Source organism: Triticum aestivum, chromosome 3A (genome assembly GCF_018294505.1).
Source record: "Triticum aestivum cultivar Chinese Spring chromosome 3A, IWGSC CS RefSeq v2.1, whole genome shotgun sequence".
Taxonomy (NCBI): domain Eukaryota; kingdom Viridiplantae; phylum Streptophyta; class Magnoliopsida; order Poales; family Poaceae; genus Triticum; species Triticum aestivum.
In genome coordinates, this window is record NC_057800.1 from 681,489,352 (window position 1) to 681,560,694 (window position 71,343).

General features: G+C 46.7%; 5 protein-coding genes, 1 long non-coding RNA gene, 1 other non-coding gene and 1 pseudogene across 7 annotated transcripts in view; 5 read left to right on the top strand and 3 right to left on the bottom strand.

Moving 5' to 3' along the window:
• Positions 1-754, top strand: part of LOC123059064 (probable glutathione S-transferase GSTU6) — a 787-nt gene extending 33 nt beyond the window's left edge. Inside the window, exon 1 of the mRNA XM_044481710.1 lies at positions 1-754. This exon is cut by the window's left edge and continues 33 nt beyond it. Within this exon, the coding sequence (XP_044337645.1) occupies positions 43-750 (708 nt within the window). The 5' untranslated portion in view covers positions 1-42 and the 3' untranslated portion in view covers positions 751-754.
• A 9,873-nt stretch (positions 755-10,627) lies between these two features.
• On the bottom strand, positions 10,628-12,469 carry LOC123063155 (metacaspase-1). Its single transcript, XM_044486897.1, has 5 exons — positions 12,003-12,469; positions 11,593-11,926; positions 11,385-11,502; positions 11,104-11,298; positions 10,628-10,985 (listed from the first exon to the last, which is right to left on the bottom strand). Exons 1-5 carry the CDS (start codon positions 12,385-12,387, stop codon positions 10,926-10,928), a joined length of 1,092 nt encoding a protein of 363 aa, XP_044342832.1. The 5' UTR covers positions 12,388-12,469; the 3' UTR covers positions 10,628-10,925.
• Positions 12,470-33,110: 20,641 nt separating this feature from the next.
• LOC123063156 (uncharacterized) lies at positions 33,111-36,731 on the bottom strand. Its single transcript, XR_006430147.1, has 3 exons — positions 36,257-36,731; positions 34,864-34,920; positions 33,111-34,657 (listed from the first exon to the last, which is right to left on the bottom strand). It is a non-coding gene; the product is annotated as an uncharacterized lncRNA (long non-coding RNA).
• Positions 36,732-54,094: 17,363 nt separating this feature from the next.
• LOC123063157 (disease resistance protein RPP13-like) lies at positions 54,095-58,009 on the top strand (annotated as a pseudogene).
• A 4,598-nt stretch (positions 58,010-62,607) lies between these two features.
• On the top strand, positions 62,608-64,214 carry LOC123063158 (uncharacterized). Its single transcript, XM_044486898.1, has 2 exons — positions 62,608-63,499; positions 63,876-64,214. The coding sequence occupies exons 1-2, from the start codon at positions 62,608-62,610 to the stop codon at positions 63,932-63,934; spliced, it is 951 nt and encodes a 316-aa protein (XP_044342833.1). The 3' UTR covers positions 63,935-64,214.
• A 147-nt stretch (positions 64,215-64,361) lies between these two features.
• Positions 64,362-65,492, top strand: LOC123063159 (probable glutathione S-transferase GSTU6). The gene has a single exon (XM_044486899.1). It carries the CDS (start codon positions 64,579-64,581, stop codon positions 65,281-65,283), a length of 705 nt encoding a protein of 234 aa, XP_044342834.1. The 5' UTR covers positions 64,362-64,578; the 3' UTR covers positions 65,284-65,492.
• A 1,361-nt stretch (positions 65,493-66,853) lies between these two features.
• LOC123063782 (U2 spliceosomal RNA) lies at positions 66,854-67,050 on the bottom strand. The gene has a single exon (XR_006430554.1). It is a non-coding gene; the product is annotated as a U2 spliceosomal RNA (small nuclear RNA).
• A 461-nt stretch (positions 67,051-67,511) lies between these two features.
• LOC123063160 (delta(3,5)-Delta(2,4)-dienoyl-CoA isomerase, peroxisomal) lies at positions 67,512-69,741 on the top strand. The gene is made up of 2 exons (XM_044486900.1): positions 67,512-68,331; positions 69,366-69,741. The coding sequence occupies exons 1-2, from the start codon at positions 67,650-67,652 to the stop codon at positions 69,554-69,556; spliced, it is 873 nt and encodes a 290-aa protein (XP_044342835.1). The 5' UTR covers positions 67,512-67,649; the 3' UTR covers positions 69,557-69,741.
• Positions 69,742-71,343: the final 1,602 nt, after the last annotated feature.

Here is a 71,343-nt window from a genome sequence, read left to right on the forward strand (position 1 = left end):
CAAGCCAAGGAAAAGATCGATCGAAGAGGAAGATCGGAAACGATGGCCGGCCAAGGAGATGATGTCAAGGTACTGGGCACGGCGGCGAGCATGTTCGCGATCCGCGTGCGCATGGCGCTGCACGTCAAGGGCGTGAGCTACGAGTACCTGGAGCAGGACCTGTTCCACAAGGGCGAGCTCCTCCTCGCCTCCAACCCGGTGCGCAAGGCGGTCCCCGTGCTCATCCACGCCGGCAGGCCCATCTGCGAGTCGCTCGCCATCGTCGAGTACGTCGACGAGGTCTGGGCCGGCGCCGCCTCGCTCCTCCCCGCGGACCCCTACGACCGCGCCGTCGCCCGCTTCTGGGCGGCCTACATCGATGACAAGGCTGTCCCCACGTGGATAGGCATCATGAGGGCGGCCACGGAGGAGGACAGGGCGGAGGGGCTGGCCGCTGCGCTCGCGGCGGTCGCGCCCTTGGAGGACGCCTTCGCCCAGTGCTCTGGCGGGAAGGCCTTCTTCGCCGGCGACTCCATCGGGTACCTCGACCTTGCGCTCGGGTGCAACCTCTTCTGGATCGAGGCGCTGCGCCACATGTTCGGCGTCACGGTCATCGACGCTGGCAGGACTCCACGCCTGGCCGCCTGGGCTGAGAGGTTCGAGCAGACGGAGGCTGCAAAGAAGGCGGCGCCGCCCATGGAAAGCATGTTGGAGGAGGCCGAGAAGCTGCGGGCCATGTGGGCTGCTGCTGCTGCCCCGGCTGCCAAGTAATTAGTGGCTAGCTGGGAGAAGCTTCTTAATTCAGTTTTCAGTCGCCACTTTTGTTGGAGGTTTTGCAGTCGTCAATCGTCACCTTTTTTTTACATCAGCGTCAGTGGTCATTGTTACCTAAAGGATTATAAATTTCATTGTTCTAAGTTGTGTGATTGGTTTCATTGCATAATAAAATGGTCTTTATCTTTGTAAAAGTTGTGATTATGCTCCACACTTAGACTAGCCACAGTGGATAGTAACATACACTAGTAACATACACATATCCCTAGACTATGTTACTATCTTCATAGTGGGTGGTAACTTAAGTGTGGTAACATGCAAAGATTCATTTATTAGGTTATAGACTCATATTGCATTGGGATATGTGATGTTACAGTAACTACCTAAGTTACTACAACTATCTCTCTCTTCATTAACTCATTGCCACATAAGCAAATTTGCTGAGTTGGACTTGATGTTACTGCTGAAGTTACTCCCACTGTGGCTAGTCTTATAATTGTGTTAAACTTGCAATTTATACCATGTATACAATTACCAAACATGTTGACAATCTTTGCCCTTCTGGATCCTCACATCGACAGTGCCGCCTCCATAATCACGGGAGACAGAGGTCGCGTAGAGAGGGGTCGAGAGGTTGTAATGGTCTGGGATTAATTCCACACATTGGGAGGAGATGTTTTGTCCCCGGCAAAAAACACAGGGCTGGGAGAGAATTGGATGGGTTTTTTTTTTTGCAGGAAAAACTTTCAATTTGTTCATCAAACATCAAGAGAGTAAAAAGAACGTAAGAAGCAATTAAAAATTACATCCATCTCCGATCTATTCGAGATGTAACCGAATGCATTATATGAAGCAGATGAGGATAAATTCCCGGGCAGGGCTATCCCCGCCAAACCGTGGGCTTTGAACCCCACCCCGGCAAACGAACAAGGCCTCAGCGTGATGCTTTCAGAGAAAAAAGAAACATCCCACCTAAGTTTATTGCCCCCATATATTTGAGCCTTTTGTTGCTCATGGTGGTACAATCATTTCCGCACTCACAATGTACGTGCAGCATATTTGTTGTTATTAGAGCATCTACAGCCACGATGTGCAAATCTGGCCCTCCAAACGCCCGCAAACGCGTCCGGACGCGTCCGCGGACACTAACCGATCACATCTCAAATAATGCAATCCACATCCGGATACCTTGAATTAGAAACCTCAAATTTATATTATTACATGCAACGTAGCGATCTTTAGGCAGAGCTCGTCCGGTTGCCGTGGCCATGCCCAATGACCGGCTACGCTCCCTAGAGTTTTGGTCCGGTCACCGGCAGGGTAGAGTAGGGCATGGGATACGAGCCGGCTCACGGGACTCAAGGCGCCGCCGTCTTCCATGCCCTAATCTTTCTCGTCGGAGCCCGGAACCCGTTGGGTGCCGGTGGACGTCAGATTGACGATGGATCCATCATGGGACGAGCCGGTGACATCCACCACAATGCGGTTGTGGCGCCCGGAGTGGTGCACCATATGGGGCGCCGGAGAATGCAACTCCGTCTCGCCGACGTCCACTGCCGCGAGCGCTGCCGCCACCTCCCGCGCCCGCTGCCTCACATGGCGGGCACGCCGCACCATGGTTGCGTCAGACGATGCCCACGGCGCGCCCATGACCTCGGCGCACCAACGGAGGGGTTGCGCGTCCGCCACCGTGTTAGGACGCCAGACGAACCGCACCGCCTCCGTTGAGGCAGCATACCCTAGCGTCGGATCCATGCACCATTTGGGCAGACGCAATAGATTCCCGACTGAAGGAGTCCGAGCGCTGTCGTGCATGGGCCTCCTCTCGAGAGCGGCAAAGCGCAAGAGGGACGGCAATCTCCTCCTCGGGGCCGTGTGGGATGAGTTCGGGGTCGACGGATCTGGAGGTGAAGGACGTGAATCCGCTGCCCGCCATGCCGAAGATGGACGAATGGCGCCGAAGACGAGCTTGGTGGTAGAAGGGAGTGGAGTGAAGTGGCTAGAGTTTGGTCCGACGAGCGGATAGGAAGGAATATATGTGGGGCCGGGTGGGCCAGCGTGGGGCGGATCAAACGTGGCATACACTAGTGCAGAACCGGGCAATAGCACCGGTTCGTAAGGCCCTTTAGTGCCGGTTTAGGAACCGGCACTAAAGTTTCGGCACTAAAGCCCCCCCCCCCCTTTAGTACCGGTTCAGCACGAACCGGTGCTAAAGGGGAACCACGTGGCACGAGCCAGCTCCGGGGGCCGGGAGCCCTTTAGTACCGGTTGGTAACACCAACCGGTACTAAATGGTTGTGGGTTTTTGTTTTATTTTGTATTTTTCAATTAAATTTGTGTTATCAATTTAATTTAGGATTGTTTTACGTTATAATGAGTTGTAGTCGTCATCATCATCATCATCTCATATTAATAAATAAATAAACTCTAGCTAGCTAAAAATCATCATAGTCGTCTAATTACCACTATTTAATCATCATAGTCATTACCGCTAGCTATCTAATCATCATCAACGCTGGCTAGCTTAAAGAGGAAACATTCACTTTGTAACAGAAGTAAAGATATCATCAAGTTCAACATAATCATCACCAACATCGAAGTTCAGGACACGGACATGAGACAAGTACTAATTAAGAGCATGAATTAGTAGCTACTAATCCTGCTGCTCCCTCTCAGATAGAATAGCATAGAACATGTATAGCTCTCCTGATTCATCATACTGGAGCATGCAGATGAATCTGTCTCCTAATCTTGGGTTGCGCTTCTCCTTGCTGCCCCCTAGTACTTCTCTGCGATCGTTAACAATTTTGCTCCAATCTTTCACTATTAAGCATTCTTCGCTTTCAGAAATCCTGAATGCACTCATGTGCAATGTAGGAAATCTTGGTTGTAAGCTAACCATTGACATGTGACCTTTTGTCTCGATCCACTGAGGCACAACTGTCATCGGAAGTCCCTGTTGAAGAACATCGTATAGTAATTAATATACTAAGCAATGAAAGTTTAGCTTCAAAAATAATGTATGCAAAAGATGCACTAATTAAGGACAAATATTTAAAATCTTACCATCTTTCGATTATAGATGTGACCGTAGTTCAATACGATCACCATTGGTCGCACGTTTTGAGTACTAACATTTCTAAGTTTAGGAAAAAAAAATTGTCTTGACAGTATTAAGATCCTCAAGCCATGAAACATAATGACTTATCTCCTCGCAGTTTATTAGAGCCCCGGGGCAGTAGTAGGTCCTGTCTACTAAGCGCCGGACATGTTTGCTTGAACCGAAATAAGCTGACAATACAAATTAGTTGTCAACTATTTTTGAATAAACTGTATCAAAGACATAAACATATGCATGCATGGTTGAGAAAAACTCACCAAATGGTAGAACTGGAGGCGTTTGCACATCGACCCAGATGTCTATATTACCTTCAATATCATCTTCCGGACGAATATCAAAGGTGATAACCATATCAGGCTCAAATGCATAAGCCTTGCATAGTTCTTGCCAAGTTTTGCATTCAAAATGGGTGCATGTGTCTCCATTATATAATTTGACGTTGAAAGTATACCCATGCTCCGTCTTCAAGTAAACTCTCTTTACCTCCATATCATCTATAGCACTAAAACCTATCTTATCCAAGACAAAAATTCTTGCATGGCAGGGGATGCGCTAGTAGAATAGTGAAAATTTAAAATTATAAGTTGAAGCAAATAAAGCATAAGTTTTGCATTCAAATAATAATTGACAAAGTGACTTATTGTATCAACTTCGAATGTCTCATCCAGCTTGATGCTGAAGCGCCTACCATCAACAAGGAAATTTTGGTCGCACAGGCCGCGCAGGTCTTCACAGTGTTCGCACATAATGAAATATTTTTCGTCGTCAGATGACATTTCCTATGTTCATATAGGTGAAACATTAAACACTTATATCTAGCCAAATATATATTCATCTAACATTTGACATTAATATATCTAACTATATATTCAATTGACATTACTATATATTTAACTTTTCTATCTAATTCATCTAACATTCGACATTAATCTAACATTTATATAAACTCAAAATATATAAAAAATTAAATAAACAAAAAAACTCATTAACAAATAATATTTTAATTAGATCATCAAATCTCAGATACCTAAATTTTTCTTACTAAAAATAAACTAGTTATATTAATTATTGAACAAGTTCAAATCTCATATACCTAAATTTTCTTACTAAAAATAAACTAGTTATATTAATTATTGAACTAGTTCAAATCTCATATACCTAAATTTTCTTACTAAAAATAAACTAGTTATATTAATTATTGAACTAGTTCAAATCTCATATACCTAAATTTTCTTACTAAAAATAAACTAGTTATATTAATTATTGAACTAGTTCAAATCGCATATACCTAAATTTTCTTACTAAAAATAAACTAGTTATATTAATTATTGAACTAGTTCAAATCTCATATACCTAAATTTTCTTACTAAAAATAAACTAGTTATATTAATTATTAAACTAGTTCAAATCTCATATACCTAAATTTTTTTACTAAAAATAAACTAGTTATATTAATTATTAAACTAGTTCAAATCTCATATACCTAAATTTTCTTACTAAAAATAAACTAGTTATATTAATTATTGAACTAGTTCAAATCTCATATACCTAAATTTTCTTACTAAAAATAAATTAGTTATATTAATTATTCAACTAGTTCTAATCTCATATACCTAAATTTTCTTACTAAAAATAAACTAGTTATATTAATTATTGAACTAGTTCAAATCTCATATACCTAAATTTTCTTACTAAAAATAAACTAGTTATATTAATTATTCAACTAGTTCAAATCTCATATACCTAAATTTTCTTACTAAAAATAAACTAGTTATATTAATTATTCAACTAGTTCTAATCTCTAGTACGACAATTTTTCTATCTAGCTAGCTAATTCATCTAACATTCGACATTAATCTAACATTCGATCATCTAATTAACTTTTCTAAAAAACAGAAAATAAGTAAAAAAAAATGTGTGTGTGTATACGTATATGTGTGTACGTATGTGTGTATGTGTGTGTATACGTGTGTGGTATATGTGTGTGTGTGTGTGTGCGGCCCCGTACGCCGCCGTCCCGTACGTACGAGCGGGGGCGCCGGCGTACGGGGCGGGGGCGGCGGCGTACGGGGCGGGGGCGCCGGCGTTCGGGGCGCCGGCGGGGACGGACGGCGGCGCGCGGCGTTCGGGGCGGACGGCGCATGGCGCGGCGGCCGGGTACGCGCAAGGAGAGAGCGAGATACGTGCGGACGGCGGCGCGGGATGACGACGGGACCGCGGCGCGGGACGACGACGGACGGCGGCGCGCGGTGTTCGGGGCAGCGGCGGGGACGACGATGACGACGACGGGCGACGGGCGGCGACGACGGGAGCGGCGCGCGAGAGGTTGACGAAAGAAGTGGGGAGATGTAACTGAAATTTCGTAAGTGCTGTATATATAGGGTGAGCCTTTAGTACCGGTTGAAGCCACCAACCGGTACTAAAGGCCTACTTTGGCCAGGCAAAGAGGCGGGAAGAGTAGGCCTTTAGTACCGGTTGGTGGCTCCAACCGGTACTAAAGACCACCCTTTAGTACCGGTTGGAACCACCAACCGGTACTAAGAGCAGGCCTTTCTTTTCTGCATTACTTATTTTCTTCTATTTATTTTTGAGTAGTTTTTTATATAGTTTTTTCTTTTCTTCATTATTTATTTTCTTCTATTTATTTTTGAGTAATTTTTTTGTATAGTTTTTTTATTTTCTGCATTATTTATTTTCTTCTGAAAATTGAATGCTGCATATCATGCCAAGTTTCAACATTTTCAGGATTCATTTTGTAGTGATTTTCAATTTCACGGTCATTTAGCTCTCTAAACAATTAGGTAAATGACCGAAAAACAACAAATAATGTCAGAACATGTTGGAAATTCATGACGTCGCTTTAAATGCTGCATACTGAACACAAAAGAAGTCCGGAGTTCAAATAAGTTTAAAAAACATTGAAGTGGCCATGTCACAAGTGAGTTCTCGTCTGAAACCCTGATACTCCGAAAGAGTTTGTCCAGTTTGTACACGAAGTGCGTCCAGTTTTTGCTGTGACCCTCTCTACTCTTTCGCGCATGCTATGCGGGTGATATGATGATACCATACCAAGTTTCTACATTTTCAGGATTCATTTTGTAGTGATTTTCAATTTCACGGTCATTTAGCTCTCTAAACAATTAGGTAAATGACCGAAAAACAACAAATGATTTCAGAACATGTTGGAAATTGATGACGTCGCTTTAAATGCTGCATACTGAACACAAAAGAAGTCCGGAGTTCAAATAAGTTTAAAAAACATTGAAGTGGCCATGTAACAGATGAGTTCTCGTCCGAAACCCTGATACTCCGAAAGAGTTTGTCCAGTTTGTACATGAAGTGCGTCCAGTTTTTGCCGTGACCCTCTCTACTCTTTCGCGCATGCTATGCGGGTGATATGATGATACCATGCCAAGTTTCAACATTTTCAAGATTCATTTTGTAATGATTTTCAATTTCACGGCCATTTAGCTCTCTAAACAATTAGGTAAATGACCGAAAAACAACAAATGATGTTAGAACATATTGGAAATTGATGACGTCGCTTTAAATGCTGCATACTGAACACAAAAGAAGTCCGAAGTTCAAATAAGTTTAAAAAACATTGAAGTGGCCATGTAACAGATGAGTTCTCGTCCGAAACCCTGATACTCCGAAAGAGTTTGTCCAGTTTGTACATGAAGTGCGTCCAGTTTTTGCCGTGACCCTCTCTACTCTTTCGCGCATGCTATGCGGGTGATATGATGATACCATGCCAAGTTTCAACATTTTCAAGATTCATTTTGTAATGATTTTCAATTTCACGGCCATTTAGCTCTCTAAACAATTAGGTAAATGACCGAAAAACAACAAATGATGTTAGAACATATTGGAAATTGATGACGTCGCTTTAAATGCTGCATACTGAACACAAAAGAAGTCCGGAGTTCAAATAAGTATAAAAAACATTGAAGTGGCCATGTAACAGATAAGTTCTCGTCCGAAACCCTGATAATCCGAAAGAGTTTGTCCAGTTTGTACACGAAGTGCGTCCAGTTTTTGTCGTGACCCTCTCTACTCTTTCGCGCATGCTATGCGGATGATATGATGATACCATGCAAAGTTTCAACATTTTCAGGATTCATTTTGTAGTGATTTTCAATTTCACGGTCATTTAGCTCTCTAAACAATTAGGTAAATGACCGAAAAACAACAAATGATGTCAGAACATGTTGGAAATTGATGACGTCGCTTTGAATGCTGCATACTGAACACAAAAGAAGTCCGGAGTTTAAATAAGTTATTAAAAATAAAAAAGAGGTGCAATGCTGGTTAATTTGCTTCAAGCCATTCGGAATAGTGTAGACTGCACTGCACATAGCTCAGTGCAATCTATGCTATTCTGCAAGGCTTGAAGCTAATCAACATGTAGATGAGCATTGCAACTCTTCGTCATTGTCTGTGCACTCACGGCTTATAAACCGCTCATACTGCCTCTCTCTTGGCGAGGTGGGACTAAAAACAGTTTGCCATAATCTCATTAGTACCGGTTCGTGATACGAACCGGCACTAAATGGTGATGGTGGGGCCATAGACTGACCGCAGGCTAACACAACCTCTTTAGTACCAGTTCGTGGCATGAACCGGTACTAAAGGTTCGCCACGAACCGGTACTATTGATCGCCGCCACGAACCGGCACTAATGTACACATTAGTGCCGGCTCTAATTCAAACCGGCACTAATGTGCTTCACGTTTGACCCTTTTTCTACTAGTGATATGTGCCCGGACGCGACCGGGCGCCCCATATCCGTCCATATTTGGGCTGGATATAAGGTGTGCCAGTCAGCCCGGATGTTTGAGGCGTCCGGCTGGGTCAAAATTTTATGACCGGTCAGTGACCAGGCGGGCCGCCCTGGCGTTTGAGGAGGATCTGGGATGCCTGGTTGCAAATGCTGTTAGTGAATATCATTTTGGGTATAAATGGTTCGTTGGTGGAGCTGATCATAAGGAATCCGAAGCCTGTGCAAGAGAAATATCTGAGATGTTCTTTTTCTGTTCAGAGAAATAGAGAAATTCCCATGTCCATCAAGGAACACGAAAGAATCCAAGTTACCTGCTCGCTGAAAAACCTGACTACAACGATGCAAATCTATCTCGAACCAAGAATCAATTCTCAGAAAGAAAAATGAGAGGGGAGGAAGAAGTACCAGCCCGCCGGCCCATGTGAAAGCTGATACGTATTCCTCTCGATAAGAAGCGTGTCCGATAATTTCTCAAAAAAAAAAGAAGCGTGTCCGATAGATCTAGGCAAGGAGTGGTGAGCCGGACGAGAAGATAAAACGGTTCGAAGGCTATCGTGTGGTCCGATCCGACGTTGGTGGCACCGACGGGCATCATCTGCTGCTTTATGGACCGCGAGGGCATAGGCCAGGTGCGGCATCTTCCATTTTTTGGACGGAGAGCCACCCCCAAGTTGCTTGTCGAATTCACTTTCGGTCAGCCATGCATTACCCTTTTTCAAAATTATATCTGATTTATATTAGATCAATATAGACACAGGGTACAATGAAAACGACCCCAAAACGAAGGGGAGACTATGACTATAAATAAGGCCATCTAACAGACATGATATGGAAGGAAAGCCATCCAACGCTAATTACAAAGTATCAGGAAAAAAAATAGGTGAAGACCAAGCATGTGATGGGTTATTTGTGGTTTAATGTCCGGTTGAGATGAGAGAGGCAAGAGGGGGGTCATGCATGTATGATTGCGAGGAGAGAGAGAGAAGAGGGACATGCATGTGATTGGTCAGTGCATGTCCAGACTCCGACAAAACTCTCCGCGTTTGTTTCCAAAATATTGAAATTTGGATGTTTGAACAACTTCACGAATTGATACAGGTCCCCAGTGAATTGCAAAAGTGAACAAATATGTTCGACTGGACATATACCGGTGTTTTGCGGGTCTTCCTTGGAGATGCCCTAATGCCTCTAATTTTTTGTCAGAGCAACTGAACTTGAACGTATCGCCGTTGCACCACCATAGCGCACACATATAATGAACAACATCATGTTGAAAAAATGAACAACATCGAGAAATTCAACCAACAAAGTACCTGCAAAGACTTGTAGAAAAATAAACCTCGTTGAATCACCGCAATAGTAGATCACCATGTACGACGGAGATTGACAATCGCGTCAAGCATATCAGCGGGGGAGTCGCCTCGTACTAGACAGGCAGACGCACTAATATCACTAGACCAAGCCGACGACTTTGCTTGCAAAGCCTCGAAGGAAGAGGTTGTCGAAGAAGACAATGTTGTCACCACCGGTGTACATGGAACCACGCCGACGGACAATACAGATAGCCAACCCGTTATTCAAGAAAAGGGGGGACAAGAACTCAGGGGCTCCTTAGCAATGCCACACCGGATTGGAGTCACTCGCAAAAAAAAAAAAACGGATTGGAGTCGGGGGACTTTTATTCGAGATGACACCACCATCATTGTCGGAGAACCATCAGCTTGACCTAAAAATATACTAGTAGTACACAAAGGCTCGCGGCTGGGAGTGACGGCCGGACGCGGAGGGGACGGAAGATTGATATTTTGGCAGCCATCCACTGCCGTTTGGAGTTGAACCAAACATGTTTATGATTTTGCTTGTGCCGTTCACAATGCCAGTTCACCTTTGCGTTTACCATTCTCGAACCGAACATGTCCATAATTTCCACAGTTTAGACGCCATATATATCTTTCGGAGATCAAACGGCATGCATAGAACTTGATTTATTTAAGGGGACGACACGACACACAACGGCCATGTTACAGTGATGTAAAGTACAGTGGAGAACGAGGTCCTCGAGAGCATTTGTATGAGCTATGCAGTGCTCATTCTTGATGGCATGGCAACAGGTGAGGAGATACATCGTCGCACATACTAGTAGCAAGCATCATAGTTAATTAACCGGCCCATTATTCAGTACGGTCGATGCATGATTCGGTAGTAATTAATTCGTCGACTGCAGTAGCCTGCGGCGCAGTGACGTCGAACCGCGGGTACGGTCGGGTTCTACATGCAGAACGGCTCGCGCTCGACGTCGAACTTGTAGGCAGAGGACAGCTGAGGCTCCTGCAAAGTTCAACCGAATGCACAGTTCAGTGTATGTGAGCAAAAATGGTGCCATGGGCCACAGTTACGCTAGCTAGGATGCATGCTGCTAACACTTGAGGGAGAAGATCTGGCTTACCTCCACGCCGCTGAAGTTTGCGACCTTGCGGATGGAGCCGCCGATGGGGCCTTGCAGGTTGCAGTTGCCGCTGCTGTCGCGCATGATGGCCCTCATGGAGGTGAGCAGGCGGCCGTAGGTGGTGCGCGGCTCGCACTCCACCGCCCTGATGAAGCTGTGCGTCATGGCGCCGATCGTGGCGTAGGGCTCAGGCAGCTGCACGCACACACCGGTGGCAGACGTGTTAGAACGAAAGAGACATGAATGAATGAGAAAAAAAGCTTGTCAATGCTAGTACTGACCACGCTCATGTTGCTCTTTCCGTTGCTGCTGCCGCTGATGAGCACGGCCTGGCCTCCGCTGGTGCCCTTGCAGGCGCCGGTCATAGGGCGCTCGTCCCTCCACCTCCAGCGCCCGGTCCTGATCAGTGATCAACACATATGTAAGTAGGTGATGGATGCATGCGAATATGGACGGGATCGGGGTTAAGAAAGTTAAGGAGATACTGACTGCTTGGACACGGTGCATTGGTAGGGGAGGTCGAGGACGGTGGCGCTGTGGCAGGCGTCGACGATGGCGTGGAGCTTGACGCCGTGCACCAGCGGGCGGACGATGGCCTCGTTGATCTCGTCGTCCAGGATGGGGCCCTGCTGGAACGAGTCCACGGGGCAGAGGGCCTCGTCCATGCCGTCCAGCTCGTCGCCGTCGTCGTCGGGCACCTGCGCGCCCAGGCCAGAGAACTGGAACACCAGGGAGTCGCCGTAGCTGCACCCCTGCACCAGCCAGTGCATCGCCATGCGGATGTTGTCCTTGGTCGGCTGCCTGCACGGGTTCCTCTCCTCGTCTGCAGAGTATACACTATACAATAAGTATGATTCAATAAACAAGAAAAGATGTTGGATTTGTTCGTGTTTACGAACCTGTGAGGATGAGAACGCAGTCGTTGGGGAAGCCGAAGCGCTCGGTGAGCAGGTACCGCATGCACTTGACGTCGTTGATGGGGCCCCGCAGCTCGCAGGAGCGCCGGTTGGTGTACTTGATCCCGATCAGCACGGCGCGCTTCTTGCCGCGGCCGCCGCCGAAGGCCGGGGTGGGACGCATCGGCGGCATCAGCATCCCGCCGCCGTTACCGCCGTAACCCTGGCCGTATCCGTGCTGCTGCCGGCCACGGCCGCTGACGCGCGTCACGCAGCTGCACTGCATGCACTGCACGGCGCGGGCGCCGGGCATCGCCGTGATGCTCGAGCTGCACTGCCTGCACCGCACCATCGCGCCAGGACCCATGGAGCCGTAGTTCATGTTCATGGCTGGCTACCTGGGTTAGCTTAGTTAAGCTAGCGCTACGACGTGCGTTTGCTAGCTGCTTTGCTTGCAATGCCTCAGCCCCTGGCTACCACCGCCCTTTATATAGCACATGAATGATTGATGAAGCTGTGCTTGCTGATGATACCAACGCCGAAAGTTTACTCAAATATTCTATTTCTATCTCCAAACAAAATATTCGCTTTAGTGGAAATGGGCATATATTATTATTGTCCATGGAACATTTCTTTTTGTTTCTCTCTGCATTTTCAAGGAATCGACCAAGAACGCCCTTGATGTTGTGTATATACGCCAAACTCCAAGTGGGAATGGGTACGTGATTCTATGTTTCTCTCTCGATAAGAAGCGTGTCCAATCAAGGCAAAGGAGTGTTGAGCCGGACGAGAAGATAAAATGGTTCCAACGCTACCGTGTGGTCCGGTCACTAGTGCAGGAATGGACATCAGAGGCGTCCCGTGAAGGCGGTTTTGGTGCAAAAGAATTAGGCAAATGATTCCAGCCGGACGACCGGCCACAGCCTCCGCCGGTGGCCGAATTCAGTGTTTCAACCTTTTTGGAAAAGTTAAGCCAACTCTGACTCTGGTTTGAAACTTTTTCGAGATCTCATTCTAGATTATAGATTTATCCATTTTGCTTTGTATGTATTTTATATTAGAATCTCTAAAAAGGCTTATATTTAGGGCCCGTTCGGGAGTTCTTCAGGAGCCAGCTTCCTAAACAGCTGCATGAAGCCAGCCCGAACATTCCTTCTCCTAGAAGCGGGCTTCACGGAGAAAACGATCGCTGCGTGCAATTTTGAGGAGCAGCGGAATCCCAGCTTCGCTAAAACCAGAAGTAGGAGTTGTTGAAATTTACATCCATGTACCACCCCGAAGTACCTATCGAAACGTTTTCTTCTTTTCTTATGGCCCAGCCCTGGTGGCCCCAGCACAGCGAGCTTGCAGGCACAGGGTCGAATGCTCCTCGCTCCCTCGAGAAGCTGGCTAGCGCTGGCTCCTCGAGAAGCTGGCTAGCGCTGGCTGGTGGAGAACTTCCGAACGGGCAGGATTGGAGGGAGTAGTTTTGAAATTTCGATGAATGAATGGATGGATATATGAATGTGGATGAATGGATGCATATATGTTGGATGTATGGATATAGGTGAACCCTAGTTCATCTAGTTTTAAATTTTTGTAACTAAATTTAATTGGAATTGATGTGTGTATCAATGGATGGATATGGATGTGTGGATGAACCCTAGTTGATCTTGTGGTATTGCTATATTTAAAATGAATTCATATGCATACACTACTGGAAATTACACACTACGCCGAGTGCCAGAAAGACTCGGCGAAGTCTTTGCCAAATTTTCTTGGCAAAGACCACCCTGCGTACACCACTGAGGCAAACAAAACTTTGCCGAGAGAACCAACTGTCAGGAAATCGGCAAACAGTTTGCCGAGAGCCTAACAGCACCCTTGGCAAAACAAAGCTGACTCACGGACGACAGACGGAGACTGGGTAGCCATGTGGCGCAGCTTTCCCAAGAGCCAATCTCGGCAAAGCTAACGAGTAGCAAACTGCCACATGTCCATGACCTGACAGCCGGGTCCCATGCCCTGCGCCGAACCGTTCGTTTACGAAGAGCTACTCTCAGCAAAGCTAACGAGTAGCAAACTCCCACGTGCCCATGACCTGACAGGCGGATCCCACGATCTACGTCGAGCCGTTGGTTTGCCGAGTGCTCTCTCGACAAAGCTAATGAATATCAGATTGCCACGTGTCCACCACCTGACAGGTGGGTTCCACACCGTATGCTGAGCCGCTGCTTTGCCGAGAACTACTCTCAGCAAAGCTAACCAGTTGCAAACTGCCATGTGTCCACCACCTCACAAGCCGAGCCCGTGCTTTGTCGAGAGCTCCTCTCAGGAAAGTTTATTTACTTTTCCGAGAGCATGGATGCCCTCGGCAAAGATGCCAGGCTCTACAGGTCAGTACATTTTGCCGAGAGTTTGACTCGGCAAGCTTAGCAGCCTGCTCCAGTTCAAGAGGCTTTACAGAGAGGAGCTCTCGGGATAACATATGTTACCGAGTGTGGCCCTTAGTAAAGTTTTGTCCAATAGACTTTTTTTCCTTATTTTTGGTTTATCACTGCAGCAAAACATATACAACAACAACATATAGCACATCCCACAAATAAGCAACATCGCACATAAAAGCAATAATTCTCATGCACCTACCACATAGAAGCAATAGTGGATAAAGGCGCAATAGTTGTCAAGCACACTCCACTCCAAAAGTTCATAGGTCTCAATCACACACAAGGTGCAATAGTTCTCAAGCACACACAAGGAAGAGTTCAAACATCAACATAACATGAAGTTCACGCGGTTTTGACATCATACTGAATTTTCATGCTCTATTTGACTGAATTTTAGGGTTTGCAAATGGTTAATTATTATAGGGCAAGTTACTTTTGTGGACTGAATGAAGCTAACACCAAATGCCACTACTGAAATTTACAGGGTGTTGTGTAGTGGGTACATGAGTTAATTTTGGGTTGAGTGATGCAGTGGACAAGTTGACCACAGAAGGAGTGAGTCAGTGTACATGGGTTAAAGTGATTTGACTGATGTGAAGTGTTAGTAGGTGTGCTCAATTTAATGTTCAAAATTGTGTTGATTAATAGCAGCAAGTGTCCCTTACTAGGAGAGAACTTGCAATATTCAAACTTGCAGTGTTCAGACTTTATTCAATCCAAATATACTAATATTTTATCTTTGCATTGACACCTAGAGCACACCTATAATTCCATAGTAAGCTGACTGAAAAAAGTTTGAGATTTAGATATTATGACATTTTATCTTTGTATTGACACCTACAACATAACTATAGTTCTTTGAATTGAAACCTAGAGCACCAACCCTAAAAATCAGAAACCTAGAGCACCATAGTTTGACATTTATAATGGATAATATGAGCATCAATATTCAGATAATATGAGCAATGTCATTCAGATAATGTGAGCACAAAGATTTAGAAACCATGACCACAAACATTCAGAAAGATAGATAGATATCATAGATGAGTTCACAAACCATGACCACAAACATCCAGAAACCATGACCACAAACATCCAGATAGATGTCATTTACATAATGTGAGCAGATAGATAGATAGATAGATAGATAGATAGATAGATAGATAGATAGATAGATAGATAGATAGATAGATAGGTTCAGAAAGCACACATAGTTCTAGTTCTTCAGACGCAATTCCACTACTAAGAAGTTCAGAAACTAATTGAACCCATATATTGGTTCAGATCTTGCTACAGAAATTAACTAGGACCTAAGTGGTGCATTAGACTCACTCTTGTTGCAGCTTTCTAAAGACGGAGTGATCGACGAACTGGCCCCATGATGCGGAGCTGCTTCTTCTTCCTCTTCCTACTGCTTGTGCATGTCTCCGCCTCCCTTTGCTGCTCCTCCATCTTCTGCTGTTTCATCTGCGGCGCCTCCACCTGCACCTGCACCTACTGCTCCATCTGTGGCGGCTTCATCTCCATCAGAGCGATGGGCAGCACTGGCACCACCATGTCGAGCTTGTAGTCCACGTGCAGTTGGTCGCGGTTCTGGTACATGTAGCATCGTGCCTGTTGGAATGGACCCGGAGAATCTTTGGCCTCCCCCATCACCCAGACCAAGTTCTCAATCAGTGCGCGCGCATGATTCTTGAAGATTGCAACGTTGGTGTACCAGGTACCCACCTCGCGCGCGTATGAGAGCTTGGTATTGTTATCGTCGAAGATCTCCTGCAGCGCCTGGTCCCATCCGAGGCCAGATGCCATGGCGCGATGGAGGTTTTCTTTTGTTTGGGTGGGAAGAAGGAAGTTGGATGGAGAGGTGATGGAGAGTGGTGGTTATCTGTGCAAGGAGAGTGAATGTGAATGAATGCACTGTGTGTGTAGAGGTTGGGGTTTTCTAGAGAAACCGAACGGGCGCAGTCAATCGATCGAACTACCGTTGTGTAATTTTTTTTGTTTGAGAAAAATCAAAGGAGCAAAGCCCGACCCAGCAGCCCAGTAAATAAAAATGATCGAACGCGCCCAGCCCGGCCCAACAAATATCACCCAGCCCAGCCTGACCCAGCAGCTCGGTAAATAGAAACGATCAAACGCGCCCAGCCCAGCCCAGCCCAGCCTAACAGCTTCATCCCGAGCCAAAAAAGACGGCCGTTAACGGTGCGCCGTCGCCGCTCTCGGCTCGCGAGTGATCGGCCACGTCAAAACTTGCTCAAAAACAGTTCAGTACTCTTTGCCACTGTCATTTTTTGGTGCTGTCACGTTTTGTTAAGTGGTGATTTTCTGAGAGCTATGACGCGAAAGTGGTGGTTCTATGCATTTTACTCTACAAACATGCATACATGAAAGAAGGGTAGGATCATGACTATGGCAAATTTGAGCCTTTGGGTATTGACATTGCGGTGTTTCAAAGGACTTACCCAGAGAAATCATTGACCACCCGCAAGACTCTGGTATCATAAACCCTCTGATGTGAGAAATATTACCAATAAATATTTTAGAGTGTATATTCACTCATCTTGCTTTGTATGTAGTTTATATTAAAATCTTTAAAAAGACTTATATTTAGGAATGGAGGGAGTATATGAGATAAGTGATGAAGTAGTACTATTAAACCGTTCCTTCCTTGTAATCAATTATATGAAAATTTTCATATATAATGGGTTAGCGCTTCAACCACATCAGGTGCTCAGCATGTAGCCGGCCAGTTTGCGGTAGGTTGGAGATGCACGCTCGTGTCACGAGCTCACGGCGGCTCGCAGATCGCCGGAAGCTTCCTACAGAAATGGCCAAAACATCATCGTGCTTCAACTTTAGCCGGGGCGTCACGTGAAGGAGCAAACAGTTCGATTCCAGTTTCCTACATGCATATGCACCCTCATCGACCGCCCAACACAACACCGCAATTTATAGATGAGACCAGAAAAGTAACACCAAACACAGCCATGCCTTGCATGTTCATTAACGACTAGGCAAAAGGGATGACAGACTAAATCGCTAATCGGCAAATCAGCTCTAAAACAAAGGTCTAAACAGGCAATCCTAAATTGAAGTTTTTGCCCATCTTCTCCATGCTTTTTCTCCCAGCTTCGCCTTGCGCACTAGAAAAGCCCCAGTGGCACCGTCTCCTTCGCCGCATCCACCATGGTCACACTCTTGAGCTTCTTCCATGGCTTTATTGGCGATCCACCCAGCTCTAGAGGAGTGACCGGGCTGAGCAGCGTCGTCTTGTTTGTGCAGCACCTCATGTGCTGTGACAACACTTTTCAAAATAAACGTACCTTTAATAAAAGCTGACTGGTTAGTAGAGGTAAGTCTATTCATCAGCACAGCTAATCTATTTGCGAGCACCTTAGTGGACACCTTAAAGATACAATTGATTAAGCTAATGGGCCTAAATTTTTTCATGCTAGTAGCCTCTTTTTCCTTGGGGATTAGTCAACACGGCAAAGTTTAACCTATATAGGTCTAACTTCCCTTTATGAAAATCATCAAACATGGGTATCACATCCATTTTAATGACTTCCCAAAAGTTCTGAAGGAAGAGAAAGGATAGGCCATCTGGGCCAGGGGCTCCATCAGAGTATGAGCCAAAGATGGCCTCCCTTATTTCTTCCTTAGAGAAAGGTTTTTGTAAAGATTGGTTTTCTAAATCATTGACCTTCTCTTCATTAGCAAAGAAATTACTATTAATTCTAAACCATTTCCTATCTTCTTTCTTGAAGAGGTCTTTATAGAAGTCTGTGGCTATACCCAACATGCCTTTGACATCAGTGATAGTGCCGTTAGGCCCTTCTAGTTTACTAATCAGGGTTTTCCTTCTCCTATGATTTGCTACAGCCTGAAAATATTTAGTATTTCCATCCCCTTCAAAAATGTCCCTATCCTGAATCCTTGTCTAGCTTTAACTTCTTCTACAATCCATAGATTATGGAGTCTAGAAAGGAGTTCTTTCATCCTTGCATGCTCTGCCTCAGAAAGGATTACATGCATGTTATATTATGAGTCGATAAAGTCACCCTTTATCGGAAGAAGACATGATAAAATCTGCGTGTGTTCTGCGGCAACACTCCCCGCCGGCTAGCGGTAGGTGGGACACTTGTGTCACGATCCACGACTGCCACTCGCCTCACCATTGACCGTTGCAATGGTACCAGACGGAGCTGACGGGAAGCTTCCTTCCTACCCAGTACAAAATTGGGGTAGCCGTCGTGCTCCAACTTTAGCTGGCGCGTCGCCATCTCTAGCAAACTAATAAATGGCATGCCATGCTCTACTCTCCGCTTCTTCTCCACCATGGCCTCCATTCACTGCGCTGCAACCACTCAGCTTACTTGCATAGCATGACCGGCCATGTGATGGCCACTCTTAAACCCGGGCAAACGTCGGGCCGGGTCGGGTTCGGGCCGGGCTTCACAAAGCCCGAAGATAAAATCCCAAGCCTAAGCCCGGCCCGGCCCGGCCCGAAGTACATGAACAGTGACATATTTTAATTAAATTAATCGTTTTCGGGATATTATATTAATTTATTATACCTATATTTTGAACAAAATATGTTTTTATACATATTTCAAGCTTTATTCGCGCTTTCGCGCCGGGCTTTGGGTCAGAAAATGGAGCCCGAGCCCGGCCCGAATGTCGGGCTTCGGGTTCGGGCCGGTGGGCCGGGTTGTCCATGACCGGGTCTAGCCACTCTCCTTTTCACTGTCTCGGCTGCCCAAGACTAGGAGCATAGTGGTGGTAAGAACTCAAGCGAAATTATGGCGACTCAACGTGTTAGAGCATCTCCAGCCCCCAACAAGGTCCCCTAGACGACTTTTCAGCCGCCGGCGCCGAAAAATCGGCCCAGTTATGCCCCCAAGGGCCCATTTTTCGCCGGCTCGGGCCAAAATTGGCGCCGGCGGACCCAACACGAACCCGGCGCACTGGGCGCCGGGCGAATCGTTTTTGGCGCAAAACAGCCGCGGGCCCTTCTTGTCAGCGACTCGTCTCTCTTCTTGCCGCTTCGTCGTCCTCACCGCCTCGTTTCCCGCGGTGAATCAATGCCAAAGCTGCCACGCCGGTCAGCCTCCTCCATTGATGCCTCACGGGCGGCGCAGTGACCGGACGACGCGCGTCCCCTCGCCCGCCACGCGTACGCGCGGCGGCCACGCGTATGAGCGGCGCCTCCGCCTATATAAGCCGAACCCCACCGCGTCGGTGACACGAACAGAATCTCCACCGCCGCAGCGCCATTTCTTCCCCTTTCCTCCCTCTCCTCTCGCCGTCTCCAGTTCAAAGCATGGCCGAGCGCTTCCCAGGCGACGGTGCGGCGGCGAACGGCTTCGACCGCCGCCACCTTCACGAGGACGAAACTCGGCTCCTCTTCGAGGCCGAGTACCCGGTCTCGCCGGACATGCGGGTGCCGGGGACGTGGAGGATCAGCGCCGGCGGGGTCCCGGTGCCATCACCGCCCACCGAGGCGAGGCGGCGTGCGGAGATCGCGCGTATCCGTGCCTCTCTACCACGGGCGGCGAGGGAAGGTCCGCGGTATGTCCCCGACAGCCCTCTCTGGGAGCCTTACTTCCGCCGCCGCCACGACGAGCAGCTAGAGGCCACCAACGGTGTCGTGCCCTCCGGAAGGCTCAGCTTCGAAGGCCGGCGCCGATGGTGGGGCGGGCCCCACCGCACGCTGGAGGCCGTCCTCGAGTACATCGAGGGCGATAACACGCCGAGGCTGGAGTACCCCGCTCCCCCGTCCATCTCTCGCCGGCGTGGGATCTCGTGGACGCTGAGGCGCATGGACCTGCGGGCGTCCTCCGCCTCGTTCGTCCGCTCGTCTGACTCTTCCTGCCTCCACCCCGTCAAGCCGGAGCCCCAGGACACGCCTGTCAGCGCGCGCACCCGCAGCTCCGGCGTCCGCATCAACGACTCCGCCCCCACCTCTGGTCGCCTCGTCCTCGTCAGGCCGAAGCCGGAGCCCGGCCACCCCGCGGAGTACGAGGAGATATCCCGGTGCGGCTTCTCCTACGAGGACGCCCTACGGTGGGCGCGGGACGACTACCTCTGCGACGAGATGGTCCGGCAGCGCCGGGCCCTGGAGGAGAGAGCCGCCCGCAAACGTGGGCGCGAGGACAAGCACGACGTCCTGATCCTCGACAGCGACGACGACGAGGACGCCCCCGGACCGTCCAACCCGCCGCGCCAACTGGGGAAGGGTTGCAGCAGGGACGGCAGCCGCGGAGGAGGCGGCGGCGACGACGATGACGACGATGATGGCGGCGACTACACGTGGTTCTACCGCCTCCTTGTCATGTAAAACTGCAAGGGCGGCGGGCAGCGAGGAGCAGCCTAGTAGCGTTTTTTTCTTTTTTGTAAAATATTTTAAATATGTACGAACTCGCCGAAGTTTGATTGAATTTGCGCCATGTTTGTGCCGAAATTAAAATTTAAAAAAAACGTGGGCGCCGCGAATGGGGGACATCACGCCCCCAGCACGCAGTTTGGCTCGGTGCGCCCTAGGGGGCGATTTTTAGCGCCTTCGGGGGGCCAACGGCTGGAGATGCTCTTAGCAACAGCAGGTGCCCAGCATGTTGGCCTGGCCTATCCCATTCGTCTTCTTCCGCAACACAAGTCCACGCACCCGCTGGCGGCTGACACGGCCGAATGCTCCCAGGTTGCTCGTGTCAGGAACCCACGCCGGTGTCCATTTTCAGGCGTGGCAACGGTAGGGTGGCCAGGTGGGCCATTCAGGCAAATTTTTCGTGTTTTGACTCTTTTCTGAAACCTATTCGAGATTTCACCCTAGTTTGAAAAAAATTCGAGATATGACCCTTTTGCTATCGCCAGAGTCCATGACGGTAGGGTCTAACAGCCTACCGCCAGAGACTTCGGCGGTAGGAAGCATCGCTACCGCCAACCGGGCTGGCGGTAGCCTGCACAATCCTATCGCCAAGGTGCTTGGCGGTAGACATGAACACGCACTGTGTTCAATACTTAAAAGGTTTTTGGCGGTAGGGCATGCAACCCTACCGCCAGGGACCTTGGCAGTAGGCTGTATACCCTACCGCCATGGTCTCTGGCGGTAGCAAAAGAGTCAGATCTCAAAAAAATTCAAACTAAGGTCAAATCTTGAATAGGTTTCAGAAAAACGTCAAAACACGAAATTTAGCTGGCCATTCAAAAAAGAAAAAGGAAGAGGCAACGGTAGAGTGGAGGAGGCGAGGTGGTGGAAAGCTTCCCAGCCCGGACAAAAAATGGCCGGCGCTCCAACTTTTAACCGAGCCAGCGCCATCTCTAGCAAAGTGATCTGGCAGTGTAAAGTTAATGCACCCGCAGCAACAGTGCAATATGTCTTTCTTGCCCCTAAACCACATTATGCTGAATTGCATACGTTCTACATACGGACCCCTCATATATTCCCTGTAAAGAAATATAAGAACATTTAGATCACTATCAGAGGGATATCTAACTGCGGATCCACCATGCAAGCTTGAGTTCATCGTATTTCTCCATGACGGGTAAAACTCCGTGATGATCTTTGTATGATATCAAGAGAATTACAATGGTGTTCTTGGCTGTCAAAAATGAACCCTATATCGACTAGTGTTATTTTGATGTTATGTGGCTCGAACATTGCTTCTTCTTCTCCGTGACCTCCAAAGCTCCTTGTTATATATGCGCACGGCCTTGATCTCTAAGTTGTAATCATACTGAATTAGATAATGATATTTCAATTCATTTTGTGGTCAAAACTTGCGATTATTTCTTTACCGGCTTATGAGTCCCTTCCAGCGTCCACCATCTATTCTTTTGGAAGAGTTGGTCATCGAATACTTGTGTTCTACTTGTACATAGAAACTACGCATAGACCTAGCTCATGATGCCACTGTTGGGGATCGTAGCAGAAATTTAAAATTTTCTACGCATCACCAAGATCAATCTATGGAGTCGTCTAGCAACAAGGGGAAGATGAGTGCATCTACATACCCTTGTAGATTACGAGCGGGAGCGTTCAAGAGAACACGGATGATGGAGTCGTACTCGTTGTGATCCAAATCACCGATGATCCTAGCGCCGAACGGACGGCACCTCCGCGTTCAACACACGTACGGAGCGAGGACGTCTCCCGCGCCTTGATCCAGCAAGGAGGAGGGAGAGGTTGAGGAAGAGGGCTCCAACAGCAGCACGACGGCGTGGTGATGGTGGAGCAAAAGTACTCCGGCAGGGCTTCGCCAAGCTCTTGCGGAGAAGGAGAGGTGTTGGGGAGGGGAGGGGCTGCGCCTTGGATGTGGTGGTCAGCCCTCCCCTTGCCCCTCTATTTATAGGGGAAGGAGGAAGGGGGCCGGCCCCCTCTAGATGAGATCTAGAGGGGGGCGGCGACCAAGGGGAAGGGGCTTGCCCCCCAAGCAAGGGGAGCGCCCCCTTTAGGGTTTCCCCCCAACCCTAGGCGCATGGGCCCATGGGGGGATGCGCCCAGCCCATGTAGGGCTGGTTCCCTTTCCTCTATGGCCCATTAGGCCCTCCGACAGAGGTGGCCCCTCCCGGTGGACCCCCGGAACCCCTCCGGTGGCCCCGGTACAATACCGATATGCCCCCAAACCTTTCTGGTGACCGTATGACAACTTCCTACATATAAATCTTCATCTCCGGACCATTCCGGAACTCCTCGTGACGTCCGGGATCTCATCCGGGACTCCGAACAACATTCGGTAATCACATACAAGTCTTCTTAATAATCCTAGCGTCATCGAACCTTAAGTGTGTAGACCCTACGGGTTCGGGAACCATGCACACATGACCGAGACAACTCTCCGGCCAATAACCAACAGCGGGACTGGATATCCATGTTGACTCCCACATGTTCCACGATGATCTCATCAGATGAACCACGATGTCGAGGATTCAAGCAATCCCGTATACAATTCCCTTTGTCAATCGGTACGTTACTTGCCCGAGATTCGGTCGTCGGTATCCCAATACCTCGTTCAATCTCGTTACTGGCAAGTCACTTTACTCGTTCTGTAATGCATGATCCCGTGACCAACTACTTAGTCACACTGAGCTCATTATGATGATGCATTATCGAGTGGGCCCAGAGATACCTCTTCGTCATACGGAGTGACAAATCTCAGTCTCGATTCATGCCAACCCAACAGACACTTTCGGAGATACCTGTAGTGTACCTTTATAGCCACCCAATTACGTTGTGACGTTTGGTACACCCAAAGCACTCCTACGGTATCCGGGAGTTGCACAATCTCATGGTCTAAGGAAATGAAACTTGACAGTTAGAAAAGCTCTAGCAGACGAACTACACGATCTTGTGCTATGCTTAGGATTGGGTCTTGTCCATCACATCATTCTCCTAATGATGTGATCCCGTTATCAATGACATCAAATGTCCATGGTCAGGAAACCGTGACCATCTATTGATTAACGAGCTAGTCAACTAAAGGCTCACTAAGGACATGTTGTGGTCTATGTATTCACACATGTATTACGATTTCCGGATAACACAATTATAGCATGAACAATAGACAATTATCATGAACAAGGAAATATAATAATAATCATTTTATTATTGCCTCTAGGTCATATTTCCAACAGTCTTCCACTTGCACTAGAGTCAATAATCTAGTTACATTATGCTGAATCGAACACCCATAGAGTTCTGGTGTTGATCATGTTTTGCTCGAGGAAGAGGTTTAGTCAACGGATCTGCAACATTCAGGTCCGTATGCACTTTACAAATATCTATGTCTCCAATTTGAACATTTTCACGAATGGAGTTGAAGCGACGCTTGATATGCCTAGTCTTCCTATGAAACCTGGGCTCCTTGGCAAGGGCAATAGCTCCAGTGTTGTCACAGAAGAGAGCCATCAGGCCTGACGCATTGGGAATAACTCCTAGGTCGGTAATGAACTCCTTCACCCAGATTGCTTCTTGTGCTGCCTCCGAGGCTGCCATGTATTCCGCTTCACATGTAGATCCCGCCACGACGCTTTGCTTGCAACTGCACCAGCTGATTGCCCCACCATTCAAAATATACACGTATCCGGTTTGTGACTTGGAGTCATCTAGATCTGTGTCGAATCTAGCATCGACGTAACCCTTTACGACGAGCTCTTCGTCACCTCCATAAACGAGAAACATATCCTTAATCATTTTCAGGTACTTTAGGATATTCTTGACCGTTGTCCAGTGTTCCATACCGGGATTACTTTGGTACCTTCCTACCAAACTCACGGCAAGGTTTACATCAGGTCTGGTACACAGCATGGCATACATAATAGACCCTATGGCCGAGGCATAGGGGACGACACTCATCTTTTCTCTATCTTCTGTCGTGGTCGGGCATTGAGCCGTGCTCAATCTCGTACCTTGCAACACAGGCAAGAACCCCTTCTTTGACTGATCCATATTGAACTACTTCAATATCTTGTCAAGGTACGTACTCTGTGAAAGACCAATGAGGCGTCTTGATCTATCTCTATAGATCTTGATGCCTAATATAGAAGCAGCTTCTCCAAGATCCTTCATTGAAAAACACTTGTTCAAGTAGGCCTTTATGCTTTCCAAGAATTCTATATCATTTCCCATCAATAGTATGTCATCCACATATAATATGAAAATGCTACAAAGCTCCCACTCACTTTCTTGTAAACACAGACTTCTCCATAAGTCTGCATAAAACCAAACACTTTGATCATCTCATCAAATCGAATATTCCAACTCCGAGATGCTTGCACCAGCCCATAGATTGAGCGTTGGAGCTTGCACACCTTGTCAGCATTCTTAGGATCGACAAAACCTTCCGGCTGCATCATATACAATTCTTCCTTAAGGAAACCATTAAGGAATGTCGTTTTGACGTCCATTTGCCATATCTCATAATCATAGAATGCGGCAATTGCTAACATGATTCGGACGGACTTCAGCTTCGCTACGGGTGAGAAAGTCTCATCGTAGTCAACCCCTTGAACTTGTCGATAACCCTTAGCGACAAGCTGAGCCTTATAGATGGTCACATTACCATCCGCGTGTGTCTTCTTCTTAAAGATCCATTTATTTTCTATGGCTCGCCGATCATCGAGCAAGTCAGTCAAAGTCTATACTTCGTTTTCATGCATGGATCCTATCTCGGATTTTATGGCTTCCAGCCATTTGTGAGAATCTGGGCCCGCCATCGCTTCTACATAGTTCGAAGGTTCACCATTGTCCAACAACATGATTTCCAGGACAGGGTTGTCGTACCACTCTGGTGCGGAACGTGTCCTTGTGGACCTACAAAGTTCAGTAGCAACTTGATCTGAAGTTTCATGATCATCATCATTAACTTTCTCTCTAGTCGGTGCAGGCACCTTAGGAACATTTTCCTGAGCTGCGTCACTCTCCGGTTCAAGAGGCAATACTTCATCAAGTTCTACTTTCCTCCCACTTACTTCTTTCGAGAGAAACTCTTTCTCTAGAAAGGATCCATTCTTGGCAACAAAGATCTTGCCTTTGGATCTGAGGTAGAAGGTATACCCAATAGTTTCTTTAGGGTATCCTATGAAGACGCATTTTTTCGATTTGGGTTCGAGCTTTTCAGGTTGAAGTTTCTTCACGTAAGCATCGGATCCCCAAACTTTTAAAAACGACAGCTTAGGTTTCTTCCCAAACCATACTTCATACGGTGTCGTCTCAACGGATTTCGACGGAGCCCTATTTAAAGTGAATGTGGCAGTCTCTAAAGCATAGCCCCAAAATGACAGCGGTAGATCGGTAAGAGACATCATAGATCGTACCATATCTAATAGAGTGCGATTACGACGTTCGGACACACCATTACGCTGAGGTATTCCAGGCGGTGTGAGTTGTGAAACTATTCCACATTTCCTTAAGTGCGTGCCAAATTCGTGACTCAAATATTCTCCCCCATGATCCGATCGCAAGAACTTGATTTTCCTGTCACGTTGATTCTCAACCTCACTCTGAAATTCCTTGAACTTTTCAAAGGTCTCAGACTTGTGTTTCATTAAGTAGACATACCCATATCTACTCAAATCATCAGTGAGGGTGAGAACATAACGATAGCCACCGCGAGCCTCAACACTCATTGGACCGCACACATCAGTATGTATGATTTCCAATAAGTTCGTTGCTCACTCCATTGTTCCGGAGAACTGAGTCTTGGTCATTTTGCCCATGAGGCATGGTTCGCACGTGTCAAATGATTCATAATCAAGAGACTCCAAAAGTCCATCTGCATGGAGTTTCTTCATGTGTTTGACACCAATGTGACCAAGGCGGCAGTGCCACAAGTATGTGGGACTATCATTATCAACCTTACATCTTTTGGTATTCACACTATGAATATGTGTAACATCACGTTCGAGATTAAATAAGAATAAACCATTCACCAGCGGGGCATGACCATAAAACATATCTCTCATATAAATAGAACAACCATTATTCTCGGATTTAAATGAGTAGCCATCTCGTATTAAACGAGATCCTGATACAATGTTCATGCTCAAAGTTGGCACTAAAAAACAATTATTGAGGTTTAAAACTAATCCCATAGGTAAATGTAGAGGTAGCGTGCCGACGGCGATCACATCGACCTTGGAACCATTCCCGACGCGCATCGTCACCTCGTCCTTCGCCAGTCTCCGCTTATTCCGCAGCTCCTGTTTTGAGTTACAAATATGAGCAAGCGCACCAGTATCAAATACCCAGGAGCTACTACGAGTACTGGTAAGGTACACATCAATAACATGTATATCACATATACCTTTGGTGTTGCCGACCTTCTTGTCCGCTAAGTACTTGGGGCAGTTCTGCTTCCAGTGACCACTTCCCTTGCAATAAAAACACTCAGTCTCGGGCTTGGGTCCATTCTTTGGCTTCTTTCCGGCAGCTTACTTACCGGGCGCGGCAACTCCCTTGTCGTCCTTCTTGAAGTTCTTTTTACCCTTGCCTTTCTTGAACTTAGTGGTATTATTCACCATCAACACTTGATGTTCCTTTTTGATTTCCACCTCCGCTGATTTCAGCATTGAATATACCTCAGGAATGGTCTTTTCCATCCCCTGCATATTGAAGTTCATCACAAAGCTCTTGTAGCTAGGTGGGAGCGACTGAAGGATTCTGCCAACGACCGCATCATCCGGAGATTAACTCCCAGCTGAGACAAGCGGTTGTGCAACCCAAACATTTTGAGTATGTGCTCGCTGATGGAACTATTCTCCTCCATCTTACAACTGCAGAACTTGTTGGAGACTTCATATCTCTCGACCCGGGCATGAGCTTGGAAAACCATTTTCAGCTCTTGGAACATCTCATATGCTCCGTGTTGCTCAAAACGCTTCCGGAGCCCCGGTTCTAAGCTGTAAATCATGCCGCACTGAACCAGGGAGTAATCATCAGCACGGGACTGCCAAGCGTTCATAACGTCTTGGTTTGCTGGGGGTGGTGCTTCACCTAGCGGTGTTTCAAGGACGTATGCTTTCTTGGCAGTTATGAGGATGATCCTCAAGTTCCGGACCCAGTCCGTATAGTTGCTACCATCGTCTTTCAGCTTGGTTTTCTCTAGGAATGCGTTGAAGTTGAGGACACCATTAGTGTGGGCCATTTGATCTACAAGACATATTGTAAATATTTTAGACTAAGTTCATGATAATTAAGTTCATCTAATCAAATTATTTAATGAACTCCCACTCAGATGGACATTCCTCTAGTCATCTAAGTGATACATGATCCGATTCAACTAGGCCATGTCCGATCATCACGTGAGACAGACTAGTCATAATCGGTGAATATCTTCATGTTGATCGTATCTTCTATACGACTCATGTTCGACCTTTAGGTCTTCCGTGTCCCGAGGCCATGTCTGTACATGCTAGGCTCGTCAAGTCAACCTAAGTGTTTTGCGTGTGTAAATCTGGCTTACACCCATTGTATGCGAACGTTAGAACCTATCACACCCGATCATCGTGTGGTGCTTCGGAACAACGGACCTTAGCAACGGTGCACAGTTAGGGGGAACACTTTCTTGAAATTATTGTGAGGGGTCATCTTATTTATGCTGTTGGAAATATGCCCTAGAGGCAATAATAAATTAGTTATTATTATATTTCCTTGTTCATGATAATCGTTTATTATCCATGCTAGAATTGTATTGATAGGAAACTCAGATACATGTGTGGATACATAGACAACACCATGTCCCTAGTAAGCCTCTAGTTGACTAGCTCGTTGATCAATAGATGGTTACGGTTTCCTGACCATGGACATTGGATGTCACTGATAACGGGATCACATCATTAGGAGAATGATGTGATGGACAAAGACCCAATCCTAAGCCTAGCACAAGATCATGTAGTTCGTATGCTAAAGCTTTTCTAATGTCAAGTATCATTTCCTTAGACCATGAGATTGTGCAACTCCCGGATACCGTAGAAGTGCTTTGGGTGTGCCAAATGTCACAACATAACTGGGTGGCTATAAAGGTACACTACAGGTATCTCCGAAAGTGTCTGTTGGGTTGGCACGAATCGAGACTGGGATTTGTCACTCCGTGTAAACGGAGAGGTATCTCTGGGCCAACTCGGTAGGACATCATCATAATGTGCACAATGTGATCAAGGAGTTGATCACGGGATGATGTGTTACGAAACAAGTAAAGAGACTTGGCGGTAACGAGATTGAACAAGGTATCGAGATACCGACGATCGAATCTCGGGCAAGTATCGTACCGCTAGACAAAGGGAATTGTATACAGGATTGATTAAGTCCTTGACATCGTGGTTCATCCGATGAGATCATCGTGGAACATGTGGGAGCCAACATGGGTATCCAGATCCCGCTGTTGGTTATTGACCGGAGAGTCATCTCGGTCATGTCTGCATGTCTCCCGAACCCGTAGGGTCTACACACTTAAGGTTCGGTGATGCTAGGGTTATAGAGATATTAGTATGTAGTAACCTGAAAGTTGTTCGGAGTCCCGGATGAGATCCCGGACATCACGAGGAGTTCCGGAATGGTCCGGAGGTAAAGATTTATATATGGGAAGTCTTCTTTTGGTCGCCGGAAAAGTTTTGCGCATTATCGGTATTGTACCGGGAGTGCCGAAAGGGGTCTGGGGGTCCACCTGCCCCTGGGGGCCACATGGGCTGTAGGGGTGTGCGCCTTGGCCTATATGGGCCAAGGGCACCAGCCGCAAGAGGCCCATGCGCCAAGAGATGAGGGAAAGGAAGAGTCCTAAAAGGGGAAGGCACCTCCTAGGTGCCTTGGGGAGGATGGACTCCTCCCTGGCCGCACCCTTCCTTGGAGGAAGGGCCAAGGCTGCGCCCCTCCTCTCCCTTGGCCCTATATATAGTGGGGGGAAGGGAGGGTAGCAACACCTAAGCCCTGGCGCCTCCCTCTCCCTCCCATGACACATCTCCCTCCTCCCGCAGCGCTTGGCGAAGCCCTGTTGGAATCCCGCTACTTCCACCACCACGCCGTTGTGCTGCTGGATCTCCATCAACCTCTCCTTCCCCCTTGCTGGATCAAGAAGGAGGAGATGTCGCTGCTCCATACGTGTGTTGAACGCGGAGGTGCCGTCCGTTCGACGCTAGGATCATCGGTGATTTGGATCACGACGAGTACGACTCCATCAACCCCGTTCTCTTGAACGCTTCCGCGCGCGATCTACAAGGGTATGTAGATCCACTCCTCCCTCGTTGCTAGATGACTCCATAGATAGATCTTGGTGACACGTAGGAAAATTTTGAATTTATGCTACGTTCCCCAACAGTGGCATCATGAGCTAGGTCTATGTGTAGTTTCTATGCACGAGTAGAACACAAAGTAGTTGTGGGCGTTGATTTTGTTCAATATGCTTACCCTTACTAGTCCAATCTTGATTTGGTGGCATTGTGGGATGAAGCGGCCCGGACCAACCTTACACGTACGCTTACGTGAGACCGGTTCCACCGACTGACATGCACTAGTTGCATAAGGTGGCTGGCGGGTGTCTGTCTCTCCCACTTTAGTCGGATCGGATTCGATGAAAAAGGTCCTTATGAAGGGTAAATAGCAATTGGCATATCATGTTGTGGTCTTTGCGTAGGTAAGAAATGTTATTGCTAGAAACTCATAGCAGCCACGTAAAACATGCAAACAACAATTAGAGGACGTCTAACTTGTTTTTGCAGGGTATGCTATGTGATGTGATATGGCCAAAAGGATGTGATGAATGATATATGTGATGTATGAGATTGATCATGTTCTTGTAATAGGAATCACGACTTGCATGTCGATGAGTATAACAACCGGCAGGAGCCATAGGAGTTGTCTTAATTTATTTATGACCTGCGTGTCAACATAAACGTCATGTAATTACTTTACTTTATTGCTAACCGTTAGCTGTAGTAGTAGAAGTAATAGTTGACGAGACAACTTCATGAAGACACGATGATAGAGATCATGGTGTCATGCCGGTGACGATGATGATCATGGAGCCCCGAAGATGGAGATCAAGAGGAGCAAAGTGATGATGGCCATATCATGTCACTATTTGATTGCATGTGATGTTTATCATGTTTATGCATCTTGTTTACTTAGAACGACGGTAGTAAATAAGATGATCCCTCATAATAATTTCAAGAAAGTGTTCCCCCTAACTATGCACCGTTGCGACAGTTCGTTGTTTCGAAGCACCACGTGATGATCGGGTGTTAGATTCTAACATTCACATACAACGGGTGTAAGACAGATTTACACACGCGAAACACTTAGGTTGACTTGACGAGCCTAGCATGTACAGACATGGCCTCGGAACACAAGAGACCGAAAGGTCGAGCATGAGTCGTATGGTAGATACGATCAACATGAAGATGTTCACCGATGATGACTAGTCCGTCTCACGTGATGATCGGACACGGCCTAGTTGACTCGGATCATGTAATCACTTAGATGACTAGAGGGATGTCTATCTGAGTGGGAGTACACAAGATGAACTTAATTATCCTGAACATAGTCAAAAGGTCTTCACAAATTATGTCGTAGCTCGCGCTTCAGTTCTACTGTTTAGTTATGTTCCTAGAGAAAATTTAGTTGAAAGTTGATAGTAGCAATTATGCGGACTAGGTCCGCAAACTGAGGTTTGTCCTCATTGCTTCATAGAAGGCTTATGTCCTTAATGCACCGCTCAGTGTGCTGAACCTCGAACGTTATCTATGGATGTTGCGAACATCTGACATACACATTTTGATAACTACGTGATAGTTCAGTTAAACGGCTTAGAGTTGAGGCACCGAAGATGTTTTGAAACGTCGTGAAACATATGAGATGTTTCGAGGGCTGAAATTGGGATTTCAGGCTCGTGCCCACGTCAAGAGGTATAAGACCTCCGATGATTTTCTTAGCCTGCAAACTAAGGGAGAAAAGCTCAATTGTTGAACTTGTGCTCAGATTGTCTGAGTACAACAATCGCTTGAATCGAGTGGGAGTTGATCTTCCAGATGAAATAGTGATGGTTCTCCGAAGTCATTACCACCAAGCTGCTTGAGCTTCATGATGAACTATGATATATCAGGGACATATATGATGATCCTTGAGATATTCGCAATGTTTGACACCACAAAAGTAGAGATCAAGAAAGAGCATCAATTGTTGATGGTTGGTGAAACCACTAGTTTCAAGAAGGGCAAGGGCAAAAAGGGATGCTTCATGAAATGGCAAATCAGCTGCTGCTTTAGTGAAGAAACCCAAGGTTGAACCCAAACCCGAGACTAAGTCACTACTAGAAAAACCGCTACTAATGGCGCACCTAATTTGACCATTAATGGCGCATCACTGGTGCGCCATTACTAGCACGCCATTAGTAATTTTTACTAATGGCGCACCAGTGGTGCGCCATTAGTATCTGATATACTAATGGCGCATCACTGGTGCGCCATTAGTATAGGCCACGGTGCGCCATTAGTATGCCTCCCAGGGGCCATGTATACCCAGGTGCTTTGGCATACTAATGGCGCATGACCAGGGATGCGCCATTAGTAACCGCGGCATACTAATGGCGCACTGTCCAGTGATGCGCCATTAGTATGCTTTGTCATACTAATGGCGCACTGTCATGTGATGCGCCATTAGTATGAATATTAGGTTTTTTTATTTTTTATTTTCTGTTTTTTGCACAGGTTACAAAATGTATAATTTGACAAAATATAGACAGCACACATCAACAACAGATTCATCGAATACAATAGAAGATTAGTCTTTGAATACAACTAGATGACCAGTTGCGCCAATGGCGCAAAGGCCGAGAGTAAGCCATGTATTGAAAGAGTGTACATTAATATTATTCAGACACGTATTGAAACATATGAAAATAAGTACTTATTGCTGGTAGATAGATACTTAGTAATGATACATAGTGTTCTAAGAAGCTTACGATTAATTATTTACAATGTTATTAGCAAACAAAGTAGATAGTCACATATAGGCGCTATGAAGTGATTTCCATCAAGCGATTTCCATCAAGCCTGGACCAACTCTCTTAGATACCCCTGCCAAAAATAGGAAAATGGAACTATGAATACTCTCAGCTTACACAAAATAAAAAACTATGCAGGACATGATAGACACTTAGAATTGCACATGATTTAGAGAGAGTAGTAATGAAGCACAGATAATAACATTTGTCAGAAAAGAGTAGGAGAGAAACAAACAGAGTACAATTTGAATGCTCAGAACAATCAAATTAAACACTACAGGGAAAACTAAGAACAATCAACCTTAACTGCTGTAGGGAAGATAAAAGTCGTCTCAAATTAACTGCTATTGGCTTTACTAATCTACTATTGTTCAGACTGATTATCAACTACTACAGGAAAAACCAAGAACAATTGACCGCAACTATTGCATGAAAGATAAAGCATTCTCAAATTCTTTTTTCTTTCCGAGTTGAATGACTCCATCCAGACCAAATGACCAAGCTGGTCATAAAAAGGGACATAAAAAATGTCGATAGAAGTGAATCAGTAAAAACAAAAACAAAAAACTGTATGCGAATAATCAAGATGGGATGAGTGCTTTTAAGCACCATGTCAAGAACCAGAGCCATGGCGAAAATTCTGGTGATTTCATATGCAAATAAACCTGCAAAAGTAGCAAGATGACTCAGACTGACAAACAAATCTCTTGACAGTGCTCTTTGGCAAGTGCTGCAGAGATGGATAATACTCAATCAGTCTCTATACCAATGTCTCCTGTAGGCTGGGTGTAGTACACAGCTTTTGGGAGCTATAGAGTGTGTTCAGCATAGCATCCAAAATAACCCTTGGTGGAATGTGTACAGGATCCATTAGGAAATCCTAAGATGATTTTATAAATGTTAGATTATCGCTCATAAAAAAGGCCATATAAGGATTATTGCCATTGATCAGTATTATGCATATGTAGTATGGTCAAAGAAGATAGATATGAACAATTGGTGTTAGCTACCATGTCAGACTAAAACTAAAAGAACTTGTTGAGTAATCATAGATAGCAGGAAAGTCTATGTTGGTTGCATTTAATTATTCAGTTTTAGTACAGGTGCTGTTCAAGAATGGCAGAACCATTTTCTACCAAAGCTCACTATACTAAAGGCTTATCCAATGCCATAGCAGAGCCGATCAAAGAGGCACTAACGGACAGGGGTCTCGCAAAGTACATCATGAATTTCCATGTCTCAATCTGGCAGTGTAAAACTGTAGGTTCCATGGCTCAAAAAAAGCTAAGTGATTTGAATCTAAAATAAACCTAGGTTTATTACCTATAAGGCCATCCCCAGGAACATCAATCTCTACACCAGCAAGCACATGACCATTCCCGTCGATCTCACACAAATAAAAAGGCGGAAGCAATGCACATTGTGCTACCACAGTTCCAAAATTGGAAGAACAAAGGACACCAGAGCACACATTCTAGGTAAACGAAGTAATTACACAATACGAAGCAGGAAAGAATATATGTAAGCACACAAATAAATAGTATAAGGTGAGAGGATAAAACATTCCATGCACAATAAAACCGTTCTACCAAGAACGCTAAAGACACTATGTTAGAGGAACAAAATGTATTGAAACAGTAAACAATTAGCAGGGAAAGTACTAATAATAATCACCTTCACAAGATGAAAGAAAGCAGATGAGGCCCTTGACGAGATCAACAGCACCAGAATCCCAAGAACAGACCTAGAAGAAAACAGTTCATAAATCAGGACACAACCAAGCTTTCTACCCACAAGGAAACTCTTCTACCAAGAATGCTAAAAACAGTATATACAACAGCACGAGCAGAAGGGAATAGGACAGATCTTAACCCCAAACAGAAAAAGGATTCTAAGCACGACCGCATTTCATCGAACAGGTAGAAAGTAAGCGGGGAAAAAGTGGCTCACCTCTGACGAAACGTAAATCGCACAGTTCAGACCGACGCAAGAATCAAGAATTAGATCCTGCAAAGAAGAGAGAGGAATCAGTCACACTTGGGTTGTTTTTTCTCTTAGAGTAGCAGCGGATCATCCAGTCTGTAATTTGATGAGCGTGTGCTATACACACACAATATTCAGTCTGCACAAAATTGTACAGTAAACTGAATTAGTGAACAAGCAGTGTTACTCATAGGCTTAGACTGAAGGACTTGCAGAATTCAACAGCAAACAGAGTACCAAATTAATTACTCAAAATGGATCATATATAGAGTTGCTTCCATGTGTTTTGTTTATAAAATGTTAGCGAACAATATAAGTTTTCCACTGATAGAAGCATGTGAAAATTCAGATAGATAACCACTGATAGAAGCATGTGAAAATTCAATTAGATAACCACTGATAGGAATAGATATTGATGCTTTGCTGAAGAAATCATGCCAACACTAGAGAAAAAGAAGAAGAAAAAAGAAATCATGCCTTGCCGAAGAAAAAAGAAATCCTGGAAACACTTAACTACTTTTAGACACTTTCAGTTAACTGTTTTGAATTGTTCATGTGACAGTATTGTCATGGTGAGCTACAGATTATGCACTAAGGAATTTGTTCTCCAGGTAGAGATGAGTGTAAAATACGAACAAGGGAAGTCAATTTCAAACTGATAGACTGCAGAAAACTGCCACAATCTCTTAACTAAGAGTTGATAAAAGCATGTCCCTAAAACTTATTCAGTCAGTTAGATCCCCTGTAAAGTTAACTGAATTATTCATTCAGTTAGATCTGAACAAAGCCTCTGAAGTAACCTGCCTACTAACCCCTCTCTTCTTCAGTAAGATCTGAACTATCTACATACTGTTAAAGCTTCAAATTCAGAGCACTACATCATCCAGTTTGCACTACACGCAGCTCTAAATTAAGACTAAATCAAATTTGACACAAATGCAGTACTACCTCTTTGTAGGCACAGACAGACAGCACTAGCATTTTTGTCAAAAACTCTACTCCCTCATAAATCAATGCTGACTAAAAATTTTAAGTGCTCCCCCTAAAAATCACTAAAGTAGGAAATCTTTAACATAATGTACCCTGCAGCTTTGTTCAATTGGTACAGTCAAATTCAGTTAAGTGTTTGCTTGCTTTAGATTGACAGAAATGCTGTCCTTGTAAACTTGCTGCAAGGTCAACATGTGCTGTTATAAATTGAGATATACTCTAGCTGCAGTACTCTTAGTGATCAAAATTGCAAGCATGTCAAGTCAGAGAAGCATGTCAGCTAACTTCAGACTTAACAATAAAGATGAAAAATTCAGACTTGGCAGTACAAATTCAGACTTGGCATGAGATAGATGAGCACGAGGAGGACCTGGAGGAGGAGGAGCCTGGGATGTTGAGGAGGATCCGCCTTCGTTGGGGTTGACTTCCGCAGCTGCCGCCGTCGTCTTCCCCATGCCGTCGTCGCCGGTGATGTTGAGGAGGGCCTGGAGGAGGAAGAGGATCTGGTGGATTAGGAGCTCGAGGACGAGAGCGCCCGCCCCATGCCGTCGCCATGCTCCAGATCGAGCGCCAACTTGTCGTCATCCTCCAGATTGAACGGCGCCTCGTCGAAGAGAACCTCACCGGAAGAAGGGATTTTTAGGGGAGAGGAGGAGCTACGCAGCGAACTGGAGCGGCGCGGCGGCGTGGAGGAGGGAGAGGAGGCGCGGGGGATCTCAGCGGGGCGAGGGAGCTCAGCGGCGCGAGGGAGCTCACCGGCGCGGCGCGGCGCGGCGGGGAGGGGAGCAGCCCAACGTCGGGAAGCTGCGGGGAGGGGAGTGACGCTGCGGCAAGACGAGGACTGCGGGTTTGGTCGGACAAAAGTGGAGGGCTTTTTTGCAAAAATGTCATGGAGACAACTTTTCCCGGACGGAGGGAGTACGAAGTAGGGGCGCCACAATACTAATGGCGCACCACCCCTCGGTGCGCCATAAGTACATACATGCTAATGGCGCACCGCGGGTGAGTGCGCCATTAGTAGTTTTGCAGAAAAAGGAATAAAAAAATAATAATAAAAACAACATTAGTGGCCCACTTTCTGACTGGTGCGCCATTACTAGTTACAACTAGTAATGGCGCACTTCTTATGGATGCGCCATTAGTATGTTTGGATAGGCGCACTAGTTCAAAAAAAATTGATACTAATGGCGCACCATGAGCCAGGTGCGCCATTAGTAGTTTCAACACTAATGGCGCATCAGAAGGTGGTGCGCCATTAGTATATACTAATGGCGCACCACTTGTCTGGTGTGCCATTAGTGCCAATCCCATCTATAGCCCTTTTTCTAGTAGTGAGTGCTTCTGTAATAAAGGGAACAGCCACTGGAGCAGAATTACCCTATATACTTGGTAGATAAGAAGGCTGCCAAGGTCGATAGAAGTATATTGGATGTATTATGTTAATGTGTACTTTACTAGTACTCCTAGTAGCACCAGGGTATTAGATACCGGTTCGGTTGCTAAGTGTTAGTAACTCGAAATAAAAGCTACGGAATAAACGGAGACTAGCTAAAGATGAGATGACGATATGTGCTGGAAGTATTTCCAAGGTTGATCAAATATCGTACGCTCCCTCTACCATCAAGATTGGTGTTTGCGTTGAGCATAGACATGATTGGATTATGTCTATCGCAATACGATTATTCATTTAAGGAGAATAATGGTTACTCTGTTTATTTGAATAATACCTTCAATGGTCTTGCACCTAAAATGAATGGTTCATTGAATCTCGATCATAGTGATACACATGTTCATGCCAAAAGATATAAGATAGTAATGGTAGTACCACCTACTTGTGGCACTGCCACTTAAGTCATATCGGTATAAAACGCATGAAGAGGCTCCATGTTGATGGATCTTTGGACTCACTCATTTTTGAAAAGTTTGAGACATGCGAACCATGTCTATTGGTGTATATGCATGAAGAAACTCCATGCAAATGGACCGTTTTGACTCACTTGATTTTGAATCACTTGAGACATGCAAATCATACCACATGGGCAAGATGACTGAAAGCCTCATTTTCAGTAAAATGAAACTAGAAAGCAACTTGTTGGAAGTAATACATTTTGATGTGTGCAGTCCAATGAGTGCTGAGGCATGTAGTGGATATCGTTATGTTCTTACTTCACATATGATTTGAGTAGATGTTGAGTATATTTACTTGATGAATCACGAGTCTGAATTATTGAAAGGTTCAAGTAATTTCAGGGTGAAGTTGAAAGATCGTCGTGACAGGAGGATAAAATATCTATGATATGATCATAGAGATGAATATCTGAATTGCGAGTTTGGCACAGAATTAAGACATTGTGGAAATTGTTTCACAACTAATATAGCCTAGAACACCATAGTGTGATGGTGTGTCCGAACATCATAACTGCACCCTATTGGATATGATGCATACCATGATGTCTCTTATCGAATTACCATGATAGTTTATGGGTTAGGCATTAGAGACAACCACATTCACTTTAAATAGGGCACCACGTAATTCCGATGAGATGACACCGTATGAACTATGGTTTAGAGAAACCTGAGCTGTCATTTCTTAAAAGTTTGGGGCTGCGACGCTTATGTGAAAAAGTTTCAGGCTGATAAGCTCGAACCCAAAGCGGATAAATGATCTTCATAGGACACCCAAAACAGTTGGGTATACCTCCTGTCTCAGATCCGAAAGCAATAAGGGATTGTTTCTAGAATCGGGTCCTTTCTCGAGGAAAAGTTTCTCTCGAAAGAATTGAGTGGGAGGATGGTGGAGACTTGATGAGGTTATTGAACCGTCTCTTCAACTAGTGTGTGACAGGGCACAGGGAGTTGTTCCTGTGGCACCTACACCAATTGAAGTGGAAGCTTATGATAGTGATCATGAAACTTCAGATCAAGTCACTACCAAACCTCGTGGGATGACAAGGATGCGTACTACTTCAGAGTGGTACGTAATCCTGTCTTGGAAGTCATGTTGCTAGACAACAATGAACCTACGAGCTATGGAGAAGCGATGGTGGGCCCGGATTCCGATAAATGGCTCGAGGCCATAAAATCCGAGAGAGGATCCATGTATGGAAACAAAGTGTAGACTTTGACAGAACAGCTCGATGGTCGTGAGGCTGTTGAGTACAGATGGATTTTAAAAGGAAGACGGACAATGATGGTAAATGTCACCATTAAGAAAGCTCGACTTGTCGTTAAGATGTTTTCCGACAAGTTCAAGGAGTTGACTACGATGAGACTTTCTCACTCGTAGCGATGCTAAGAGTCTGTTGGAATTATATTAGCGATTACTGCATTATTTATGAAATCTTGCAGATAGGATGTCAAAACATTGTTTCCTCGACGTTTTTTTAGGAAAGGTTCTATGTGATACAAACCGGAAGGTTTTGTCAATCCTGAAAGATGCTAATAAGTATGCAAAGCTCCAGCTATCCTTCTAAGGACTGGAGTAAGCATCTCGGAGTTGGAATGTATGCTTTGATAAGATGATCAAAGTTTTGGGTGTATACAAAGTTGATGAGAAACTTGTATTTCCAAAGAAGTGAGTGGGAGCACTATAGAATTTTTGATAAATATATGTTGACATATTGTTGATCAGAAATGACGTAGAATTTCTGGAAAGCATATAGGGTTATTTGGAAAGTATTTTTCAATGGAAAGCCTGGATTAATCTACTTGAACATTGAGCATCAAGATCTATAAGGATAGATCAAAATTCTTAATGGTACTTTCAAATGAGCACATACCTTGACATGATCTTGAAGGTGTTCAAGATGGACCAGTCAAAGGAGTTCTTGCCTGAGTTGTAAGGTATGAAGTTAAGACTTAAAGCTCGACCACGGCAGAAGAAAGAGGAAGGACGAAGGTCGTCCCCTATGCTTTTGTCATAGGCTCTATACGGTATGCCATGCTATGTACCGCACCTGAAATGTGCCTTGCCATGAGTCAGTCAAGGGGTACAAGAGTGATCCAAGAATGGATCACAAGACAGTGGTCAAAGTTATCCTTAGTAACTAGTGGACTAAGGAATTTTCTAGATTATGGAGGTGGTAAAAGAGTTTGTCGTAAAGGGTTACGCCGATGCAAACTTTGACACTAATCCAGATTATTCTGAGTAGTAAACTGGATTCGTATAGTAGAACAGTTATTTGGAATAGCTCCAAATGTAGCGTAGTAGTTGCATCTACAAGATGACATAGAAATTTGCGAAGTACATACGGATCTGAAAGATTCAGACCCGTTGACTATAACATCTCTCACAAGCATAACATGATCAAACCCAGAACTCATCGAGTGTTAATCACATGGTAATGTGAACTAGATTATTGACTCTAGTAAACTCTTTGGGTGTTAGTCACATGGGGATGTGACCTTGAGTGTTAATAACATATCGATGTGAACTGGATTATTGACTCTAGTGCAAGTGGGAGACTGTTGGAAATATGCCCTAGAGGCAATAATAAATTAGTTATTATTATATTTCCTTGTTCATGATAATGGTTTATTATCCATGCTAGAATTGTATTGATAGGAAACTCAGATACATGTGTGGATACATAGACAACACCCTGTCCCTAGTAAGCCTCTAGTTGACTAGCTCGTTGATCAATAGATGGTTACGGTTTCCTGACCATGGACATTGGATGTCATTGATAACGGGATCACATCATTAGGAGAATGATGTGATGGACAAAGACCCAATCCTAAGCCTAGCACAAGATCATGTAGTTCGTATGCTAAAGCTTTTCTAATGTCAAGTATCATTTCCTTAGACCATGAGATTGTGCAACTCCGGATACCGTAGGAGTGCTTTGGGTGTGCCAAACGTCACAACGTAACTGGGTGGCTATAAAGGTACACTACAGGTATCTCCGAAAGTGTCTGTTGGGTTGGCACGAATCAAGACTGGGATTTGTCACTCCGTGTAAACGGAGAGGTATCTCTGGACCCACTCGGTAGGACATCATCATAATGTGCACAATGTGATCAAGGAGTTGATCACGGGATGATGTGTTATGAAACGAGTAAAGGGACTTGCCGGTAACGAGATTGAACAAGGTATCGGGATACCGACGATCGAATCTCGGGCAAGTATCGTACCGCTAGACAAAGGGAATTGTATACGGGATTGATTAAGTCCTTGACATCGTGGTTCATCCGATGAGATCATCGTGGAACATGTGGGAGCCAACATGGGTATCCAGATCCCGTTGTTGGTTATTGACCGGAGAGTCATCTCGGTCATGTCTGCATGTCTCCCGAACCCGTAGGGTCTACACACTTAAGGTTCGGTGACGCTAGGGTTATAGAGATATTAGTATGCGGTAACCCGAAAGTTGTTCGGAGTCCCGGATGAGATCCCGGACATCACGTGGAGTTCCGGAATGGTCCGGAGGTAAAGATTTATATATGGGAAGTCTTGTTTTGGTCGCCGGAAAAGTTTCGCGCATTATCGGTATTGTACCGGGAGTGCCGAAAGGGGTCCGGGGGTCCACCAAGGGGGTCCACCTACCCCGGGGGGGCACATGGGCTGTAGGGGTGTGTGCCTTGGCCTATATGGGCCAAGGGCACCAGCCCCAAGAGGCCCATGCGCCAAGAGATGAGGGAAAGGAAGAGTCCTAAAAGGGGAAGGCACCTCCTAGGTGCCTTGGGGAGGATGGACTCCTCCCTGGCCGCACCCTTCCTTGGAGGAAGGGCCAAGGCTGCGCCCCCCCTCTCCCTTGGCCCTATATATAGTGAGGGGAAGGGTGTTGGAAATATGCCCTAGAGGCAATAATAAATTGATTATTATTATATTTCCTTGTTCATGATAATCGTTTATTATCCATGCTAGAATTGTATTGATAGGAAACTCATATACATGTGTGGATACATAGACAACACCATGTCCCTAGTAAGCCTCTAGTTGACTAGCTCGTTAATCAATAGATGGTTACGGTTTCCTGACCATGGACATTGGATGTCGTTGATAACGGGATCACATCATTAGGAGAATGATGTGATGGACAAGACCCAATCCTAAGCCTAGCACAAAGATCGTGTAGTCCGTATGCTAAAGCTTTTCTAATGTCAAGTATCATTTCCTTAGACCATGAGATTGTGCAACTCCCGGATACCGTAGGAGTGCTTTGGGTGTGCCAAACATCACAACGTAACTGGGTGACTATAAAGGTGCACTAAGGGTGTCTCCGAAAGTGTCTGTTGGGTTGGCACGAATCGAGACTGGGATTTGTCACTCCGTGTAAACGGAGAGGTATCTCTGGGCCCACTCGGTAGGACATCATCATAATGTGCACAGTGTGATCAAGGAGTTGATCACGGGATGATGTGTTACGGAACGAGTAAAGAGACTTGCCGGTAACGAGATTGAACAAGGTATCGGGATACCGACGATCGAATCTCGGGCAAGTATCGTACCGATAGACAAAGGGAATTGTATACGGGATCGATTGAGTCCTTGACATCGTGGTTCATCCGATGAGATCATCGTGGAACATGTGGGAGCCAACATGGGTATCCAGATCCCGCTGTTGGTTATTGACCGGAGAACGTCTCAGTCATGTCTACATGTCTCCCGAACCCGTAGGGTCTACACACTTAAGGTTCGATGACGCTAGGGTTATAAAGGAAGTTTGTATGTGGTTACCGAATGTTGTTCGGAGTCCCGGATGATATCTCGGACGTCACGAGGAGTTCCGGAATGGTCCGGAGGTAAAGATTTATATATGGGAAGTCCTGTTTTGGTCACCGGAAAAGTTTCGGGGGTTATCGGTAACGTACCGGGACCACCGGGAGGGTCCCGGGGGTCCACCAAGTGGGGCCACCAACCCCGGAGGGCTGCATGGGCCATGTGTGGGAGGGAACCAGCCCCAGGTGGGCTGGTGCGCCCCCCACAAGGAGCCCAAGGCGCAGGGGAGAGTGGGAGGGGGCAAACCCTAGTCCAGATGGGCCTTAAGGCCCACCTAGTGGGCGCCTCCCCTCTCTCCCCCTCTTGGCCGCCTCCCCAAGCCCCATCTAGGGCTGGCCGCACCCCTTGCGGGGGAAACCCTAGATGGGGGCGCAGCCCTCTCCCTCCCCTATATAAATAGAGGCCTGGGGCTGCCCATAAGACATGAGAACTTCTCCTCTTGGCGCAGCCCTACCTCTCTCCCTTCTCCTCATATCTTGCGGTGCTTGGCGAAGCCCTGCTGGACTACCACGCTCCTCCATCACCACCACGCCGTTGTGCTGCTGCTGGATGGAGTCTTCCTCAACCTCTCCCTCTCTCCTTGCTGGATCAAGGCGTGGGAGACATCGTCGAGCTGTACGTGTGTTGAACACGGAGGTGCCGTCCGTTCGGCACTAGGATCATCGGTGATCTGAATCACGACGAGTACGACTCCATCAACCCCGTTCACTTGAACGCTTCCGCTTAGCGATCTACAAGGGTATGTAGATGCACTCTCCTTCCCCTCGTTGCTGGTTTCTCCATAGATAGATCTTGGTGACACGTAGGAAAATTTTGAATTTCTGCTACGTTCCCCAACAGTGGCATAATGAGCTAGGTCTATTGCGTAGATTCTTTGCACGAGTAGAACACAAAGTAGTTGTGGGCGTTGATTTTGTTCAATATGCTTGCTGTTACTAGTCCAATCTTGTTTCGACGGTATTGTGGGATGAAGCGGCCCGGACCGACCTTACACGTACTCTTACGTGAGACAGGTTCCACCGATTGACATGCACTTGGTGCATAAGGTGGCTAGCGGGTGCCAGTCTCTCCCACTTTAGTCGGAACGATTCGATGAAAAGGGTCCTTATGAAGGGTAAATAGCAATTGGCATATCACGTTGTGGTTTTGCGTAGGTAAGAAACGTTCTTGCTAGAAACCCATAGCAGCCACGTAAAACATGCAAACAACAATTAGAGAACGTCTAACTTGTTTTTGCAGGGTATGCTTTGTGATGTGATATGGCCAACAAGAATGTGATGAATGATATGTGATGTATGAGATTGATCATGTTCTTGTAATAGGATTCACGACTTGCATGTCGATGAGTATGACAACCGGCAGGAGCCATAGGAGTTGTCTTTATTTATTGTATGACCTGCGTGTCATTGAACAACGCCATGTAATTACTTTACTTTATTGCTAACCGGTAGCCATAGTAGTAGAAGTAGTCGTTGGCGTGACAACTTCATGAAGACACGATGATGGAGATCATGATGATGGAGATCATGGTGTCATGCCGGTGACGATGATGATCATGGAGCCCCGAAGATGAAGATCAAAAGGAGCAAAATAATATTGGCCATATCATGTCACTATTTGATTGCATGTGATGTTTATCATGTTTATGCATCTTGTTTACTTAGGACGACGGTAGTAAATAAGATGATCCCTTACAACAATTTCAAGAAGTGTTCTCCCCTAACTGTGCACCGTTGCGACAGTTCGTGTTTCGAAGCACCACGTGATGATCGGGTGTTAGATTCTAACGTTCACATACAACGGTTGTAAGACAGATTTACACACGCGAAACACTTAGGGTTAACTTGACGAGCCTAGCATGTACAGACATGGCCTCGGAACACGGAGACCGAAAGGTCGAGCATGAGTCGTATAGTAGATACGATCAACATGAAGATGTTCACCGATGATGACTAGTCCGTCTCACGTGATGATCGGACACGACCTAGTTTGACTCGGATCATGTGATCACTTAGATGACCAGAGGGATGTCTATCTGAGTGGGAGTTCATAAGATGAACTTAATTATCCTGAACATAGTCAAAAGGTTTTTGCAAATTATGTCGTAGCTCACGCTATAGTTCTACTGTATAGATATGTTCCTAGAGAAAGTTTAGTTGAAAGTTGATAGTAGCAATTATGCGGACTAGGTCCGTAAACTGAGGATTGTCCTCATTGCTTCATAGAAGGCTTATGTCCTTAATGCACCGCTCAGTGTGCTGAACCTCGAACATTGTCTGTGGTTGTTGCGAACATCTGACATACACGTTTTGATAACTACGTGATAGTTCAGTTAAACGGTTTAGAGTTGAGGCACCAAAGACGTTTTTGAAACGTCGCGGAACATATGATATGTTTCGAGGGCTGAAATTGGGATTTCAGGCTCGTGCCCACGTCAAGAGGTATAAGACCTCAGACGATTTTCTTAAACTGCAAACTAACGGAGAAAAGCTCAATCGTTAAGCTTGTGCTCAGATTGTCTGAGTGCAACAATCGCTTGAATCGAGTGGGAGTTGATCTTCCAGATAAGATAGTGATGTTTATCCAAAGTCATTGCCGCCAAGCTGCTAGAGCTTCGTGATGAACTATAACATATCAAGGATAGAGATGATCCTTGAGGTATTCGCGTTGTTAGACATCGCGAAAGTAGAAATCAAGAAGGAGCATCAATTGTTGATGGTTGTGAAACCACTAGTTTCAAGAAGGGCAAGGGCAAGAAGGGATACTTCATGAAACGGCAATTCAGCTGCTGCTCTAGTGAAGAAACCCAAGGTTGAACCCAAACCCGAGACTAAGTGCTTCTGTAATAAGGGGAACAACCACTGGAGCAGAATTACCCTAGATACTTGGTAGATGATAAGGCTGGCAAGGTCGATAGAAGTATATTGGATATACATTGTGCTAATGTGTACTTTGCTAGTACTCCTAGTAGCACCAGGGTATTAGATACCGATTCGGTTGCTAAGTGTTAGTAACTCGAAACAAAAGGCTACGGAATAAATGGAGACTAGCTAAAGGTGAGCAGACGATATGTGTTGGAAGTGTTTCCAATGTTGATATGATCAAGCATCGCACGCTCCCTCTACCATCGAGATTGGTGTTTGCGTTGAGCATAGACATGATTGGATTATGTCTATCGCAATACGGTTATTCATTTAAAGAGAATAATGGTTACTCTATTTATTTGAATAATACCTTCAGTGGTCTTGCACCTAAAAATGGTTTATTGAATCTCGATCGTAGTGATACACATTTTCATGCCAAAAGATAGTAATGATAGTACCACTTACTGGTGTCACTGCCATGTAAGTCATATTGGTTTAAAACGCATGAAGAAGCTCCATGTTGATGGATCTTTGGACTCACTCGTTTTTGAAAAGTTTGAGACATGCGAACCATGTCTATTGGTGCATATGCATGAAGAAACTCCATGCAGATGAATCGTTTGGACTCACTTGATTTTGAATCACTTGAGATATGCAAATCATACCACATGGGCAGGATGACTGAAAAGCCTCGTTTTCAGTAAGATGGAACAAGATAGCAACTTGTTAGAAGTAACACATTTTGATGTGTGCAGTCCAATGAGTGCTGAGGCATGCAGTGAATATCGTTATGTTCTTACTTCACAGATGATTCGAGTAGATGTTGAGAATATTTACTTGATGAAACACAAGTCTGAATTATTGAATGGTTCAAGTAATTTCAGAGTGAAGTAGAAGATCATTGTGACAAGAGGATAAAATGTCTATGATATGATCATGGAGATGAATATCTGAGTTACGAGTTTTGGCACACAATTAAGACATTGTGGAAATTGTTTCGCAATTAATACCGCCTGGAACACCATAATGTGATGGTATGTCCGAACATCATAGTTGCACCCTATTGGATATGATGCATACCATGATGTCTCTTATCGAACTGCCACGATAGTTTATGGGTTAGGCATTAAAGACAACCACATTCACTTTAAATAGGGCACCACGTAATTCCGATGAGATGACACCGTATGAATTATGGTTTAGAGAAACCTAAGTTGTCGTTTCTTAAAGGTTTGGGGCTGCGACGCTTATGTGAAAAAGTTTCAGGATTAAGCTCGAACCCAAAGCGGATAAAGTACATCTTCATAGGACACCCAAAACAGTTGGGTATACCTCCTAATTCAGATCCGAAAGCAATATGAATTGTTTCTAGAATTGGGTCCTTTCTCGAGGAAAATTTTCTCTCGAAAGAATTGAGTGGGAGGATGGTGGAGACTTGATGAGGTTATTGAACCATCACTTCAACCAGTGTGTAGCAGGGCACAGGAAGTTGTTCCTGTGGCACCTACACCAATTGAAGTAGAAGCTTATGATAGTGATCATGAAACTTCAGATCAAGTCACTCCCAAACCTCATAGGGTGACAAGGATACGTACTACTTCAGAGTGGTACAGTAATCCTGTCTTGGAAGTCATGTTGCTAGACAACAATGAACCTACGAGCTATGGAGAAGCGATGGTGGGCCCGGATTCTGATAAATGGCTCGAGGCCATGTAATCCGAGAGAGGATCCATATATGAAAACAAAGTGTAGACTTTGGAAGAACTACTTGATGGTCGTAAGGCTGTTGAGTACAGATGGATTTTGAAAGGAAGACAGACAATGATGGTAAGTGTCACCATTGAAGAAAGCTCGACTTGTCGTTAAGAAGTTTCCCGACAAGTTCAAGGAGTTGAGTGCGGTGAGACTTTCTCACTCGTAGCGATGCTAAGAGTCTGTTGGAATTATATTAGCAACTACTGCATCATTTATGAAATCTTGCAGATAGGATGTCAAAACATTGTTTCCTCGACGATTTTTGAGGAAAGGTTGTATGTGATACAACCGGAAGGTTTTGTCTATCCTGAAATATGCTAATAAGTATGCAAAGCTCCAGCAATCCTTCTGAGGACTGGAGTGAGCATCTCGGAGTTGGAATGTATGCTTTGATGATGATCAAAGATTTTGGGTGTATACAAAGTTTATGAGTAACTTGTATTTCCAAAGAAGTGAGTGGGAGCACTATAGAATTTCCGATGAGTATATGTTGTTAACATATTGTTGATCGGAAATGACGTAGGATTTGTGGAAAGCATATAGGGTTATTTGGAAAGTATTTTTCAATGGAAAAGCCTGGATTAAGCTACTTGAACATTGAGCATCAAGATCTATAAGGATAGATCAAAACGCTTAATAGTACTTTCAAACCAGCACATACCTTGACATGATCTTGAAGGTGTTCAAGATGGATCAGTCAAAGAAGGAGTTCTTGCCTAAGTTGTAAGGTATGAAGTTAAGACTTAAAGCTCGACCACGGCAGAATAGAGAGAAAGGAACGAAGGTCGTCCCCTATGCTTAAGACATAGGCTCTATGCTATGCTGTGTACCGCACCTGAAATGTGCTTTGCCATGAGTCAGTCAAGGGGTACAAAAGTGATCCAAGAATGGATCACAGGACAGCGGTCAAAGTTATCCTTAGTAACTAGTGGACTAAGGAATTTTCTCAATTATGGAGGTGGTAAAAGAGTTCGTCGTAAAGGGTTACGTCGATGCAAGCTTAACACCTATCCGGATAGCTCTGAGTAGAGATACCGGATACATATAATGGAGCAACAATTTAGAATAGCTCCAAGTAGAACAATTATTTGGAATAGCTCCAAATAGAACGTGGTAGCTGCATCTAGGAGATGACATAGAGATTTGTAAAGCACACACGGATCTGAAAGGTTCAGACCCGTTGACTATAACCTCTCTCACAAGCATAACATGATCAAACCCAGAACTCATCGAGTGTTAATCACATGGTAAATGTGAACTAGATTATTGACTCTAGTAAACTCTTTGGGTGTTAGTCACATGGGGATGTGACCTTGAGTGTTAATCACATATCGATGTGAACTAGATTATTGACTCTAGTGCAAGTGGGAGACTGTTGGAAATATGCCCTAGAGGCAATAATAAATTGATTATTATTATATTTCCTTGTTCATGATAATCGTTTATTATCCATGCTAGAATTGTATTGATAGGAAACTCAGATACATGTGTGGATACATAGACAACACCATGTCCCTAGTAAGCCTCTAGTTGACTAGCTCGTTAATCAATAGATGGTTACGGTTTCCTGACCATGGACATTGGATGTCGTTGATAACGGGATCACATCATTAGGAGAATGATGTGATGGACAAGACCCAATCCTAAGCCTAGCACAAAGATCGTGTAGTTCATATGCTAAAGCTTTTCTAATGTCAAGTATCATTTCCTTAGACCATGAGATTGTGCAACTCCCGGATACCGTAGGAGTGCTTTGGGTGTGCCAAACGTCACAACGTAACTGGGTGACTATAAAGGTGCACTACGGGTGTCTCCGAAAGTGTCTGTTGGGTTGGCACGAATCGAGACTGGGATTTGTCACTCCGTGTAAACAGAGAGGTATCTCTGGGCCCACTCGGTAGGACATCATCATAATGTGCACAGTGTGATCAAGGAGTTGATCACGGGATGATGTGTTACGGAACGAGTAAAGAGACTTGCCGGTAACGAGATTGAACAAGGTATCGGGATACCGACGATCGAATCTCGGGCAAGTATCGTACCGATAGACAAAGGGAATTGTATACTGGATCGATTGAGTCCTTGACATCGTGGTTCATCCGATGAGATCATCGTGGAACATGTGGGAGCCAACATGGGTATCCAGATCCCACTGTTGGTTATTGACCGGAGAACGTCTCGGTCATGTCTGCATGTCTCCCGAACCCGTAGGGTCTACACACTTAAGGTTCGATGACGCTAGGGTTATAAAGGAAGTTTGTATGTGGTTATAGAATGTTGTTCGGAGTCCCGGATGATATCCCGGACGTCACGAGGAGTTCCGGAATGGTCCGGAGGTAAAGATTTATATATGGGAAGTCCTGTTTTGGTCACCGGAAAAGTTTCGGGGGTTATCGGTAACGTACCGGGACCACCGGGAGGGTCCCGGGGGTCCACCAAGTGGGGCCACCAACCCCGGAGGGCTGCATGGGCCATGTGTGGGAGGGAACCAGCCCCAGGTGGGCTGGTGCGCCCCCCACAAGGAGCCCAAGGCGCAGGGGAGAGTGGGAGGGGGCAAACCCTAGTCCAGATGGGCCTTAAGGCCCACCTAGTGGGCGCCTCCCCTCTCTCCCCCTCTTGGCCGCCTCCCCAAGCCCCATCTAGGGCTGGCCGCACCCCTTGGGGGGAAACCCTAGATGGGGGCGCAGCCCTCTCCCTCCCCTATATAAATAGAGGCATGGGGCTGCCCATAAGACATGAGAACTTCTCCTCTTGGCGCAGCCCTACCTCTCTCCCTTCTCCTCATATCTTGCGGTGCTTGGCGAAGCCCTGCTGGACTACCACGCTCCTCCATCACCACCACGCCGTTGTGCTGCTGCTGGATGGAGTCTTCCTCAACCTCTCCCTCTCTCCTTGCTGGATCAAGGCGTGGGAGACATCGTCGAGCTGTACGTGTGTTGAACGCGGAGGTGCCGTCCGTTCGGCACTAGGATCATCGGTGATCTGAATCACGACGAGTACGACTCCATCAACCCCGTTCACTTGAACACTTCCGCTTAGCGATCTACAAGGGTATGTAGATGCACTCTCCTTCCCCTCGTTGCTGGTTTCTCCATAGATAGATCTTGGTGACACGTAGGAAAATTTTGAATTTCTGCTACGTTCCCCAACAAAGGGAGGGCAGCAACACCTAAGCCCTGGCGCCTCCCTCTCCCTCCCATGACACATCTCCCTCCTCCCGCAGCGCTTGGCGAAGCTCTGTTGGAATCCCGCTACTTCCACCACCACGCCGTTGTGTTGCTGGATCTCCATCAACCTCTCCTTCCCCCTTGCTGGATCAAGAAGGAGGAGACATCGCTGCTCCGTACGTGTGTTGAACGCGGAGGTGCCGTCCGTTCGGCACTAGGATCATCGGTGATTTGGATCATGACGAGTACGACTCCATCAACCCCGTTCTCTTGAACGCTTCCGCGCGCGATCTACAAGGGTATGTAGATCCACTCCTCCCTCGTTGCTAGATGACTCCATAGATAGATCTTGGTGACACGTAGGAAAATTTTGAATTTATGCTACGTTCCCCAACATATGCTACTTTCGTTCTAAGCAAATAAGATGTAAAACATGATAAACATCACATGCAATCAAATAGTGACATGATATAGCCAATATCATTTTGCTCCTTTTTGATCTCCATCTTCGGGGCGTCATGATCATCGTCGTCACCGGCATGACACCATGATCTCCATCATCATGATCACCATCATCGTGTCTTCATGAAGTTGTCTCGTCAACTATTACTTCTACTACTATGGCTAACGGTTAGCGATAAAGTAAAGTAATTACATGACGTATAAGTTGACACGCAGGTCATAAATAAATTAAGACAACTCCTATGGCTCCTGCCGTTTGTCATACTCATCGACATGCAAGTCGTGATTCCTATTACAAGAACATGATCAATCTCATTCATCACATCCTTTTGGCCATATCACATCACACGGCATATGCTGCAAAAACAAGTTAGACGTCCTCTAATTGTTGTTGCAAGTTTTTACGTGGATGCTATAGGTTTCTAGCAAGAACGTTTCTTACCTACGCCAAAACCACAACGTGATATGCCAATTTCAATTTACCCTTCATAAGGACCCTTTTCATCGAATCCGATCCGACTAAAGTGGGAGAGACAGACACCCGCTAGCCACCTTATGAAACTAGTGCATGTCAGTCGGTGGAACCAGTCTCACGTAAGCGTACGTGTAAGGTCGGTCCGGGCCGCTTCATCCCACGATGCTGCCGAATCAAGATAAGACTAGTAACGGCAAGTAAATTGACAAAATCGATGCCCACAACAACTTGTGTTCTACTCGTGCATAGAAACTACGCATAGACCTAGCTCATGATGCCACTGTTGGGGATCGTAGCAGAAATTTAAAATTTTCTACGCATCACCAAGATCAATCTATGGAGTCATCTAGCAACGAGGGGAAGAGGAGTGCATCTACATACCCTTGTAGATCGCTAAGCGGAAGTGTTCAAGAGAACGGGGATGATGGAGTCGTACTCGTTGTGATCCAAATCACCGATGATCCTAGCGCCGAACGGACGGCACCTCCGCGTTCAACACACGTAAGGAGCGAGGACGTCTCCCGCGCCTTGATCCAGCAAGGAGGAGGGAGAGGTTAAGGAAGAGGGCTCCAACAGCAGCACGACGGCGTGGTGATGGTGGAGCAGCAGTACTCCGGCAGGGCTTCGCCAAGCTCTTACGGGGAAGGAGAGGTGTTGGGGAGGGGAGGGGCTGCGCCTTGGATGTGGTGGTCAGCCCTCCCCTTGCCCCTCTATTTATAGGGGAAGGAGGAAGGGGGCCGGCCCCCTCTAGATGAGATCTAGAGGCGGGGCGGCGGCCAAGGGGAGGGGGCTTGCCCCCCAAGCAAGGGGAGCGCCCCCTTTAGGGTGCCCCCCAACCCTAGGCGCATGGGCCCATTGGGAGGGGGGCTGCGCCCAGCCCATGTAGGGCTGGTTCCCTTTCCTCTACGGCCCATTAGGCCCTCCGAGAGAGGTGGCCCCTCCCGGTGGACCCCCGGAACCCCTCCGGTGGCCCCGGTACAATACCGATATGCCCCGGAACCTTTCCGGTGACCGTATGACAACTTCCTACATATAAATCTTCACCTCCGGACCATTCCGGAACTCCTTGTGATGTCCGGGATCTCATCCTGGACTCCGAACAACATTCGGTAATCACATACAAGTCTTCCTAATAACCCTAGCGTCATCGAACCTTAAGTGTGTAGACCCTATGGGTTCGGGAACCATGCAGACATGACCGAGACAACTCTCCGGCCAATAACCAACAGCGGGATCTGGATACCCATGTTGACTCCCACATGTTCCACGATGATCTCATCGGATGAACCACGATGTCGAGGATTCAAGCAATCACGTATACAATTCCCTTTGTCAATCGGTACGTTACTTGCCCGAGATTCGATCGTCGGTATCCCAATACCTCGTTCAATCTCGTTACCGGCAAGTCACTTTACTCGTTCCGTAATGCATGATCCCGTGACCAACTACTTAGTCACACTGAGCTCATTATGATGATGCATTATCGAGTGGGCCCAGAGATACCTCTTCGTCATACGGAGTGACAAATCTCAGTCTCGATTCATGCCAACCCAACAGACACTTTCGGAGATACCTGTAGTGTACCTTTATAGCCACCCAGTTACGTTGTGACGTTTGGTACACCCAAAGCACTCCTACGGTATCCGGGAGTTGCACAATCTCATGGTCTAAGGAAATGATACTTGACACTTAGAAAAGCTCTAGCAGACGAACTACACGATCTTGTGCTATGCTTAGGATTGGGTCTTGTCCATCACATCATTCTCCTAATGATGTGATCCCATTATCAATGGCATCCAATGTCCATGGTCAGGAAACCGTAACCATCTATTGATTAACGAGCTAGTCAACTAGAGGCTCACTAGGGACATGTTGTGGTCTATGTATTCACACATGTATTACGATTTCCGGATAACACAATTATAGCATGAACAATAGACAATTATCATGAACAAGGAAATATAATAATAACCATTTTATTATTGCCTCTAGGGCATATTTCCAATAGTTTTTCATAAACTCATAATATAGCATCGAGGGATACAATCATAATGAGTACACACCCAGGCTCTGCATAACTATGACACACACAACCAACACAACACACTCACACACACATAAACACAAAACGATAACACTCACAAAAGACAAAGTCATACAAGACCAAAGCTATATCGGCGGAGGAAGAAGAAAAACAACAAAGCAATGAAAACAGAGATTGGCAATATAAAGCAGTGACCATCCGCACCAACAATCTTTTGATGGCTTAAAAAAATCTTTTGACAACGCATTAAACATTTTCATGTATATTATCAAGAATGTCTATCATATTAAAAATACATTTCCTATTTTTTAAATTCAATGATATACTATTATTTTTATATTTACTAAACAATACAAGTATCTGCTATGTGTATTGTTGTATATACTCCCTTCGTTTCTTTTTAGTCTACATACGAAATCTGGTCAAAGTCAAACTACACAAAGATTGATCAAATTCATACCAAGAAATATCATCATCTACAATATTAATGCTATATGGTATGAAAATTTCATTTCATGATGCATCTAATAATATTAATTTCATACTGTGATTGTTGATATTTTTTCTTATAAAACTAGTCAAGCTTTACTAAGTTTGACTTTAATCAAAATTTATGTGCAGACTAAAAAAATCGGAGGGACTACATTGTATTGGATGAGGGTATTTGCTAAAGGAGCCGCCAATGTGGAAAGCAGGTGTGCACGGTGGATGTTGTTCGTTTCTCCTTGGCCTCACACTGACTGCACCTTTCTTACCATCCCCAACCATCTCAGCTGCACTGCACATGCACGGATCGATCCATCCAGTATATACTACCCGCCACTGAACCGACGAGCTTCCCACAGCTCCCCGTCGCCGGCGCCACCATTGACCTTGACTCCACCAAACTCCATCCATCCAAGCCCAGAACGAGAGCCAGTCAGCCAGAGACCACACAGAGCGAGCGAGCGAGCGAGCAAGCACATCGGAGAGAGCAATGGCGGAGACGGCGATCACGACGGTGCTGGCGAAGGTGGCGGAGCTGGTGGCGTGGGAGGCGGCGGTGCTGCTGGAGGTGGGCGACGACGTGCGCCTGCTCCGCGACAAGCTCGAGTGGCTCCACACCTTCATCCGCGACGCCGACCGCAGGCGCCGCCTCCGTGACGACGAGTTCGTCGCCGTCTGGGTGCCGCCAGACCCGCGACGTCGCCTTCGAGGCCGAGGACGCGCTCGACGACTTCCTCCACCGCGCCGGGCGCCGCCGTCGGCACCGCGGCCCGGCCCCGCCGCTCCCCGGCACGGGGGCGCGCTGCTCCGGGTGGCGCTGGAGCTGGCGCCGCTGGCGGCCGCGCTGCGCGGGGCTGCAGGTCGCGCTCCGCCACGACCTCTCGGCGCGCGTCCGCCAGATCAGGAAGCGGCTCGACGAGATCTCCGCCAACCGCGCCGCCTACCACATCGAGCACGCCGCCTCGCCCGCCTGGGCCGCCTCCTCCGCCACCACCCTCGCCGCCTGGTACGCGCGCACCCACGCTCCCAAATTTACTTCTGTATGTTCATCCTCTCCGGTTCTTTTCTTTCTTTCAGCCAAAACCACCACGCAAAATCAGAGACATAATCAGTAACAAAAATGAAGAGTTGAAAGATACGAACCTACTGCTTGATTATTTGTTTGTTCTGAGATTTCTTCCTTGATTATTCCGCTGTCTTTTATCTTCGTCTTGTTCTGCGAGCAAAGATTCTGCTGAACTATCACGCAGCTTACAGAATTTTACTCTCTGAAAATGAAAATGACACCGAACGCATGTAAAATTAAAATGCAACAGATACTTCCAATGACTGCCTGCTTGAGTTAAACAATGTAGATTCTCCTGAATTGTCAAGCTACTTCATTTTATATGCCAGGACGTCTCACGCTGAAAATGACATCAAATTATTGGTTGCCACTGTTCTGTCGTCGAGGAGCTAACCATGGAGTAGCTAGCAGTTAACGAGATTTAATCACTGCATTATGAGAATAATGACGCAAGCAGCTGACTGGTTTAGTGAATTTGGGTGCAGGGACGATCTGGAAGAGTACACCGTCGGCTTCGGCAAGTACAGCGACATGCTCAGGGAGCAGCTGCTCGACGTCGACGCCGTCCCCGGCCGCGCCCTCGTCTCCATCGTCGGCGAGAGCAGCATCGGCAAGACCACGCTCGCGCGCAAGGTCTACCAGAGCCCCGAGGTCCGCAACCACTTCGCCATACGCACCTGGACCGTGCTCCCTCCCAACAGCCGCCCCGCCGACGTGCTCCGCGACATCCACCGGCAGGCCACCTCCCAGCTCCGCCGGTCCCCGTCCAACGGCCAGAGCGCGGAGGACGGCGGCTGCGACGCCAAGGGCGGCAAGGACATCAGCAACTCGCTGTTCCGGAACATGACCGGCAGGCGGTACCTTGTCGTCGTGGACGGCAGCATCGCCGTCGCCGACTGGAACAGCCTCCGTGCGTCGCTCCCCGACGAGGGCAACGGCAGCAGGGTGGTGCTGGTCACCGACGCGGCGGGGCTGGAGGTGGTGGGCTACGCCGGCGGGCCGACGTACGACCCCATCGAGCTCACGCGGCTCAGCCCGGAGAACACGTACGAACTGTTCCGGCGCCGGGTGTTCGGCCTCCGCGGCGACTGCCCCGGCCGCTACAAGTCAAGGTACTACCAGGACGTGTTCCGGATCACCCGCGGCCTGCCGCTCTCCGTCGTCGTCCTCGCCGGCGTGCTCCGGTCCAAGGAGCTGCCTGCGGAGTGGGACCAGGTGATGGCGCAGCTGCTGGCGGCCAAGGACCAGCCGCAGCATTGCAAGAGCGGGAGCGGCGGTGCCCGGCGCATCATGTCGCTGGCGTTCGACGACCTGCCGCACCACCTCAAGTCGTGCTTCCTCTACTTCGCGGCGATGCCGGAGAGCGCCCCCGTGGACGCGGCGAGGCTGGTGCGGCTGTGGGTGGCCGAGGGGTTCGTGCGGCCGCGGCGCGGGAGCACCATGGAGGAGGTCGGGCAGGGGTACCTCAAGGAGCTCATCTCCCGGTGCATGGTGCAGCTGGTGGACAAGGACGAGTTCGCCACCGTGACGGCGGTGGTGGTGCACGACCGCCTCCACGCTTTCGCGCAGGAAGAGGCTCAGGAGGCGTGCTTCGTCGAGAGCCACGACAGCACCGACGTGCTCGCCCCGGCCACCGTGCGCCGCCTCGCCGTCCAGAACACCACGGACAGGCACGTCCACCTCGGCAACGCGCTGCCCAAGCTCCGCACCATCGTCTGCGACTTCGCCAGCGGCGGTGCCGCGAAGCCCAGCGTCTGCATCCACTCCACCGACCTGGGCTTCCTCCACGCGTCCAAGTTCCTCCGCGTCATCGACATCCATGGCCTCGAGCTCAAGAAGCTTCCAGACGAGCTCGGCTCGATGATCCACATAAGGTACCTGGGCCTCCAGTGCGGGCAGCTGGAGAGGCTGCCGAGCACGATAAGCAAGCTGGTGAACCTGCAGTCGCTGATCCTCAAGGGCCGGAGCGGCGGCGTGCTGGGCGTGACCGCCGCGTTCTGGACGATCCCGACGCTGCGGCACGTGGTGGCGCCGTTCGCGCTGCCCAGGTGCCTGGGCGACCTGTACAGCCTCCAGACGCTCCACGGCGTGCAGCCGCGCGGCTGGGACACGCGCGCCGTCGCCGGCAACCCGCTGGGGAGGGCCACCAACCTCCGGTCGCTGGAGCTGAGCGGGCTGACGGCCGCGAACGCCGGAACGCTGGTGACGGCGCTGGAGAGCCTGGACCTGCTGGTGCACCTGGTGCTGCAGGGCGAGTCGCTGCCGCCGGCCGTGTTCACCGTCGCGAGCCTGCGGCGGCTGCAGAGCCTGAGGCTGGTGGGGGCCATGGAGGAGGAGGATGATGCTGATGGCGCCGACGAGGTGGCGGTCCGGTACATCCGGCCGAACCTGACGCGGCTGTCGATGTGGGGCACGATGGTGGGGCAGGGGTTCGTGGACATGCTGGGCGAGCTGCCGAGCCTGGCGGAGCTAACGCTGATGTGGGGCGCGTACGAGGGCGAGCGGCTGGAGTTCGGGGACGGCGCGTTCCGCAGCCTGCAGAAGCTGAGGCTGGGGCTGCCGGACCTGGAGGAGTGGGCGGTGAGCGCCGGGTCGATGGCGGCGCTGGCCCGGCTGACGCTGCTGCGGTGCGCCAAGATGGAGATGCTCCCGGAGGCGCTGGGCGGGATGAAGGAGCTGGAGGAGGTGGTGCTGTACAGCATGCCCAAGATGGTGGGGAGGATCAAGGAGGACGGCGGCCAGGACCACCACAAGATCAAGCACGTCCCCGTCATCCAGACCATCTGGTAGACTCGATCGGCGTTCGTCTGTGTCATGTCGTCGGATCAAGGAAGGAGAAGGAGGGCATTCTTGACGTTCCGGTGTTGTTGCCATGAGCCTTCTTCTGTATCGTCGAATCAAGCACGTTGTGTGTTCTGTCTGCTGTTCTTGACAGGAACGCGAAAGCCTCTGCAATTTTAAAACTTTGTATCTATGGGAATGACTATGTCTCCGACACTGGTTACGTGCAGGAATTGCAATTTTCATATGGACTGGTTTCTCACCGTCGTATACAAATAGAAAAACATTTTGTATTTTAAGCTGTGGTAAGGTTTTTCATGGGCACCCCAAACTCCCGGTCAGCCTACCCGGTCACTGACTCACGCGAAAATTGTCACGCAACAGCGGCTGGCAAATTCGGTCCAAATGTCCAGATTGACCGGCACTCCCCATATCTGGGGCGGATATGGGGACGCCCGGGCCCGCCCGCCACGTAGGACTGCAGGACTGACCGCTAGGGCACGCGCCAATTCGTCCATATCCGTCCCCGCCATCCCCTTCCTTGCCCGACCAGCCCTTCTTCTCTTCTCTTTTGGCCTCGTCCGCACAACCGTCACCGCAGTTTAGCCGCCATCATTGCTCCGCTGTCATCCACAACACAGGGCTTCGCCGACGGAGGCCCGAATCCACACCGCTGCCAACCATGACGTGATCGATCAAGGTCGTCGCCACCGGACGCCGCCCCAATACGTCCAACTCATCCGTATATACACCTCGCACTCTACATGTTTGATGAAATGTCCGAGCCAGATTTTTATTCTCTTGGTCATTATTCTAGTAAACCGATGGATTCGTCGTGCAATGGTGTTGGAGTACCCTAACCAAAGTGACGCAAAAGTGACGGTCTTCTATGATTTTCAACACAATGGAAACTTGACGTAAAAGTCATGGTCTTCTCTGATTTTTGACGAAAGCGATGATTTTGGAGTACCCTAGTCACAAATATAATGATTTTGAGTTATTTACTTGTTCTGAAACCACCAGGTCGATCCTTGTGTTAAAAGAAAATATGGCAAATAAACTAGCGTGGTTACGATTAGGAGGAGGCGCATATGGATTAATCGTGTCCCTACCTTTCTCCGTGACTGTATAGGATGCAACATCTTCGTAATCACTGACTTGCAGAAAAACGACTATACTACCGGCGGGGAGGCCGCTAGCTACAGAGACTGGTGTTTGGTGGCGATTCCCGGCGATTGTCCGGCGACTGGTGTTCTGCCGTTCCTCCCTGCTTCCCCTTCTTGGTCTGATCTTTCTCTTCCCCCTCTGAATCTGATCTTCCTCTTCCCTTTTTTCTCTTGGACATCTCTAGATCCCCTTTCTCTATTGCCCTGTTCTTGTTGCTTCCTCGACCCCCCGCCCATCTCAGACTGATTTGATTCTCCCCTTCTCCTTTCTTACTCGATTTCTCGCTCTCGCATCTGCGTCCGGTAGCTGTCCCGTCTCTGTTTCTCCCGCTTCAGCCACCAAAGCCTTGCGCCGCCGCCGCATCCCGCTGACCTTGGCCCGCTAGTCAGCGTAGAGTGATCTGGTTGTTTCCGGTGCGCTTCTCCCAGCTCTTGCTGCTGTGCCTTCACACCTCGCTCTGCCGGTTCCTTTGCAAATCGACCTTAGCAAATAAGAGCATCTGATGGATTTGGTCGGAGGGGCGCTCTCCGCTTCTTGGGGAGCGGCGCACAGCCCTATCGTGCCTCGGGCGCCATGAGGGCCATCGCTTGGAATTGCCGAGGTATGGGCCGAGGCCTCGGCAATGAAAGAATGCTCTACCTAGCTAACTTAATGCGATCCACGAAGGCGCATGTAACCTTTGTTTCGGAAATCAAATCATCCAAAATTCGTTCTGTTGATCTTGTTAATAGGTTTGATGTTACCGATGGTTTTGTTGTTCCTTCTAGAGGTGCTTCGGGAGGTCTTTGGCTTATGTGGACTGATGATCTTAAAGTCTCTGTTCATAGTTCTGCTTTCCATTATATTTTAGCTAAAGTAGTTCATCTAGCTTCGGGGGTCAACTTTTGTTTAATTTGTATATACGGCGACCCATATCATAGGCAGACTACTCGCATTTGGGATCAAGTTTCTTCTTTTGTGTATGATAATCTGGGCATGCCGATGTTGTGTATGGGAGACCTGAATGACATCATGTATGATATTGATGGTTGTAATGGCAATGTGAATTACTATCGTATGCATGCTTTTCGTTCTCTTGTGAAAAATTGTGGTTTGTTTGATATAGGTTATAGTGGGCCTGCTTATACTTGGCGTGGTAGACAGAACACTTCCAATCCTATTTATAAACGCCTTGACCGTTGTTTGGTTAATTCCGAATGGTGCATGCATTATCCTAATACCAAAGTTCTTAATCTGCCTATCATTTTGAGTGATCATGCTCCCATTTTACTGTCTACCGAAGGTAATTTTGTCAAACCTAAGCAGACCTTCAAATTTGAAAATTGGTGGCTGTTAGAAAAGGATTTTTCTGCTTTTGCTAAATCATCTTGGACTAATTGCTCGGCTCAATCTTTTGCAGCCAAAACTTCCTCTTTAGCAGGGCCACTTAAAAAGTGGTGTAAAAGGAAGAAGCCCCTCCAACAGGACCTTCATGACCTTGAATTGAGTATTAACCAAATACAACAACTTCCCTTGCAGCAGCAAGATCATGCTTTAGAAAGTACTCTCACTATCAGGTATGAGCAAACTCTCTATAAGCTTAATTAGTTTTACAAACAAAGAAGCAAGAAAGGTTGAGCTAAAGATGGAGACCGCAATACTAAATTTTTTCATCAAGCTGTGGTCAAACGTAGAAAGAGGAATACTATTTGTTCTGTTAAGGATGAAAAGGACATGATGCAATTTAAGCCCACTGCTATCACTAACACTTTTGTTAGCTATTTCCGATATATATTTTCTTCTCCCAATAATAATTCTGAGAGACCTTACCCTCATTCTCATTGGCCTAATGATTCCCTAGATCCTACTTATGCTCTTCCAGATAAACAGGAGGTATTGCAGATTCTCAAGGAGATGAAATTAAATGCTTCTCCAGGGCCGGATGGGTTCAATGTGGAGTTTTATTTGGCAGCTTGGGACTGGATAGGTGATGAAGTTACGCAACTTGTCATTAATTTTTATAATACTGGTATTTTGCCTCCTCATATTAATGACACAAATATTGCACTTATTCCAAAAAAACTTGAGCCTCATGTTCCCATGGATTACCGGCCTATCAGTCTTTGTAATGTTGTGTATAAGATCATTGCGATCTCTTGCTAATAGGATTAAATTGCATTTGCCTGATTATATTGATCCTGCTCAGCAAGCTTTTATTGAGGGTAGACGCATTAGTGATAATATCATCATTGTCCAAAAAATCACGCACTCTTTCTTTCTTAAATCTTGGAATCATAATGCCTTTATGCTTAAAATTGATTTGGCCAAAGCTTTCGATCGTTTGGAATGGAATTTTATAGTGGCTGCTCTTACACGTAAAGGGTTGCATGGTCATTTCATTAACTTGGTGCATGCTTGTATTTCTTCTCACATGTCACCTTAATGGTCAGCCCTCGCGTAAATTTAGAAGCTTCAAAGGTATCCGTCAGGGCTGTCCCATGTCACCTTATTTGTTTGTCATCGCTATCAATGAATTGTCTCTTGCTCTTAATGAGGCTCTGGCTGCTCACCATTTGCAGGGAATTTCTCTTGGACCAAACTGCCCTCCTATTCACTCTTTGTTGTTTGCAGATGATCTGTTGGTTTGTGGACAGGCAAGTCTTCAAGAGGCTCATTCTATGGCTCAAATCATTAACCATTTTTGTGCCATCTTAGGACAAACTCCAAACTGGGCTAAATCAGCAATTCTTTTCAGCTCTCACGTTCCTCAAGCTATAATTCATGCTATTAAGCAGATTTTCCCGGTTTCTAAATTGGATAGCAGTTTTGTTCATCTTGGTCATCCTCTTGTGCTTCCAGCTAAGAATAGAGCTTCGGCTTACAACTTTGTCATTGAAAAATTTCTGAATAAGCTACCTACTTATAAAGCTAACATGCTTTCCCATGATGCCAGATTAGAATTGATTCGTTCGGTGTTCTTGGCTATACCTGTTTATTATATGGCTAACATCTTGTTTACCAAGAAGTTCATAGCTAAACTTACTGCAATCATTAGGAATTTCTGGTGGACAGGTGTTCGAGAAAGTGATTCCAAAAAGAGCCTTTGCCTCCGAGCTTGGAAGGATATTTGTAACTCTAAGGAAGAGGGAGGATTAGGAATAAGGAACTTGAAGGCTATCAATGAAGGTCTCCTTCTCACAGCTGCTTGGAGATTAGCTAAGTCTCCTTCTTCTCACTTGCATCTTGTTCTTAAGGCTAAATACTTTCATAATGCCTCCATATGGACAGCCTCTGCTAATTCTGCTAAGTCGGCCTTTTGGGCTTCTATTCTTAAAATTCTATCGAAACTCAAAGCCCATTCTTTTTATCAATTATCTCAAGGCAGTATCTCAATTTGGAGCACTCCTTGGTGCTCTCTTTGGAGATCCATGATTGTCTTATTCATCAACGACATGGTTTTCAATATCCATCTTTAGTTAAAGATCTTTGGCTTCCGGACCAAAAAACTTGGAATCATGACTTGGTTTGCTCTCTTTTTCAAGAACCTTTGGCCTCTCTTATTGTGCAAACAGATATTATTGATGATGATAGTCCGGATACGCTTTGTTGGGATCTCACTCATAATGGTATTTGTTCTTCAAAATCTACCTATAAACTTTGTTTGCAGGAAATTCAGGCCATTCCTCGTAATGCACCTTCTGCTGTTCCTTTGGATCTCTCAAATCTTCTTAAACTCATTTGGAAACAAAAGGATATGCTCCCAAATATTAAAACTTTTGCGTGGAGACTGCTTAGGAGGGCTCTTCCTACAGGGTTGAGGGCTGGTAGATTTTCCATTCATATTTCAAAAACTTGTTGCCGATGTGGTCAACAAGAGGATGAGGTCCATCTGTTTTTCATGTGCTCTTTTTCTCGTGCAGCTTGGTTTTCCTCTCCTTGGTTTGTTCGTTCGGATGCTTTAGTCCAGGGGCATTCCACCTTGCATTCTGTTATTGATGTTCTTCGCATGAGGCATCTATATGGTTCTCTTTCTAACATTTGTACACTTCTTTGGTGTCTCTGGAAAGCAAGGAATGATTTTCTATTTCATAGGGCGAAATCTCTTCCTCATCAAGTTCACATTGCTGCTCTTGCATTAACCTCTAATGTGTATGACAATGCCCTTCTCTTGAATCAGACTCCAACTCCAACTCAGTTGTCTTCTAATCAAATTCCTTTGCCTGGCAGAACCCTTAGGTCTGATTTGTTGGCTGATGGGGCTAAAATCTATTCAGATGCAGCTTTTAGGACTAAGAAAATTCCAGGTTTGTTGCAAGGACAGGTTGGCACAGGTGTGGGAATCTTTATTTCCTTACCCTCTAACGGAGGAGAGATCAATGTGCAAGTGCAAGCTTCAGCTCCTCCAACTTCTACTCCTCTGCAAGCGGAGGCTCTTGCACTAAATTTTGCTGCTTATCTTGCATCTCAACTCAACATTGCTCAACCTACTTTTCTGACGGACTGCTTGGTTTTAGCAGGGGCTGCTGCTCTAGGTAATGTCTCCACTTCTGAAACTCCATGGAGTATCAGGAAATCTTTGGCTAGTTTTTTTAAGACTACTTATCAGCTTCAGCCAAAGGTGTTTCACATTTCTAGGGAGATCAATGGTATTGCTCATAATCTTGCTCAACAAGTTTTCTGTGCTATTGGCGACACTCGACTTTCTTGTTTTGTTGCAAGACACAATTATGGTCTTTGCCCAATACTGCCTCTTCTTGAAAATTTTTAGATTCAGAGCTTTAGAATTCATACAGTTCACTGTTATTAATTTTCTCCCTGTAGGTTTTGGTCTGGCAAGTTTTTATCTCAGTTATAGATGGTAGCCTGGGCTTGTTCTTTGTTTCTTCTCGAGCTCTGCCTTCTCTCTGTACTTTGTGTTGTGCTTGGTTTTTATTCGTTTGCAGATCTCTGGAGTTTGATGCTATATCGCGAAGCTGGAGTACATCAGTTTCTTATTTTGCAGGGTTTTCATCTTGGTTGCAGATGTATTTTGCTGTTTCTACAGGACCTTGACATGCTTGCTTCAAGAAAGATGGCAGTGAAGCAAAAGACAACAGCAATTCAGAGTTTCAGATTCAGAGTGTTCTTGTGCTAGAGTGTTCCTGTGCTAGTTCTGACCATGTTGATCATGGTGTAGTGGTCATTCCCTCTTTGCCTCATATAGGGTTTTTCTTCAGCTCTCTTTTCTAGATACTGCTGCTACTCCTCTCTACATCTTCAGCAGATCTATGTAATTCTTTTTGTACTTTCTCTACGAGCTGAATGAATTTGGCACTTCGGTGCCTTTGCTTGTTCAAAAAAAAAAAAACATCTTCGTAATCACTCTGAACATATTAAGCGCTTTATTGGCAAAGAAAACAAAAGCAAATTCGTCAAACACTGAAGCGTCACGTGTGACGCCAAGCGAGTCAACCTTCTTCCGGCGAGTGAGAGCCGACACTTGCAACGAGTCGGCTCTTCCGTGCAAGCATGCCGCGCACGCCAATGGCGACGCACATAATCACAGACCCGTGGCTCTAGCAGCTTCTCTACCACCAACTGGTCAGCCTAATTTCTGCCTCTATAAATTAACAAGAAGGACGACGAAGATACTCGTATTATCATACCCACTTGCAAATTCAGTTCAGAGCACCGTGGTCCTCTGGCAAATAGTTTAATCGCGAGAGGAAGAGATCGGTCGAAAACGATGGCCGGCGAAGGAGACGGCGTGAAGCTGCTGGGCACGGTGGTGAGCCCGTTCGCGGTCCGCGTGCGCATGGCGCTGCACCTCAAGGGCGTGAGCTACGAGGACCTGGAGCAGGACGTGTTCGACAAGGGCGACCTCCTCCTCGCCTCCAACCCAGTGCGCAAGAAGGTCCCCGTGCTCCTCCACGCCGGCAGGCCCGTCTGCGAGTCGCTAGCCATCGTCGAGTACGTCGACGAGGTCTGGGCCGGCGCGGCCCCGCTCCTCCCCGCCGACCCCCACGGCCGCGCCGTCGCGCGCTTCTGGGCCGCCTACGTCGACGACAGGTTGGTCACCGCGATGTTAGGCATCCTGCGCGCGACCACCGATGAGGAGCGGGCGGAGAGGCTCGACGCCGCGCTCGCGGCGGTCAGGCCCTTGGAGGACGCCTTTGCCGAGTGCTCTGGCGGCAAGGCCTTCTTCGCGGGCGACTCCGTCGGGTACCTCGACCTCGCGCTCGGGTGCCACCTCTTCTGGTTCGAGGCGCTGCGCGAGATGTTCGGCGTGATGATCATCGACGCCGGCAGGACTCCGCGCCTGGCCGCCTGGGCTGGAAGGTTCGCGGAGACGGAGACGGCCGAGAAGGCGGCGTCGCCCATCAAGAGCCTAGTGGACTACGCCGGGAAGTTGCGGGCTATCTGGGCTGCTATTGCCGCGGCTGCCAACTAATTTAAGTGGCTGGAAGTTGAAGAGCTTCTTGATTCGGCCGCCTCGAACTAGTGTAAACATAGGTAGATTTCATTTTTCTACAAACAGAGTTCACAATAAAATGGCCATTTGTTTTGATAAAGTTGTGGCTGAGCAACCCACTTATCTTGTTCATGGGTGTAGTACAACATTATATGATATCAGAACAAATGGAGAAAATTTCAAAAATACATTCTTTTTGCGGGAAAAGAATAAAATAATTAAGAGCCTTTAGAGTGAAAGTAACATAAACCCACAAGTTCAAGCGATTTGGAATACACGCAACTTCTGAGCTAGCAGTGGAAACATAATCCAAATTTGTTTGGTTAACCGTTGATGAGAAATCCGACAAACTAGGCCCATGTACCATTGACAAGATAGTGACTCACTAAATTTTGACTTAAGCCGACCATTGAGCTCAGCTAGCATGCTCCGTCTGTCCGAATTACTTGTCGCACAAATAGATGTGTTTAGATATATTTTAGTTCTAGATACGTTCATTATTATTCATTTCCGCGGCAAGTAATTCAGGACGAAGGGGGTATTATTTTCCATCCGTACTTGCCTCTTTCCGTCTCTAAATTCCCCTTGATATGATCGAGCCAACAAAGAGGTGGCAGCTATAGTTGGTGACTTTGTCGGCGATGTGTGATATGAGTGGTGGTGTCGGGGAAGAGCACACACTCTCCCATCCCCCTTTCCCCCAATAAAAAATTAAGCCATTTTCTTTGTCAAGGGAATCGTCCCTCTGTAACGTGCATCGTCACCCCGGTGTCCTTCCTCCTCCTCGAGTGGAGTGCCACCGCTACTGGTCCCCCCCTCCTCCTCCCCCAATCGGTTCGAAAGGGCTATACCATTGATTCAATACACTGTTTAGTGTGCCATAAGTTTCAAAATAAACCTTTTGGTTCGACTCTTATTACGTAATATTTCTATGCCGACGCAGTGCAAAACTGGGACAAAGAAAACACACAATGTACTCCATGCATGAACCTTTACTCTCCAAACAGTTTTCACGCCCGAGAAGGTCTACTCAAATGTAGTTACTACCTTCGTCTCAAGAAAAAGCCTATAATAACGTCTTATATTTTGAAAAATGAAGACAATAAGTTCGTAGCGAATACTCCAACATTAATCTGTCCTCATTGCACTGCGTGAAGGCTTCATGGATTGCGAGGCAATTTTCATTCATCAATTTTGTGGATAAAAATATAGGCGGAAAACAGATGTGACTTCAGTTGTTATATACACCACTCAGTTTTAGGAATCAGCCTATCAACCCAAACTGATCACCCGCAAAAAAAAAAAAAACTGATGACAGGGCAAAGGAACCTTATCAAATATACCAACCGCATACTCCACACCATCCCGTGCTTCTCCCAGGAGCACCACCACCTGCATGTTTCTCGACTCAGGCTGTGGTGACCAAACCTGGAAGACGCGCACGAGCAGATCAACACGGCGCTGAGGGAGAGCAAGCCGCGCCTGCATGTCAGCAGCTTCAATCAACACTGAATTAAAGCTGCATTACATAAATTTTTAATTAATTTGGTTGGGGTGCGCCTGCCCAGGCAATAATGCAACGCACTGGGCAACACCTGAGGGTCCCAATGGCAAACCATTATGATGGACCCTCTTCCATAAAAAATAAATTTAATATCATTGTAGACACATGGCCCACATATCAGATATTAAACTGATAAGAACAGATACTACACTCGATCTTAGCCAAAAGGCCGAGAAAGGTATGCTTCAACCCGCCGGCCACCCCTGCTCTTTATAGCCTCGCAGCGCCCCGCCTCCCCCTCGCCAAGCGATGTGGGTCATGGGCTCGCCAATCCCCTCGCATGGGCCGTAAAGATCCTGAAGCGAGCCTTTCTTTCCTTGAGACGCACAGGTGGGCCTTCGTCCCGTCTCGCTCGGCACCGGTGGGTCATGGTTTTCTAAAGGAAAAAAAAAGACACTAGTGGGTCATGGGTCCCGGTGGCAGTCAGTAAAGTATGCTTCATTTTTTACTTTTACCAGCTGATGAAAACTCATGGAAAATCGCTGTGAAAAGAACAAGACTGAGGCTGGATTGTACTGCGGCCGGGCCGAGGCAGCATCGTTAGGAGCTTTCGACAGGTTAGTTTTTTCTGATGATTTCCGAGCTGCTTATCTTATCTAGCAATCTCGTTGCGTCCGCACAAGAAAAACAAGAGAGGATTAGCTTCGGTATTTACCACTATGATGATGGCTTCCTTCCTTCCTTCATATTAGCAGCAGCAGCAGCAGTCAACAGAGCAGCACAGGCGGCTAGAGTTTAATCCCCACACGGCACACGCCACGCACACGGCGGAGGAGCTCAGATGGCCAGCGGCGGCGCGTCGGACGCGGAGGCGGAGCTGCGGCGGGGCTTCAAGGCCCTGGCCGTGACGCGGCCGGACCCGGCGGCCGCGGTCTACGAGGTGCGCCTCAGCCGCCCCGCGCAGCGCAACGCGCTCAGCCCGGACTCCTTCGCGGAGATCCCGCGCGCCATGGCGCTGCTCGACCGCGTCCCCGCCGCGCGCGCCGTCGTGCTCTCCGCCGCGGGCCCCCACTTCTGCGCGGGCATCGAGCTCGGCGGGCCCGGGAACCCGCTCACCGCGCCCTTCAGCCGGGGCGCCGACCCCGCGGCCGCGGCCGAGGGGCTCCGCCGCGCCATCCTCGGCATGCAGGCCGCGCTCACCGCCGTCGAGCTGTGCCGGAAGCCCGTCATCGCGGCCGTGCACGGCGCCTGCGTCGGCGGCGGCGTCGACCTCGTCGCCGCCTGCGACATACGCTACTGCTCAAAGGACGCCACGTTCGTGCTCAAGGAGGTGGACATGGCCATCGTTGCCGACCTCGGCGCGCTCCAGCGCCTGCCGCGGATCGTCGGCTACGGGAACGCCGCAGACCTAGCCCTCACGGGCCGCAGGATCACCGCCGCGGAGGCCAAGGAGATGGGGCTGGTCAGCAGGGTGTTCGATTCCAAGCAGGAGCTGGATGCTGGTGTTGCGAAGATCGCCAAAGGTATAATTTCTCTCTGCTGTTCTTTCTTTGCCTCTGTACTCTGCCAAAATGTTTAACATGAATTGTGCAATTCCAAGTTCAAACTAATAAAGGATGTCACCTGGAATTTCACAACCTACAAAACAGTCCTTGTTTGGAGTTGAGAACTTGAGATGTCATGACATCATTATGTAGGTCATGTCGGCAACAAAATGAACAAGGGTGTCTCTCTTGGGTATCTGTGTATATGTTGTTGATAAACTTATTTATACTCTGATTGCAGTTGATCTAACTGGAATCGGTAGATCCATTTGGCTGGATAATATTTGATTTTATGTTAGTCAGAACCTGTTGATTCTGGAAAAATTGAGGTTAAACTTCATGTTAGTAACATTAACAGCACGCATGAATTGTGTCTTTAAATACAATTGGTTGGTGGCCTTCTGTTATTTTAGCATAGTATCTCTAGTTCAGCTTAAACTTTTCACAGGCTTTCTAGAATTCCAACTCACCCAGCTTTCCTAAAGATCCATCTATATTCTCATTTCCTGGTTTTTGTGCATTTGCTATAGTGTGCTTGGTGTCCTATAAGTGCAGGGTTAAATGTTTCTCTTACTACATTAAGCAGCAAAATCCACCACTCTCTTGATTGGCTGCAGAGGCGCTGTGCTCCATTTCCCAACATCATGAGAAGTGTACTGGAAAGTTTGGGTCATATAGTTAGTGTTGTTAGTTTGAAGTCAGATGCACTTGAATCAATCAAATGAAGCATTGTATAATGGTTAAAAAGGGTTCACAATTCACTAGTGTCGCCCCTCTATCGAGCCAGAAGCAAGTTGGATTTGTTCATCCAAGTTGTAAGTAGATGCACATATGTAGGTCTGACTGTTCCATGTTCATAGGGTGTTACCATAATTCAGATTCATGCACAAGACGTCCCTGTGCAAACCAGTTTCTTGTTAACTATGCCTACCACTTTTTCTCCATCAACTATGTAACTCAACAAGCTGCGACCTATGATGGACCAAGAGACATTTTTTTTTTCATTGTTTCAGAAATATCAGAGAAGTCGGCAAACGCAGTGATGGGAACGAAGGCAGTTCTACTGAGAAGCAGAGATATCACAGTAGAGCAGGGCCTGGAGCATGTAGCGACTTGGAACTCTGGAATGCTGAGATCTAATGACCTGATGGAGGCCATCAAAGCTTTCATGGAGAAGCGGAAGCCTGTTTTCTCTAAGCTCTGATGATCTTCATCATGGGCGAAAATTTATATGTGAACCCTAGCCACCTGAGAATGAAAGTGAGATGGTAGAATGTAGACAAGAAATAGTACAATCTATGAATTTGGAAAACAAGTGCTCTTGTTATCTGTATCTTGTATGCATATCATATCATATATAAAAGGGAATAAAACAAGGATTTTATGGTATTTCCTTAGCACTACTGATGTCCGTATTGATTAGTGATATGTTGTGATGCCTATAGATTAACCATTCCCACTTGTAGTGTGATGCGCTTTTGCAGAGAGTTGAGTACCTTCACAATAGGAGTGTGATTTACCTGATTTGAGGGACTGGAAAGTTCACGAGCTTATTGTATCTTGTTTTTTTTAGGATAACCATGCATATGTTCATAGAACAACAATGTTACAACCAATCCACGTGAAAACAACAAGAAAGCACGAGAGAAGAACCGTGCCAAAACTCTGCAGAAAAACACCTCCAGCAAGAAATAGCCACTAAGTATCTGGGTTGGGTGAACAAGACCAATGAGAAACTGACGGCGGTATAAGTTGAATTTCAGTCCTGAAGAGGTGAGTTTGGTACTCTGATGTTATCGCGGTACCAACCCCCTTTGGTTACCATGTCAATTTGTTTTTATCTATAGCTCTTATGTGTTTTAAGTTTGCCAAATTTAGCTTACAGCATTTTCAAGTCCGGTTATTATTTAAACCAGAAATTAGTACATCGCTTACTTAATCGATCTGCAATGAATTTTTGCATGTGGTTTAACAAGGTCACATACTGAAAAACAAATTAACCCACGTCTAAACGCCTGTCTGAAAATAGCTCCAAAATAATTTGGGTGACTCCCACATGCACCCTCTGTAAAAATATTAGTAGAGGGAATACCACGTTATGACTCGAAAATTCGAATCTGAGCCCGAGCTCATCTGCACCTGCGCTCACGAAAAAAATCAAAATAAATACTAGAAAAATTCAAAAAATTCCAAAAAAAAATTAGGGTGGTAGACAATTTGATGCGTGAGGTACGCTTTAATTTTCAAAACATTTGGACTTCTGTGCAGCTCTCGAGGTTTGGGCATGTCCTCGACAGTCAGAGAATTGCGCACTTTAGTGCAAACACATGCTCCTACTGTGCTCTGTGTAGTGGAAACCCAGCTTCACAGAACTAGAGTAGAAAAATTAGCACCATTGCTTGGTTTTAAGAATGGTTTTGCAGTTAGCAGTACAGGTCGATCTGGTGGCCTGGGTATGTACTGGAATGATGATGTTAAAATTGAAATATTACCATATTCACAGTATCACATGGATGCGATTGTAACTGGGTTGGAAGGGGGCTCATGGAGACTTACGTGTGTGTATGGGGAGGCACACGTGGCGGAAAGACATAAAACGTGGGACATGTTGAAGTTTATAAGAGCATCTTCGGACTTGCCGTGGATGTGTATAGGGGATTTTAATGAAGTCTTACACAGACACGAGCACGTTGGAGTGTTGGAGAGAAGTTATGCCCAGATGTCTGGCTTCCGAGATATGTTGGATGTGTGTGGCCTGGCTGATCTAGGTTACAAGGGAAATTCCTGGACCTTTGAGAAGCGAGTTACCGGGGGCAGTTTCTGTAGAGTTCGCCTGGACAGAGCCTTAGCTTCTCCGGACTGGAGTTCGAGATATCCTGACGCTACTTTGTTCCACCTTGTAGCAGCTGGATCGGATCATTGCCCAATACTACTCAGGCTTTCTGGACATGTGGAGCGGCATCCAATTGGAAAAAAGAACAAGTTGTTCAG

Coding starts and splice junctions, on each gene's coding strand:
- LOC123063155 (XM_044486897.1), bottom strand. CDS start 12,387: ATGAACATGAACTACGGCTCCATGGGTCCTGGCGCGATGGTGCGGTGC. Junction 11,927..12,002: donor CTGCGTTCTCATCCTCACAG/GTTCGTAAACAC, acceptor TATACTCTGCAG/ACGAGGAGAGGAACCCGTGC. Junction 11,299..11,384: donor GAAAGAGCAACATGAGCGTG/GTCAGTACTAGC, acceptor GTGTGCGTGCAG/CTGCCTGAGCCCTACGCCAC.
- LOC123063158 (XM_044486898.1), top strand. CDS start 62,608: ATGCTCCCAAATATTAAAACTTTTGCGTGGAGACTGCTTAGGAGGGCT. Junction 63,500..63,875: donor CATTTCTAGGGAGATCAATG/GTATTGCTCATA, acceptor TCTTGGTTGCAG/ATGTATTTTGCTGTTTCTAC.
- LOC123063159 (XM_044486899.1), top strand. CDS start 64,579: ATGGCCGGCGAAGGAGACGGCGTGAAGCTGCTGGGCACGGTGGTGAGC.
- LOC123063160 (XM_044486900.1), top strand. CDS start 67,650: ATGGCCAGCGGCGGCGCGTCGGACGCGGAGGCGGAGCTGCGGCGGGGC. Junction 68,332..69,365: donor TGTTGCGAAGATCGCCAAAG/GTATAATTTCTC, acceptor TCATTGTTTCAG/AAATATCAGAGAAGTCGGCA.